Raw genomic sequence first — 72089 nt, 5'->3', positions numbered from 1 at the left:
TTTAAAGCCATTTCCATTTACACAATGTCACATTTGAACAGGCATCTCATATACCTTGGTTATGAAACTGAAGTTATTTTGACAATCAGAATCTCAGTATGTAAGAAGATTTTACAGTACATTTGTCTGTGTTTGTCGCACTTACATTTTTACACATCCTTAGTGTCCTATTCATTTACTTTTTTATGATACAATGCATCTTTAAATGTGTTACAGGATGCTATAAACCATATTATACAGTTATTACTACTAATAAACAGGCTACAGAACTACAATGAACATGTAAACAGCAGAGATTGTTTTTCATCATCGTGCTACAGTAGACCTAGTGAGCTCAAACGGATACATGCAGGGCTGGCTATTTTCCACCAGGCCGGTAGCTCATCGACATCCGCTCTCGAGTTCCTGGGTGTAAAGAGGCAACTGGCTTGGTCATGGATGCCATGAAGGAACAACATTTGGGGAGAAAATTGAGGGTAAAATAGCAGGACACTCAAAACCTACAGAATGGTACTATGTGTAACTGCTTCCTGTAACAATGTGCTGTTGTGATCATTTTAAGATTCTCCTACCTGACTTGTATATTTTCCAGTAGTCTTTTTTTAGAGTGTGCTTTTTTTTTCTCCTCCAATGACTTCTGCTGGATGAACTACCTGCAAAGTGGACATTTCTATTCAGCAGGACTAATACAGACAAACACAAACATTTTTGACCTTCACAGAAATAAGGCACTCATTTTTCACAGTATAACTAAACTACAGTCTACATTTGTATAGATTACATTGGGTAATTCCATGTCAAGCAATACCATGTAGGTTGAAAACAATTGTTAGTGGTGGGATCCTCTGTACCTTTAGGTTTAAGACCTTAAAACAGATGGAAAACTAGAAAGAGGAGAACCAATCCGTCTGCACTTTCATCTAAAACAAAAGGAAGCGTTTAGGCAATTTGTGAGACACAGACTGCGCACCCTGCAGCACAGCTAGAAACATCCACCGAAGACCCTTCCTCCACTCCTAGAAGGAGGAAACGCCAGGAAACCCAAAACAAAAAAACTGATGTGTTGTTTTTGGCTGTGGGATATTCTTTAATGATTTCTGAGCCAAGCCATTATTATTTAGAATGAATTTTACTGAGGAAATCACAAGGTGTTTTTCAGTTTCAAATGTACTTTTACAATCTTCATCAAAATAAAAACCTTTTGAATTTTCATCAATGTTTCCATTCATTTTTTTTTAATTATTATTTTTTGGACTAGCCAATTTAAATTTAAAAAAAAAAGTGTTTATTTGTCAAGACAAGTAATATTGTTAAACCTTTAAATTACATTATTGTTTCGTTCTTCTTTTGCCAGCTAAAACATGGCTTAATTATTTTTAGAAATACTCAAAGAAACGTAATACTCAATAACAAATGTTTTTTTACGGTCTTCAAATTAACAATTATTTTGCTACTATGGTGAAAATTTCTATTACAATTCCATTCTCGAATTTGTGCAAAATGCACTGTAGTTATTTTTCTGAGAAGAGTGTTTTTATGGGTTATTTAGAATTTTCAATACAATTTTAATGTGTCATTTGTATTGGTGTCATGAATTTATAAATTGTGGACATGTAATTAATTTTATCAGTTTGTACAGTTGTCTTAGCCAGTTCACACCTGAAAATGAGCTCTGCAATCTCAGTGTTTTTCTTTTTTTTTTTTTTTTTGTTACCTCATAAAACAAAGAATAATTATATTCCTCTCATTGGTTCTTCCAATGAAAATAAAATAAAACATGAAAATCGGATTGCCCAAATTCTGAAAGGAAGGTATTGCACAGACATACATACCAAAATATGGTAAAGTACAATATGCATAGTAAAAGCATGAAAAGGTAGCCATCTTTTTTTTGCAAATCCTGATTGCGTGCAGCTCACAGCTCAGCACAGCTCAGCTCAGTACCATTTACTTTAATAGCTGGCATTGGAGTTAAGCTTGTAATTTATTTAATGTGCTTCTGAGTCAGGTGCTTTAAGCATTGTGTCTCGCACTGAATGAGTTCGGGTTTATTTGTACAGCACAGTGTTTGCAATGGAAAATATTCTAAAAAAATAACTCTTTTAATACTTTCTAGGATGTATCTAAAATTATAAAGTAACAGTTTGTGTTTAAAACAGTTGCCACAGAAGCTATGAATGTTGTACTGCATTTAAAAATCAAGAACAAAAAATTACATGTCATTTTTTAAAATATATTGTGCTCCCTTTTTAAACTGTAATATTTAATGGATAAAGGCACATCTTAAATGCAATAATAAAGCAGGACAAAACACCAGTAGCTTTTTGAACAGCTATATCTCCAAGAGTGTATAATTAAGGTTTCTCTGTGTTTATGATTAGAAATGTCCAGGGTTTTTGTAAATACAATGGCCATAAATAGCAATAGTGCATCTATTGCACCAACATACAGCAAGAACCTCTACAGCATGAACGCAAAACACTAGTAGTCTCGGGAGGTCTACCGGTGTTTAAAGTTTAAACTTTTGATCCGAAGTGTTAGGGTTAGGGTTGGGGTTTTAAAACCCTAAAACCAGAAACCCAGTCTACAATATACCTGTTTACGTCTTACTATTAAAGCAAATGGTAAATGGATTTTTAACATCTTCAGAAGCTCCACTCCAGGTATACAGTGATCTTCTGAGGTGATTATTATATCAATTATGTAATTATATTTTAATACCAGCATACACAGTCTCTAAACTGGGAGGACAGACGAGGCAAACTATTTTATGGGGTCTTTTAATACAGCACATCTTTAATGAATGAACCCAGGTGTTTGAGTGCCTTCTGTCCCAATTTAAGGATAGAGTTTCATTAAAATAGAGGCTTTAGTAATCTACAAACCCGGAAACTCATTGATTACAAGGTGCGAGGTAATACCTCGGATGTGTTTTTTTCTTTTGACTTTGATTTGGGAAGCATCTGGGAGGACATGGTTACAATGAAAGTCTATGGTCATGACACAAAGTACTTTGAAGATGGCTTAGTGAGAGAAACATGTTTATTACTTTTTCTAATGAAATGATTTTTCACGGCTTGATGTGTTTTCACAAGAAAATCAATTCACGAGGTGGCTGCCGGGACTAGTGTAGTACATAGAAGGCAGAAAGGATGTGTTAGTGCGACAGTAGCGGGCGAAGGGACCCGACTTTAGAGAAGTGGACTGCGGTCTGGATAGAAAAGAGATCCCCCACCAGAGAGGACAACCTGGCCGACCTACCCCTCCCTCCCCCCGGGCGACGCTCGGCCAATTGCGCGCCGCCCCCTGGAAGCTCCCGTCCACGGTCGGCTGTGGAATAGCCTGGACTCGAACTCGCGACGTCCAGGCTATAGAGCGCATCCTGCACTCTAGCGAGTGCTTTTACTGGATGCGCCACTCGGGAGCCATGCTAACGATTTTTTGAAGGACCATGGCAATGTCTGTGGGAGATGGGCGAATGTATGCATCCACTGCTAATGAAGTCCAGCGCCCCATACTCTTGATTAGATGGAGGTTGATGTTAGCGCGGGCTGCTGAGGTCGCTGCTCCTATCCTAAACGAATGAGGGGTATAACATTGAGGTGAAAGACCTGCTCTGGAAACGAGGGTAGATAAATGTGATGAGAACCAGTGTTGGGATATGATTGATCGGGAGGAGTCGATAAACAGCGGATCTGACAGGAGGAAGGGCTTTTTTGCGGAAATGTACCTGGTCATGGCAGCATAGGGACATACTGGGGAATTGATTTTGGATAGCTGAACAAAATGACCGTGATGTAATTGGTCGGTTTTGGAGGAGCGGAGTCGGATATTGAAGTGCGAGTTCGGGAACAGGGATAGGTCGTGGGAGCATATACCTGCCGCTGGGAAGGTGGAAGCTGATGGGACGGTAAACTCTGAGCATCTGAGGAATCCGAAGAAAGCCGTTAGACACAGTACTTCCATAGTCAGGTCATCGAATGGACAGAAGCAGCCTTTTCTGAGGGTGGAGATTAAGGAGTGAATGATATCTATTGATATAGGGAGCCGGGAGGGAGGAGCGGGGGGGGAGGGGGGGGAGCTCTTGAGGATGCCTCTGAGTGTCAGATGAACTGATGGGATGGATAGGAGTGTTGGAGAAGGGACGGAGAAGAGGCAGTAGAAATATTGAATTCTGGAGATGTAGGCTTTAATGGTAATAGGGGCTAAATTAAGAGAATCCTTTGCATGGGTGATGAAGGCTAGAATCCATTGCTCGTTAAACGGGGTGGGGTGTATTTGGTTGTGAGTGCAGAAAGTTGTAAATGCTTTCCATCCGGTAGTGTATGATGATTTTGTCGCTGGTGCTAGAGCTGTGACCATGTAATGGCGAGCAGCTTGTAGAAGGTTGGAGAGTGTTATATTTAATTGAACAGCAAATGAATGATGGTATTGGGGAGTTTGAAGAGGAGATGGGGATGCCTCCGGGACCAGCTGATGAAACCGGGACACCTGTAGACGAGAGAGAGCATCAGCGGCGTTATCATGCGTACCGGGAAGGTGATGGGCTTGTATTATGAAATTATGAGAGATTGATATCCAGATAAGGCGTCGTAGCAGTTGCATTATTAGAGGGGAGGACGAGCGTCCTTTGTTGATGATTTGAACTGTTGGTTTATTGTCGCTGTAGAAAAGAATGGATTTTCGAGACCATTGATGACCCCATAGGTGCGCTGCTGCGACGATAGGGAGACAAGCCATTCCAGTGCGTAATTAATGTAGCCCACATCCAGATGTCCTTCCTGGCTTTGGATGTTATGTTGATAAATGAGTTTTTTGCTGTTGTAGAGAGTGCCAGGAGGCGAGAGATGAATGTTCTGCCCTGGGGAATGATGCGTAATGCAAAATTGAAGTGACCAAGGAGAGATAGTAAGTCCCTTTTTTAATTGATGAGGAGATTTGGAAGCTATTAATGAGACAGACTGGGGGAAGTCTGGCTTCGAAGTTGTCAGTATCGAGAATAATTCCTAGGAATTCGAGTGACTTGACTGTGCCGATGATTTTGTCATTGGAGAGGGGGACGCCGACGGTGGAGAAGAGAATTTTTAAATGTGTGATTGCTTGAGCTGGAGGGTCTGATGGCGGGGATATAAGGAGGAAGTCGTCCATTAAGTGCAGAAGAAACGGGATATGGTATGAGTTGAGAAGGATCCAGCAAAGTGCTTCTGAGAGCGTGTCGAATATTTTTGGACTGCTGCAGTAGCCGAATGTAAGCTGTGTAGCGAAGTAGTATTCGCCTTCCCAGCAAATGCCGAATAGGTGGCGAAGGGAGGGATGGATGGGCATGACTTTGAAAGGGTCTGCGATGTCGGCTTTGGCCAACCAGGAGCCACGACCTGCTATTTTAATTAATTTTATGGCGTCCGATATCTTGACGTAATGTAATGAAAATTGATTGTGTGAAATGCGGGAATTTATACTGCTGGTGCTAGCTCCTCGAGGAGCGGATAGGTCGATGATGAGGTGTTTCTTTCCTGAGTACTTGCGAGTTGCGATGCCTAGAGGGTTAATGCGATAGGTGGGGAAAGGGGGGGTTATAAATGGACTGACCATAAAGCCTTTTCTGACTTCGGCTTGAATGAGAGAGCTGACGTATTCTGGCTCTATTATGGCAGAACGCAGATTTTTGCATATGTAGGATAATAAAGGGATTTCGGAGAGTCTGGTGGAGAATCCGTTTGACAGGCCGTCTAAGAGGTAAGCAGTGAAAATTTTGTCTGGATGGTGCTGGAGTGACCACACGGTCACTGCAGATAGTTTTATCCATTTTCATTACTGTATACTGTACTCCGTACGCACGTTCGCAACAGCCTTGACTTGACAAGGCAAGTTGTATTTTTCCAATCTTATTTTCATTAAAAAAAACCTTACCTTATATTTAGGCTAATATGGGTATATATGTACCGGTGTTTGTGTTCATGGTGGTTTCCTATAAAACCTCAATGATATATTTATTAAAAAAACAAAAACAAAAACCACACATCTGACTTCAACCTGACTCGTTGATTGCTTCTCAATCCCATGCTATATTCAAGTAAGTCGCCCTCCAGATAATCACTGTCGAGACAGTGTGCAAACGACATCATTCTTTTGGTGAACGGATTTCGCGGTGAAGTCCCCTCACTTAACTTGTACCAACCGCACCCTGGAGCGAAATACGGCACTCTTTTTTTCCCTGGAAAGGCATGCACCTGATGTCCTGACATGTTGGAGTTGGTGCAACACACGCACAAATTCACCATATTATTATTTTTTTTTTTTTTTGTATCTCACAAACCTGTAGGCCAGACATACTGAGAACTGTTTCCCTTTTGAAACGTCACGCGTGACATGGTACAAAAATGTTGTGTTTTTGGTATGCGTGGTCTGTGATCCACATTAAATCCCATTTTAGTGGCCTATAAAATGTTTTAAAACAAACAAAAAATAATGCTAATATTCTTAATAAACACTGCTGCATCCATTTCAGTGAAAAAAAAAAAACCTGCAAGATACACTTTAAAACAACAGTATCCTCTCCTGTCAATTACATGACTGTGAACCCTTTAAATGCTCCCAATCGTACATTTTCTATTAAATAAGCATCTCTGGAACAACTGAATTTCACAGCAGTTGTTGTCTCCCCCCCCCCCCCCCCTGCTGCCTCTGAACTTTCATCATGTTAATTGGTTGTCTTTAAAACACAGAACACCATCAATCACACCACAGTTAGACCAGTAATGTTTACACAGTGCTGCACCTGCATCCATTAGTTTGAAGTAGCTATGGCAGCTTAATATGGATAATACTTTCTAATATCCCTGGATTCTGTTGAATTTTCTCAAGACACGCTGAAACAAGGAAATATACTGCACTTCCAGAGCCAGTAATATGCTGTGCAAGTGGAACAGAGAGCACATTCTAGATTTGTTTGACGATATCACGTTATGTTATTTACATTGATGTTTACCTCACAAGGATTTTTTAGCCTTGTGTTAATGGGCCGCTTCAAACCTTCATAAAATTTGAACGTTGCACTCTCATTTAGCAATTAACCAATTGAAGTAGACATGAAACCAACCCATCCGCAGTTTATTTTCCAGGTACAGGCACGCCAAAACAAAATTATTTAAAATTGAAGAGAATCCAACTTCAAAAAGTCACATTGTTCCAAAAGTTTATCTGTTTTCTTGAACTCCAGAACAGTCGAGATGCAACAATTATATGATTAATTGATTACTCAAGCCTCAATTCAACATTCATAAATTGAATAATTGTCTGAGTGCCCTGTTTTAAGCCTCACATAGCTAGATACTGTATCCAGGAACAAAGGCTTTCCCTGCATGTGCTAGAGTAGACTAAAGTTCTTCCATTTCTATTAGTTTTCTGATAAGAGATGTCAGAATCAAATGAAAAAACAAAGACAGAGCCTTTTCTTACAAAATGTCCCTAAATGAATAATCATCCAAATACATTTAATGAGCAATCTGTCCCACAAGTGCAGTGGTACCTCCTTTACTTAACCTCAAGTATTGGGCTTTTGCACTGGTACCTGCCAAGGCTGGTAGTGAATTGGAGTGCTCAATACAGACAGGTGGTCCTTATACAGTATATCACGTTACTGGAAAATGTAATGCATGTTTGGTTATGCACAGGTCAGAGTTATTATCCATGTCATACTGGTCTGTCACTGTAGGATGGTAAGTTGCTATTTAAAAAAAAGAGATACAGTACTTTAGGTGAACTATCCATCCTTCATACCTGAAGCAGTTGAAAGAAGGCTGAAGATCTACTTCTTGATTATAAGGCAAATAATTATTATTCTCATCCACGTACTGAAAGGGCCTGACCTTTTGTGATCACTGGGGTTGGCACTGGCTTGAGGGCGATTACAGGGTGTCACGTCTTCCACCCATACATTAGACTGCACTCTTTACACATAATTAGAGTCAGCTGGGCTATAGCCTCAAGGAAGAAGACGGGAGACAGAAAACAACAAAATAGGAAACAGGAAAAGAAGGAAGAACTGGGGAAGCTCGTGGCATTACGTTTTTGAAATTACATTTTTTACATTAGTAGCTTCAAATGATCATTATTTTTTTTTTTTTTTTTTTTTAATCGACCCTTTCTGTGTTGATCATTCTGTTTGGTTCTTATTGCAATTACTGAAAAAGTGTGTGTTTGAATTGTTTTTGTAATGTGGCTCGGTTCATAAGCTCTTCTTTAGTTCTAGTTCCCTGCCATAAACATATGGGATGTTGGCTAGATCAGCCAAATTGTCCTTATAAAAATTAGTGAGTGCTAAACCTCTAAAATTATTGACCACCAGATGGCGTTAGCTCTGCCTTCTATAAAGACACTATCTGATCTAGCCTATGTTACATAAACTGATGGCAGGCAACAAGAACTGAAGAGCTGCTCCTGAATGGAAAGCTTCTTAAACACACAGTATATGTGAATAATGATTGAAATGTGAAGCTACTTAATGACCACATATCCTTCCATACCCTGACAGAGACATCTGAAAAATACTACTGGAGAACAACCCATATTATAACACCAGTGTGTTGGCTTTGAGACTGTAAAGAATATGATGAAGAGCAATTTCAATGGCTTATTTTGTGCAGTAGCCAAATTAAGTCACTGTCTTTAAGCAACGTTACAATAACCTCATACATAACATGCATTCCGTATACAAGAGAAATACATACTTCTATTTTTTTAAGTGCATGTTATACTCCTAGAGTGATGGTAAACATAATGTAATGTCTGCATAGTGATTTACAGCACAATATTCTACCTCACAACTGCTTTTGAAACTCTAATGACAGTGAACGCTCAGTATCACATTTCACTGAAATACAATATCAAGTCTCCTGTCATTTCTTGCCTGATTAAGTCCTACATAACCCAGGAATTGTCAATTACTCAAGAAGGTTGGGATTTGATGCATGGAAAGTGTGATGTGTAATTGGCAGGAGTACAGTAAGTCATTGCTTTGTCACATTGCTAAAGGAAGGCTTTATGGCAGACTTTAGAGCAGGTTGAACACATATGTTAACCCTATTCGGACTTCATGCTTCATTTGCCTCAACTGTTATCCATGACAGGGTGGTCAATTTTATCTCCATTCAATGCTTAGATTTTTAGTTGTGTTCTAGAATACAGTCAACCCTGTTTGTACCTGAAATCATATTAAAAGGGCAGCAGTGTGGAGTAGTGGTTAGGGCTCTGGACTCTTAACCGGAGGGTCGTGGGTTCAATCCCAGGTGGAGGACACTGCTGCTATACCCTTGAGCAAGGTACTTTACCTAGATTGCTCCAGTAAAAACCCAACTGTATAAATGGGTAATTGTATGTAAAAAATAATATAATTGTATGTAAAAATAATGTGATATCTTGTAACAATTGTAAGTCACCCTGGATAAGGGTGTCTGCTAAGAAATAAGTAATAATATTAAAAGGGTTTGAATGTATTGCACTACCTTATACTTTTCTTTAGCAGGTATTTTATCGAGATATGATTGAACTATTACAAGTTGTACCTTCTAAGTAAGTATTTATTTAAATGCAATAAAATTGCTGTAATGCCCTTCAGGAATTTTTTTTTGTTTGTTTTTAAATTAGATTTTAAAAGAAAAAAAAATAAAATAATGGGTGACATTTTTTTCCCCCCACACTAACAGATATCAAAAGATGTTAGGGTAACCAAAACTCACACAGGTAATCAAGGATGTCATAAATTTAGACTTCAGCGCTTTAGAACACAGTTATTGCTTGTCCACAAGAACCAACCAAAACAGGCTATGATCTCCAAGCCTCAAGGAGAGACACAGCTTCCCAGGTACAGAAACAGACAGCAGAGCTTGTCTATTGTTGCTTTAACACACAGCCTTTTATAATCATGTCTAGTAGTATTTATGTCACTACTTGTACAGTACTTCACAAACTGTTCCTTATCTCCCTTATGTGTCACAGCAGTCATTTATTTGACAGGTTTCTTCCAATATCCACACGCCTACGCATAATCACGATACTGGGAACTTAAAAACACACAATAAAGAAAAAAAACAAACATTTCAACAACTTCTTACAGTGGAGAGACCGCTTATATTTCTCAGGGAGAATAAGTGGGCAGTAATAGTGAGGTGGGAAACACCTCACCCTGTCACGAATACCTACAGACACAAGGTTTCCAAAAAGAACAAACTCCAGGGGACTCAGATTGGTCTAATACAGACAATACTCAAGCCCATATCACCTCCATGCCAAGACAGGAAGTGCCATGCAATGACCAATGAAAGGCTCCACCAAGGAAAGAAACATTGTTCCTTTAAAATGTTAACATGTTTGGAATTTTTTTTAACAGAATTCAGCAACTTACCAAGTACTGTAGTCATCAGTGGAAATTAACTGGAATGGAAATGAACAAGGGCAGCTATAATGGTTCCAGGTTATTGGTAGTGCCAAAGTGGCAACTTGTTCATATTTTGCTAAATCAACTGCTTGGTTATCATAATGGTATGACCCAATACACTGTAGAAATCATTGCAGTGCCATGCTATCAGTGTGCTACCATATGAGGAGTTCTTAATGTTCAAAATCCACGAGTGTGTCAGTGTCTGAACATTTTCTGATAGTTGCATCCATTTGATTTTGGACTGGATAATCAATTAATGTAAACTGTAAAAAGAGGTGGTGTAAGAGGTGTGTTCTAATGAAGTATATAATAAGGTACTGTATCATCTTTTCAGCCTGAAGTTGTGTTTATAATGTGGTAAGTCACCGTTGAAACTGCATGAGCTCACAAGCACACGCTCCCCAGCAAACCTGTCCCTTCCTGTACTGCTCTAGTGCAGGTAATTTGGACTTGGCAGGGTATGAAAGCAAAGTGTTGATGGTGAAGGGCCTGGAGCAGAGAGAGGGTTTGGAACCTGGAGAGGCGAGAGTGGCAGCTAAAGGGTGTCGGCCTCTGAGGTTCGCTAGCCTTATCTGGGCCCTTAACAGGCATCTCCCTCATTCAGAAAAAAAAAAAAAACAGGTAATTCAGGAATAACCGAACAACTCACTTTGAGATCCCTTAATGCTTCACTAAAAACCACAGGGATAGAAATCATTGGACCAGAGCTGTCCAGCCTTTCAGCGTTCTCTTAAAAAGACAGCACACACAAGCAAAATAAAATATAAACATTGAAAACTGTGGGCTAAATTCTCAAAGCTACTTCCTCCCATTCGTAATTAGCACAATAAAGTTTAGAAACCAGAAATAAACAACCAGGACTTTTAATGCAGGGGCTGGAATTAAGTGTTGCATTGTTTCTAATACCCTGTTCACCCTTGTAATTTGTTTTGGTTTAGAATATACCAATACGATACCACTTTTTGTCCAAACTCACCTTTTGTCACCAGTAAGACTGATACTGTTGCGATATACCTGTCTACATGTAAGCTGGTTTATATCGATACACTTACATCAAAGATATTCTGTATACACCAAGATACTCAACTCCACTGATTCTCTATAGGGACCTCTGTCACGCTGCACGCAAAGGACTGTGGGATATAGAGCTTGGGAGAAGATTTTCTACTGAGTCAATGGAGCGCTTGGAGCTTATTTTAAATCGATGTTTAAATCTAAAAAAACAAGTCTATTTTACTCTTGCCCAGGATGTCTTAACAAAAAACATAACCCATAGTAATGATGACATACCGTAATTGATACAAAAAATTAACTTTTCTGAACACAGTACCAGAGATGGCGAATGCTTACAAAACAGAGATGAGCGTTATAAATGATAAAACTTGGATTTATTGGTATTAGTCATTCATTTTTATTTTTAGTTTTTAACCATTGATTCAAATGTCACTTTGATCATTACTACTGTAACTTACCTGTAAATATTATTCAAACAAGCAGGATGGAAGTAAAGGCAAAGGATCTTTGTAATATCTTTGGTGTCAGAGTGCTGCGCATGGCTCAGACTCATCCACACTTCACTGTTCTGAGTCATCACAACTGTACTGGTACGAAATTTGCTCTTGGCTGGGGTTCCTATCGATACGGTTATACCTGTACAACGTGTGTATAGGGCAGCAGTGTGGAGTAGTGGTTAGGGCTCTGGACTCTTGACCGGAGGGTTGTGGGTTCAATCCCCAGTGGGGGACACTGCTGTTGTACCCCTGAGCAAGGTACTTTACCTAGATTGCTCCAGTAAAAACCCAACTGTATAAATGGGCAATTGTATGTAAAAATAATGTGATAACTGTATAATGTGAAATAATGTATAATGTGATATCTTGTAACAATTGTAAGTCGCCCTGGATAAGGGCGTCTGCTAAGAAAAGAATAATAATAATAAAGTGTAACAACTCCGGTGGAAACAGACATTGTGAAACTGTTCCACAACGATACAGGTAAAAAGCTGACTAAATAGTAGCAAAGAAATTCAGTATTTTTTTTTCCGGTTGATAGTTTGGTGTGTTTTTACAGTTTTTTCCACAAAGGCAACCAGTATCCCCTGTATTCCATTTGAGGACCTTAACAAGCATAAATACTCCACTTCTAAATCAAAAGAGCGCCATTTTGGATCTCAGTGAGCCATTAATTGGATTTTAGGAAGGTGAAGTGAACGATTCCTGCTGCTTCTGCACATGCTTTATTAACCATGTGTTTTGCAAATATCACAGCCAAATTGAAAAGTACATATGACAGTTATGGGTGGTACTTTAAATTAGGGCTTGATCCACAAAACTTAGAGAGAGAGAGAGAGAGAGAGAGAGAGAGAGAGAGAGAGAGAGAGAGAGAGAGAGAGAGAGAGAGAGAGAGATCTAAAGTTATAAGTACTACTAGAGGTAATTAACAGTTTAAGATATTATGGAGGTTTACACAAGATAGCCTTGTAAACAATTATATTCCAACATTTTGTAATATACTGTAACTACATGAGAGTAAATATAACAAATGAAGAGAAGTGAAACAGGCAGAGTTGTGTGATGCACTGTCGGTATGGACCCTGTACGTGAAACGAGATTCAAAGCTTTGTATCCACAATTATACAATGGCAATGATCATCCCCTTATTCATTTCATTGGGCTATGTAATGTCATAGCCATGCTGATATCTCAGGACATCGCCACAGTTCTTTTTAATCCTAGTTTTGTTAGTTGTTTTTAATTTCAAACTACCTCATAGCCACTGTATAATTACTGTATGACTATGAGCCAAGTGTTTGGGATATGCACCTGTAAAACCAGGTTCCTTAAATCTCAACAAGTAGTTTACCAGCCATGTTAATCTCTGAACTATGTTTTAAAAGCTTGTTATTTCAAAGAAAAACATTAGTAGCAGGTTTGGGGACACACTTAAAATGTCTAGCTTGTCCAATAATTTCCTTAGAGCCAGTTGAAGTCATGTCATTAACTATAGCTTTGTTGACAGCAAATGTGTTTTAATGGATTTGCAAGTGCCAATCTTCTCCAAATAGAAGCACTTTATCTCACAAATGTACCTGGAAACTGATAACCTGAAAACACGAATAGCCACAGGATATTTTGAAGGAGGTTCCTTTCAAATTCCAGCAGTCCCCTCCTGTAATCAAAGCTTTCAGGCAGCTCTAATCTGTCAGAAACTAATATTCTCCTTTGACATTCAGTAGTCAAATGAATTCAAGCCAATTCTAAATGACGCACCCAATTAATAAACAGTTCAGCTAAAATTGAACCCAAGTGTTACGCTTCAAGTTTAAAACAAACAAGAGTCCAGTGGTAATGGATGAAACTATGCAAGTTGTCTTCAGAAATGCCAAGAATCTGTTTCATCTGGATTAAAGCGTAAAGAACACTAATTTTGTTTGAATTAGCTGACAGAGAATTATTGTTAAAAAGCTATTTCCCACCATTATTACTAACAGCTACGATGGAGCTAACTCCCTTTCTGTGAGCTTCATGGTGGTGCATTAGGAAACACATGGAACCAAGCACACCTAGCATTAATACGAAAGTCAAACAGAAACTTGTAAAACAGGTTTATTACTGGTTAAGCAATTGAATTAAGATTGAACTTCATTTAAACCAATGCACTAAAGTGCTAATGTTTAAACAAGTATGCTAGTTACATTCATCCCCATTCACAGCTATCAATACTGGAGTTTCATATATGTATGTACAAAGTCAGGCAGACAGGCTTTTCTATATATCATCTGATGCCCTAAAATTTGAAAATGCCTTAAACAAGATGTCATAACCGAGTGTTATCGTGAACAAGTTTCATATTCTAGCGATATGAATACAAATATAAGTGTGTATGTAAAGACAGACAGACGGGTATCTTCTTAAAACACCCAGAGTCTGATACTCATTCACACTACCTCCACTATTCCCCTGTTTCTGGGTATATGCATACCAGACATGGTATAATAAAATAGAGAAAATATATGTAAAGCTATATAAGGGGTCACAGCCCACCAGAAATTTCATGTTTAATTATTTCTTTTGATACCATGTGATATTTAGATTTTTTTATTTTTATATTCTGGCACAGCATCCCTGGTTATCTTGAAGGCTCTCGTGGGCACATCCATTTCTTAAAAACTTTGTTGCAGTGCAAACACAAACCACAGCATCAGTAACTTCTTGATGGCCATATCGGTTTTGATTTCATGCTTCCACCCTCAACTGACGTGACGTTCCCACCTTGTTTTAGAAACACAAGCTCTTAAAACATACCTGACCAAGCATTTAACACAACAAGGACCAGAGTTAGTTATCGGTTGCACCTGGAGATACACAGGTCAAGGTCAAAATCATTCAACGCTGCTCAAGGCAAAATATAGTATTTATTTTGCCAAAGTTTCTAATACAAAACACAGCTTGTGAATATTTTCAACACGTGAAAAAGCACAAAAGCTCAATTCATCATTATTAAAATTAAGGCAAGACATTTTGATCTCTCCCCATTCTATTAAACTAAAGTAAAACAAAGACAGGCCTCAAGGTGTTTATTGAGGTGTGGAAGCTTTGTTTTATTACCTTTGTTATGTGCAAGTTACCAGAAATGGTTTTATTCACTTGGTTGCCATGTGAACAGGATTAACTCCTTACAAAGCAAAGAGACAGTGGTAAAAACTGTTGAAAAAGCACCCTCTCAGAAACTATGAATGTTGTCCAGAGCAGAGCCTGTACTGAGTAGATCCTTTCTTGGTAGACCTGATTAACTATTGCAGCAGAGCTTGTAAATAGGATTTTCGTATAATCACATTTTTCTTTATATTGTGTTTTTTAAAAGGTTATTTATCAGGGGATTATACATTGAAGAAGTTACTTGTGACCATGGCATCAAGGAAACCATGGCATCACAGAAACAGACTGACTTCTCATACAGTAGTAAAAAATGTGGTAAAAATGAAAGGCTGACAGGACACTGTCAAAGTTACCAAAATGGTCTCTCACGAGTACATACTCATGCATCTATATGAATGGGGCTCGGGACAGGTCCATGCAGATTGTACAGACGTGTTATCAGGCCTACGTGTTCTCTAGTATAGGTGATGTCTGACATTTATAAGGGATATGTATGTATCTAATGTATGTATGTATGTATGTATGTATGTATGTATGTATGTATGTATGTATGTATGTATGTAGGTTTGACAAAAAAACAGTGCTTTTTCAGTTAACGAAAACTAAAATGAAAATGGCCAAAAAACGAAAAAATAAACATATTCATTTACAAAATTGTAATAGAAACTGAAAAATGTTTAAAAACTAAAATGATACGAAAAAATAAAATATGAAAAAATAATATTCTGAGTTGTATTAATATTGTTTCACGAAAATGCTACATGAATAGCACATCCAAGCTGCAGTGACTCCCTGCTCTGTGGCACTGCTGCCCAAAACAGATGGATGAATGTGCTTGCACTGTTTAAAAAAAAAAAAAAAAAAAAAAAAAAGAACTGGAATTAAGGGATTAATAGTTGTTTTGTATGCAGCAACTCAGCGTGAACCTAAAATAGTATCTTTAAAATAAAAACTAAAATAGAAACTAAATAAAAACTGAATGAATTGAAATTTTGAAACATAAAAAAAACCCAAAAAACAATTCTCTGTCCCCCGGGCTATATAAGCTGGCTACACCCCTAAACGAGGCTTTATGAAAATGTATCTACTGTAATTAATCAATCTTTTCAACTCCCTTTAAAACACTCTCACACGAGAGACAACAATAAAACTGTAAAGAATCACATTTTAAAATCATTTTTTGCCCTGTCAGTGTGAACCTGTATGCATGTTTGCTACACTGCCTAAAACGATGTACCAAACAATAACACCTCCTGAAATAGCAAAATCCCTATACAGTCCCATAACCCTCCTCCATACAGAAGTTAAGATTCTTGCAAAAATTCAGGCAACACAAATTGAAAATGCAGTCCAAGGTATCCCTTCATACCATCAAACAGGCTTCATTAAAAAAAAAAACATTTTGAATATCTTGGATCAAAGTTCATGTGCTTCTAATTGCTTCTGTTTTGCTATTTGTTACCTTGTGTGACCTGCTGCCTTCTTTCCAGTTCTCTGAATGCGTGTGCAAACACTGATATCAGAACTAACTATCTGAACACCACAACCACTGGTATTGAAATGCTGCCACATGGGAATCGTGTTGCTATTCAATAGTGCAAGTGTATCTTTCTCCCCGTATCCTAAAGATTAAAGCCTTATGGTCAAGATCTCTATCAAGGATTTAAAGTACCATGTGGGTTTAAACTGTTTCTACTTTTTACCCCCAGAAAGCTGTAGGATGATAAAAGGTTGCGTCTGGCTTAAGTAAATCCTATACCATTACAAGCACACATACAGCAAGTTGTGTCAGCATGTTTGTAATGTTATATATCACTGTATATTATAGGGATTAGTTTTCTCTTAAAAAGTAACTCTGTCTTTAGTTTATTTATTAACTGCCTGAAGCCGTGTTTCTATTAGTTAATGTGATTTCAGGGATGGACGTTTTACAAAGACCTTAATTACTGCTTATTTTGAAAAGTAGAGGTGGTCTAAAATAAGCTCATAATAAAACCTGGACTGTCTCGAGCTGCTACACAATGGAGTTTTAGTTAATCCCACACAACAGCTTGACTGCTGAACTAGATCCAGTTGAATGGAAGTTAGTCTCTGTTTTGCTATTTAGTCATTTCTGTAGGCTTCAATTTAATGGGTCCCCCGTCCCATCCCCCCCTTTATAATATTGAACCTTTTTGTAATTTAACATCATTTTCATACTTCAATTTAATCAATTAATTTAAAACTAGCAATAATGCTATTTCCTTCCAATTTATTTGTATTTAATAAAAGGTAAAGATGGTATGACTTCAGCATACTAAAGCACATGCAATGTGTTATTTGTTTTATTCAACCCATAAAAAAGCATTATGGTATGTTTTGTTTTTTGTATTTAAAGTGCTTATTTTGGTGCTAATGAAGGGTGATAGAGTTATGATATATCTTCCACTCACAGCTCCTACCCTGGATTTGAGCTCAGGATTACAGAAATGAAAGATTAGACATGAAAGATTAGTCCATTGTACCACTGATCTACCCTGTACATGCATTTGTATCTATATACAGTAGTTCAATGACTTCCAATGTGTTTTAAAGCTCTAGACAGAGGTGGATTTGAACCCCCCCCCCCCCCCCCCCGGGGGTGGTTCATTAACACTAGTTTCATAAAAGTCAAATACAGCTAAATGAGGTCTGGGGAAAAAGAAAATCAGATTTATAATTGAGGCAGTATATGACACTGAGATCTTTAAAATGGACAGCACAGTGCGGACCCCATATTTACGTAGTTTGCTGGCACCACGCGAAAACCTCAGACCAAAAAGTGTTTTAAACTCGATTTACTTTCTCTGACATCACATTTCTTTTCCACTGGCATGTCGTTGTAAATACCCCTTTAAATCCTGTAATTGATGTCTTAATCTTGCATCTTAGTCAATAGATCATATCCTGTTTGAGTTTAGCTTAATTGCCCATCTTAAGCGAACAATAATTCAACTGGGTTCTACAGAATGAAGTGCTGGGATGGCACCTTATTCCTTTGTTCACTCAGAAAGACATGTTCAAACCACTGCCAAAGATTGATGGTTTATTTTGTTTAATTATTTTAGATGTTATTATCAGCCAGGGCAACTGTTGCAATAATACAACATATCTATAACTCTTTTAGGTATGAAGCCTCTAGTACTGTGTAAACCAATGGCAGGAGATCAAGAATGAACGCAGCCCTTCATAGAGGTAATGTTACTGTATTAATCACACTGTGCCACTAAATAAATCCAAATTGTTTACTCAGGCTGCAAAAGTTTAAATGGTAAACTAAAAATAGGAGTATTTTGCTAAACATCTAAACGAAACTGCCCTGAAAATATTATATAGATTTTTTTTTCAGTACTGTATGTCATTATTTCTCACATCTGATACATTGTACAGCACTGTACTGAAAACAGAAGTAACATTTTTAATAAATACAAAAGTAAAATAAATAAACTGAATTATATTGAAAATTAGACCTTACACAAAGGGTATAAGCGTTCAGTCTACTTAAACGTAGATTTTACAGTCTTTGCATATATTTCTGTAAATATCATGCAATAGCAGTCCTATGATTACAGCACTCATACATTCCTGCAGGCTTCCTGTGGGTATTATCTGAATGACAGCCAACATGAACAATATTTGACGTGATGTTTTGGTCTTCCCACAGAGTTAATATATTTGGCAGTTGTCACTCGTCCCTGAATGTGTAAACACGGTTTGTAATGTCTAGCTAGTCTGTAAATCCATGTGGGTGGCAGATTGAATTAGCCGACATCTGAACACCTAGGATTTCCAGGGGCAATGAGACCCACATGGGCCAGGAGGACAAAGGACCACTTTTTGTATTTAGGAGTTGGTTTTATAAAAATCCAAAAAGCTCCTTGCCTTGTTTAGATAATCCTGCACTTGAAGCAAGATGAATTAATACCTTTTTATAAAAGGACACTTGAGTATTAGACATAACAGTGTTTAAACAGGGAAACGGATTTGGACAAAGGCATCCCTACGGTCAACTGAAGATTGCTTTTCATCCGGGATAACAGTGGTAAGGGATGCATCATACAAACTGGGAGGATTCACAATAAGGACTTCAAAATACAGGACAATGAAAACAGGTCCATTGTGAATCAATGTAAAAAACAACCAATTACCATAGCACAGTGTTAACAGCAATACACAGGAGCCAACTTCAGCTACAAGGAAAAATGCTTAACTTCAATACACTGACTAGGTAATAAGTACTATATTTAATGATCTATCAGACAGCATCTGCAGGACTGATCCATTACAGTGCCTGATTTTGATCACAACAGCACTGAAGTATTGAGGGTTATAAAACTTTAAGATTGTGAAATAATTAAAATGTGTAATTAAAAAAAAAAACCAGGAAACAAAAATACACACATATACATTTAACACAATCGATTCTCACACACACTTTTCTTTAATCAGCAATTGCAGTATTATTATTATTATTATTATTATTATTATTATCATTTATTTCTTAGCAGACGCCCTTATCCAGGGCGACTTACAATTGTTAAAAGATATCACATTATTTTTTTACATACAATTACCCATTTATACAGTTGGGTTTTTACTGGAGCAATCTAGGTAAAGTACCTAGTACAGCAGCAGTGTCCCCCATCTGGGATTGAATCCACGACCCTCCGGTCAAGAGTCCAGAGCCCTAACCACTACTCCACACTGCTGCAGCTAAATCTGGAGTTTGTATTCTTTGCATACAAACTCCAGATTTAGCTGGCCAGTTAAATATTTAGCTAAATGTTCAATCGTGTTAAGAGATTTAATATTTAGTTAAATATTTAGCTAAATGTTAAATCTTGTAACTAGATTTATAAATTATATCTGAATGTACACATTTAAAAAATATTTATTGGGGCTCCCGAGTGGCGCATCCAGTAAAGGCGCTCCTCGCAGGATGTGCCCTATAGCCTGGAGATCGCTGGTTCGAATCCAGGCTATGTCACAGCTGACCGTGACCGAGAGTTCCTAGGGGGCGGCGCACAATTGGCTGAGCGCTGCCCGGGTAGGGAGGGCTTAGGTCGGCAGGGGAATCCACGGCTCACCGCGCATCAGCGACCCCTGTGGCCGATAGGGCGCCTGTGGCTCTGCAGCGGAGCCGCCAGATCTGTGTTGTCCTCCGGCACTATAGGTCTGGTAGCATTGCTGTGGATCTGCAGTGCGAAAAATGACGGCTTGGAAGGAGCACGTTTCGGAGGACGCGTGTTTCAGCCTCCGTTTCCTGAGTCGGCGGGGTGGTTGCGAGCGGTGAGCCGGGGATACAGATAATAATTGGGCATGCTAAATTGGGGTGAAAACCGGGGTAAAAATAATTGGCGACGACTAAATTTATTAAAAATATATATATATATATATATATATATTTATTTATTTCCACAACATTTATAAATCTGGGGAAAAATACAAGATTTAAGTTAAATCTGGGAAAAAGTACAAGATTCACATTAAATCTGGAAAAAAAGACTAATGCTTTTTTTTTACACATGGCACCCCATAGAAACATGTATAAATTGAACCCCTGAGTTTTTGGAGTTCTGGGTGTTTTACTGTACAATAGGAGAATGAAGAAAGTGTGACAGTGAAGGCACAGTCATTGTTTGTATTATCTATTTAACAAACTGACTCATCATTAAGTGGGAAAGCATTTTGAACATCCTGTAATTAACCTCAAAGAAAGATCGTTTTAATATTGTGTTATCGGTAATGAGCAGTTTATAAAACGTTTAGAAATGATCTGCGGTACACTTTAATTACGCTATAATTACAATGCAACTGTAACATATTTGTTAATATTTCATTTTTAGTTGTAATTGTTTCTAGTAATTGGCACACAAAACAAACCTGCAATATGTTTTTTTGTGTTTTAGTGCAAGCACCTGCTTGTGTTTATATATACCTGCTTGTGTGAAATATTGGCGTCATATATAGGTTTGCTACTGGCACATTTTCCTTTTCATTTGAAGATGTGTATTACAAAGAGAGAAACAAAAAATAAACAATCTGATAAAATAAAAAAAAAGTTAAGATGTGAACAATAGGAAAAAATATGGAGGATTATTATTATTATTATTATTATTATTATTATTATTATTATTATTATTATTATTATTACCGTCACTTTCTTTCTGAGAACTCCTGTGTCAGAGGTGGCTCAAAATGTGCTTAACCCTGGATATATCTTCTCCCGGATCAGGCGACAGTTAACCCTTCTGACCTGAAGATGTGTCAAGAGCGTAGCTAAATGTAACAATGCGGTTAGAGTCTAGGTAAATGACACGAAAAGGGAGGTGGGGGGGACATTTTCATTTCCTGCAGGTAGGGTTAAAAGTGGAGGGATTTTTTACTGTATAAAATCGTGCAAAGTTGTATACGCTATCCATACGCCATCCATACGCCATCCATATAAAACACTCAATTGTGGAATATGTAGTGGCATGCACTGAACAAGAAAAGTGGGGCTCGGACCAAATGAAAATAAATATTAATTCTATTTAAAAAAAAAAAACTGTTTGAGTGTATCAAACGATTCAATTTGGTTTTAAAACAATTAATAGGCTGTCAAATTTATGTTATCAACTCTAGGGTTAGGCTGTCAAACTGTAGGCAAAACGAATTATCACAGTTACACCCTTCTAATTACCTAGTGGACTGTAGAGCAGCTGCTACACAGGTATTTCACTTTATTTTTAAGGATGCCGATTACATTCTGGTATTTTGCTGCTATATATCAATGTCTATTAAATTACTTTCTGTCAACCATTGATGCCCCTGTAATTAAAGCAATCAAAACATACCCCTTGAGTGGAACTGCTGAGTGAAATTGAGTTCGGTACTGCGGTAATAAAAAGACTTGAGCTGGTGATAAAACCTGTAAAATAAAGTGCCATAGTAGTAAAGTGAGTTATCTAGTGAGCTATTATAGGCTAATACGTTTCATGTAACACCAGGGTGTCTCTAATTGAATGAGAGGGTTGTTTTCGTGCAGTTTGGGGTGCGAAGACTGCTAAGCTCTGGCTGTGTAAAATGAAGTCTCATATAAGGCGGCACTCAAACTACGACATATTGATACATTATAAAATCACAAACCCGACCGTCTACTCAGGAACCACTACTGTGCCGTATGTTCTTTGTACAGGATGACATTTGGCAGAAATAAATGTAGATTTAAATTTTTAAAAAGTATTACAATTGATCATTTCTGCAATGTTTCTGTGGTTCTATGTAATGCTTCTCCATGGAGATACACATTCTCCACAGAGGAAATCCACAAGAAAGTGTAATTTTGCCCTTTGCTTGCTGCACAATTTACCTCAGGTTACATGGACCTTGCTGCTGCTTATGGGTCCATTACCTCGTGAAACAGCATTGTGAATCAGTGTTTATACCTACAATCAATGAAACTCCATTACTGTACGTTTTGCTAAACAAAACTATAGAGCGATATTTCCAACAGTCCTCCCCATCACAGAGAAGCACAACTCAAATTAAAAAGAGATGTATTTTTCTTTGATCTGTGTAGCTGAATGGCCCAACAGTTTATTAGAAAGGTTACATAAAACACACTGAGCTCTTTGATAAATTGATCAGGCATCAAAGGCATAATTTTGTATATTGTTTGTCTATTTCTTTCAGATGTGAAATGTCTTTAAGCAAAGCGGAACAAGTTGAGCTCATATTGATGTAAAACAGATGTTGAACACTTTGTAAATATACTCCTTAATATAGGATATGGCTTATGATGCCTGACTTATTTGAACACCCTATCTACATTGATCAGCTGGGTACTGTGTTTTAACAGGCATAGATGAAAAACCCACAGAACTGTGATTTTAAGGGGAATTGTTGGAAACAAGGGGAATTGTTAGAAACACAATAAAACAGGTGTCTTAAACGGCGAGGATGCTCATTGCAAGAAATAATTCCCTTAATGCTCTTAGTGGCATGGAGCACTTTCCATCAATGATCTGGTTAAGAATACAAAGATGACCATCTACAAAATAATTACACTTACCCTTCCATTGAATGGTACGGAGTTCTATTGCAGTAATATATATATATATATATATATATATATATATATATATATATATATAACTTTTAGAATTGTCCTAATTTCTACTGTATCTGGCTGCCATCTTGCTGCCATGTTTTTTTTCTTCCTGGACGTGAGAAATCTTGTTCTATTGTGACCTCTCAACTATGCTAAATCCATATGCTTCTATACTGCAAGTCTGCAACCTGCCTATATCCAGCAATTACAGATACAAAACAAGACTAGTTCTAGCTATTTACATTTTGATTTCAACTCCTCTTTACCTTCCCAAAGCAAGAACGCGACTAATTTACAAAGAGCTGAAGCTCTGGCTAAACACTTGAAACACGAATGCAAGTCATTGGCACGACTTGAATGTTTAACCATACAGTGGGCAGATAGGAAGGAGCATGGTGGCAAAATCAAACAAACAGCATGTTTTCAATGGGCAGCTGTTGCAGCTCCACAGAAGCACTCACGATGGGCTGTCTCTTCACTTTAACAACAAAAGGTGCCAGGGACAATGAAAGCTGCACAGTAAGTAAAAGACAAAAAAAACAAAACAAAACCATAAAGCAGCAAACAATGAAAGGGGGGAGGGGGTAAATAAAAGAAAGCCATGCATTTTATTTCAACCTTTAATTCCATGTTTAATTCACATCAAAGGTTCCCCTCTTTGTTGCTAATGGAGTTGTGTGTCAGTAAATAGAGGCCTTGTTCACAAAAGCTGGGAGATAAATAGACAGGGGACTGTGTGATGAGGAATCCCTTGATCACACCCTGAGCCCTGGGTTTTCACGTATAATTATACCCCTTTTGTGATCTGCCACAATCCAGCTACAGTACCTCTGAAAATAAAAACCTTTGAAGTTGGGGGCTTTTAAAATAGACTTAAAGGATATGGAGGTGTGTGTACTGTCATGTTAATTGTAGTTTTCTCCTGTTTCTCAGAATGTTATTTGTCCTCCCGTGAGCGTTAGGTAATTAGAATTCTGCCCGTGCTTAATGCTACAGATACTTATATTAATAGGGGTTAACGATGAACTAGTTAATCTTGCTAAGCAAGACTCATTTACAACTTGCGCTCACTTTGGAGACCTACCACCCTTGGTGGGCTTAACCCTTCACATGCTTTGATAGCTGAGAATATATTGGATATTAAATCATTTTTATTTCACTTTTCTTAGAAATTTGTCATCTCTGATAGAAGGTCAGCTTTTCTCGATTTGAAATCAACACATTAATGAATGGATTTATTTAATACCTGCTGACATAAGTCTTAAAGGTAATTATTAGGAAAATACAAGTATTATCACATCCCTATAACCCACTAGTTTAGCAATTCTGGAAAATGGATATAGGCAACTTACAGGCAGGCCCACATGCGCCCAGGGGTCGCTGGTGCGTGGTGAGCCGAGGACACCCTGGCCGACCTAATCCCTCCCTCCCCCCTGGGCGACGCTCGTGCCAACTGCTTACTTGTAATATTTTGAATGGTAACAGTAGTGCTGGGATTGCACATGGGTATGACAGTTTTAGTTTACTGATTGTGCAAAATCTGAATTGTCAAAATGATTTGACAGCAACGACCTTAAGCACTACCAAGCGTTAGAAAACTTACTTCTACATGCCGAGAGCAAAGGTATCTTAAGTAAATATCCTGAACTCAATCAGGATTCATTAATGATCCAACTTAGAATGTTTAAACAGCAAAATCACTACAGATCTGTTGCGCTGCAAAAATAATGCGAGAACTGACAATCAAAGTCAGGAGACTTTTCAAACAAGTTGAAGAACTTGTACTTTTGCTGCTAGTTTCACCAGCATCTTCAGCCCAAGCAGAATGCAGTTTCAGCAGTCTATGAGGGCTGAAGTCCTGGCTGTGCAGCAGTGAGACACAAAGCAGACTGAACTTCATAGCAGGTTGTCACCAACACCAAGAGATTCTGGTTGACATCAAGCAGGCTGTGTGGTCCAGTGGTTAAAGAAAAGGGCTTGGAACCAGAAGGTCCCCGGTTCAAATCCCACCTCAGCCACTGACTCATTGTGTGACCCTGCGCAAGTCACTTAACCTCCTTGTGCTCCGTCTTTCGGGTGAGACGTAGTTGTAAGTGACACTGCAGCTGATGCACAGTTCACACACCCAAGTCCCTGTAAATCGCCTTGGATAAAGGCGTCTGCTAAATAAAAAAATAATAATAATCTGCCTGAACTGAAAAAACAATTCTGTTCCAAATCAGACATAAGAAAAAACCTATTTGGAAAATATTTGGCGAGTGACCTTATTACTCAATAAATATGTTTTTTTTTTCCTTCTAAATACCATAGTTATTAAAATCACTAATTTGTCAAGTAACAATGTGATTAAACATAGCGTTTCTAAAGCAGATTAGTTTATAGTTAAAATACACATTAAAAACATTTTTTGTAATTAATTTTTTTTATAAATTTAGTCGTTGCGATTATACCCCAGTTTTCTCCCCAGTTTGGAATCGCCAGTTGTATTTATTAATACCGGTTCACAGCTGCATCTCCAGGCTGTAGGCCGCATCCTGCACTCCACACGGAGCACCATTATTGGATGCGCCACTCAGGAGCCCGTTAAAAACATTTCTTATTGCTATTACCATTTCAATACTCGCCATCTGTGTTTATAAGGATGTGTCGTGACGTCACGCCTTATTTTCCTTAATTGTCACACGTTTAGTCCCCCCACCTCACAGTAGATCGGCACCCTTGTGTGTAATACTGACACTTACTGTGCAGAATATGTAGTACTGTGGCACAGCATGTAATTCCCACATCATACCAACTTGATTTATTTAGTGTACAAGCTTCCCAGGGTACAAAAAAATAAAACTAAAAAGATCCAAATAAGCCTCTGAATAGAACCGTGAATTGAGCTCCAAAGTGAAGGAAATGCCCTTGCACCATAGGTTGCAAGAATTTCAGTTCTTGGAGAATGTCATTGGCAGATCTCACAATACAAGCTGCTTTGTAAGGAATAAGTAACTCACCCAAATCGGCAAGACCAAAACCAAAGAAAACCTTTAAAGTGAGGATCAATTGTATTGTTTTATCATTATTCATTACAAATGTGGGTTACTATTATCTTTCCCAGAGCCCTTCATTTAGACAGGGTCTGAGTTGGGTAAAATGCACAGCCACACAATATTTACTAAGGCCCTGTTCACTCAGAGTGTGGTTTGGTGATTTCAAAATCACGCCCCAAACAAACTCGGTTGTTCCTAATTGAACCGAGTTCTCAGTTAATTGGGACATACTGTACGAGCCCAGTCTTGTTTTCTTCAGTGCAATGTAAAAGCAAAACCAGATTAGAAAAATGTGAAACCTAGCGAAACGAATGTTTGCACTGAAGTGTGACATCAATTCAAAAGTTCTTTACAAAATTGGTTTACAAACTAGCTGAACTGTTTTTTTTGTTTGTTTGTTTTTAAATAACTGCTCATATATATATACACTACCGGTCAAAAGTTTTAGAACACCTCAATTTTTCCAGTTTTTATTGAAATTTACGCAGTTTAATGTCTCAATGTACTCTGTAATTAAAGCATAGAACAAATAAACAATTGGAGATAAAAAAGAAATCATGGAATCGTTTTGTTTAACAAAATTTAATCTAAATTTTTGACTCATCAAAGTAGCCACCTTTTGCAGATATAACAGCCGAACACACTTGTGGCATTCTTTCTACAATGGAAATCAAATATTGTTCGGAAAGTTCTTCCCAACACTGTTGCAGAAGTTCCCACAAATGTGTTGCACTTGTAGGTTGCTTTGCTTTCACCCTTCTGTCCAGTTCATCCCAAACCAGCTCGAGGGGGTTTAAGTCTGGAGACTGTGCTGGCCATTCCATGATTTGAAGCCTACCGTCTTGTTCTTTTCTTCTAAGGTAGTTCTGACATAGCCTGGAGGTATGTTTTGGATCATTATCTTGCCGTAGGATGAACCCCTGACCAACTAGGCATATACCAGAGGGTATTGCATGGCGCTGCAAAATGATGTGGTAGCAGTTTTGGTTCAGGGTGCCACTCACTCTGTGCAAGTCGCCGACTCTGGATCCAGCAAAAGAGCCCCAGACCATCACGCTTCCTCCTCCATGTTTGACAGTTGGTGCTTCATGGCCCAGGCAAGCCTCTTTTTCTTATTTTGCCATCTTAGCAATGGCTTTCATACTGCCACTCGACCTGTCAAACCTGCAGCTCGAAGTCTTCTCTTCACAGTTGAAACTGAGACTTGCTTACTTCGACCAGTGTTAAGCTGTGCTTGAAGCTGTTGTCCTGTGAGCCGCCTATCACGCAAGCTGTTGACTCTCAGAAACTTGTCTTCTGATTCTGTTGTGGCTTTGGGTCTGTCAGACCTCTTCCTGTCAGAGTTTCCTCCAGTTTCCAAGTGCCTTTTGATGGTGTAGGAAACTGTACTCACTTGCACCTTGGCTTTCTTTGCAATTTCTCTAAAGGAAAGACCTACACTTTTAAGGGTTATAATGGTCTGTCTGTCTTCCTTTGTTAATTGCCTTTTTCTCGCCATTATGAGAGCAATATAGTACTTCCTGCAGTACAATACTGTCCAAATAATGCTTAAGAGGGTGTAGTAACACAGTCTGTTCCAACACTGCTTTTATACAGACAGAGGGTTTGTAAGTAATCAACAAAAGTTGGGACACCTGTAGGAATTGTTAGCATCAACTTTCAAGGCTTAATTTACTTCCATTGCTGCAGAACAGCTGTAAGTTGTTAACCCATTACTTGTTCCCTGAAAAAGGCCTTTTTGTATAACTCGAAATGTACATTATTTTTCAGTTTTTGGTAACCTAAACTTTTTTTTTTTTAACCTCTGGCAGTTTACCGCTTACCTTTGTACCATTTCAGGTTATTCACTGGACTTGAACTGCTTAAATTTCAATAAAAACTGGAAAAATGGGGGTGTTCTAAAACTTTTGACCAGTAGTGTATATATATATATATATATAAAAAAAACAGCACACTTACCCAAAGTAAAAAAAATAAACAAAAAACAAACAAGCTTCTAATACTTTGAAGTTTAAGATAAGGCATTTTCGTAATGTAACTACCTAATACCATACCAGCCAAATAAAAAATGTTCTCATAGAAGCTTTGAACTACACAATGTTGAAGGCAATAGCTGAAACCTTCTGCTTTACTGGCTTTTACCTCAGAAGTTAAGATACCGTATTTAAAGTTATGGATGAATTAATTGTTTTTTTTAAGATACACTTATCACATTTAACAACTTTGAGCTAAACTAGAATACGCGTCGGCATGGAACACATCAGTGGACGTCCAAATCAGCATGAAACAGAAAACAGAAATTCACAATTTAAAGTAAATCTTTCAGATCAAAACAAATGTACCCCCATGGATAGGATTAGTTACTTTCTGTGTTACGTGACTTTTCTTCTCACTGTGCTGATAAAATGTGTATTCCAGTTTTAGGTTTAGTGTGAAAACAATGGGCAAAATGTTCATTATTTGCTCAAACAACTTTGTGTTACATTAAACCGTGCAGAGTATATAGAAAACATATTACTTTTTGTTACATTAAACCTTGCAGAATATACAGAAAACATATTACTTTGCTGTTATTCCTGGTGTTCATTTCTCAGGGATATGTTTTTTTTTGTTTTGTTTTTAATATATTCTTAAGCAAACACGCCAGAGGGAAAATTCAGAAATGTATTCCCCAGGTTATTTATCCCACAAAAGGTCTGAATAAATATCAAAACAATCTAGATTAAGTTGAAACATATTTTGCTGCAGACATCACAAGATACAGCCAAACTAAAGTAACCTGTTTCTTGTGAAGAGTGCAGCGGGTTCTGTAACACTTCAAGATTAATAACCCCCTAAAATGAAGTGATGGTGGCTTATTTCTGGTTTGGTAATGTAATTAAATATGTTTTGAGACAAAGGTACTATTAATGATTTGGAGTAAATGTGTCATTCCAGTTCATGTACAGTATTTTCATTGTTAAAGAGGTTCTTAAAACACTTGAGTTTGATAATGATTGCGAATATCATTTTCTTTAAAATGTTTTCATAACGGAATGTGCCACTAACCTTTAATTACTCAAGAGATCAATTAAAAGCAATGTTCTTTAATAAGCGAAAGGCAGTAACAGCACCTTTTACTTTGATCAGTTGGAACACTTGGCCGTTAGGCATTTTTTACTGGTTAATTTTTGAACTGTTGTACAATTTTTTTTCATTTACATACAAACTACCACTTTGATCTTGACTATTTTCATTTCTGCAATTACCAAAAGAATTTCAAGGGAACTCAACATATAAGATGAATAATCTATGCAATGGCGTATACTATCTATACTTAACAAATTATAGTTTTCTTAACTGCTTAAACCTACAAAAATTATGAATAAAATTACAGACTATACTAGGTATGAAATTCATACATAAAAGTTCAACCGGAAAGACACAAGATGAAAAGATGCGACTTGCACAAACGAGAAGAATTGGGAAGCAAGTATGTAAGATCTAAATACATTACACCCTTTTTTTTTTAATTGATGTACAGTAGTATTGTTTTGTGGTTTTAAAGGTTTCACATCAAACAGTTTATGGCTTGTCTGAAATTAAGGTCTTGTTTGTAGTACTGTATGTGATCACATGTTAAGTCTATAGCTTTTTTTATACATGCGGAATGTGTGTAGAAATGAAAGAGTGAGCAGAAGTAACCAGAGGCAATAAACAATAATACCACAAATAAAGTGCCTGCATTGTATCTTACATTTGGCCCTATGTCCATTTCATCCGACTAAGACCAATTGATTCCTACAAATCTTGCTATCCTTAGATAAAAAAAAATCTTCTTCTCAAATATATTCAAATGATTTAAGTGCATCCCAAACAATTCAACATTACCTGAACATCGTTCTTCATTTTCATTTGACCCCATAAATGGGTTTCTGCCATGGTGACTGGGCAATGAAGTACACCTCTTACCTCTTGGTTACCAGTTCTAGTCCTAATTGACCACTAAGCAGTTTTGTGGTTTATAAGATATAAGTTCAGGTAGTGAATGGTTCTCAACATTTCAAATCCCCGTTGCAGCTGCTTTGCTGGTAGTCTTTTGAAGAGGTTATGGAATTCCAGAACATGGAGTCTGAGTTAATCTGTTCCTCCAGGTCAAAGGTGAAATACAGCCCCCCCTTTGCAGTAAGCCATGAACGTGAAACAAAAAAAGGTTTTCTAAAAGGCTGAGCCTGTGGCTTCACTTACAACAAAGACACATGTCAGATTCAGTCTGGCTACATAAACAACGATATTGATCCTAATGCATAAGTGCAGACAGAGAGACCAGTCTGATCAGAAAGCGTAGCAGTGATTATATGAGCACAAGCAGATGCAAGACTGTATTTTCGGTCTGTTCCTTCTGTGGATGAATTCCTATTTATTTTAATACATTGAAAAAAAATATATTCATCTTTAATATAAGGTATGCATCTTTCATATAGTAAAATGTGATACCTACAAAATGATTGCAGTACTTATTAGGTAGGATTTACTGGAATTTTGTTAGCTCTATGTATACTAACATAAAACACAGGTTTGTCAAATCAGTAAAGAACCAGAAACTATCGTACACAGTCTAACACTGCAGCTCTCTCCAGATTCCCCTATAACTACACATACAAATGTGTATGACCGATTTGTACAGACTGGCTTGGGGATTGTGAGATAGTCTTTAAGTCAGCAGAGATTCTTTACATTCCTCCCCTCTTACAGATGATCTCTACCTGCAGCTGAGATACAAGAATGGATTTGGGCACCAGTCTGTGTAGTGATTTGATTGGTCATGTACAGCTTATCAATGGGCTAAACCATTGTGAAGCAATTACAATTTTGCCTTCTGGCAACGCAAGTCAGATTTATACCCATCCAGATCAATACAGAGGTAAAAATAAAATAAAAAAAACACTGGTATTTCTACCACTGAGCTACAGTAACCTGTCTACTAATGCCTTCAGTCACAATGGTTCTAAATAGGTATTAGTTCACAGCATAGTGCTAATATGCTTCCCCACAATAATCCTTGATGTGTCTTTTCAGAAGCATTTTGCTGGAATAGTTAGTAAGCATGGAAAACAAATAACCTCAGCCTTTCTAAATTCGATACAGAATCATACATAACAGCTATCAACTTATGATCTCAAATGATCTTAACTAATGTTTAAAATCACTTTTCTGTTTCATTCATGTTCTGTTCACTTTTTAAAACCCAGACCTTAGACTGGCTACACTCAGGTGTATCGGCTGTACTTCAAGATAAGAGAATAATTAAAACAGGCTTAAATCGTCCGAGTAACCAGGATGTGATAACAAACAGAAAAGGATATACAAAGTGAATTGAAACAAGAAGAAAACAGATGAAAACGAACATTTCACAGCTATGAACCAATGTCTAAACTTATTCAGAGAGTGTGAAGTGTCCTGGATGTGGATGTTATGCTGGGATTGTATCCTGTGATTTTTCTGTCTGAAACGCGACATGCTGTACAGTATCTACATAGCATGCAAGAGATGCATAGAATTTCCGACAGGTGACAGATTAACCAGAAGCTTAACTTTGCTTTCTTTCCTCCATGCAATTATATATACAGCATAATTATGGTCAATAACCTTTATGAACATGAGTGAATAATGTTCCAAGTTAAATACGTTTATGTTTTAGTGCAATAATTACAGAACATATAAATACATATAACATGCTACAAGTTGATCTCCCAAAAAGAGTATATTTATGGTGAGTATTCATGAACGTTTATATACAGAGACACAAGTAACAGAGTTTAAAAGAAAAATAAAATATTCAACTTAATAGAAAAACTAATCCAATTTTGGAGGCTTTTAGATTACTTGGTTTGTTAATTGTTAACCAGCACAGTAATAAATTAACAACTGTGATAATGGTTTAAGATAATTTATAGTAAACTATGAATAAACTAATAATAGTGTTATTAACTAATAATAATAATAATAATAATAATAATAATAATAATAATAATAATAATAATAATAATAATAATAATAATAATAATAATATCAGCTACAAGTTCGCTCACTTGTTTTTTTTTATTAGTGCATGAACAATTTATTATATTTTAAACGAGAAAAAATGAAACAGTATATAAAACAAAAAATTATTTTAGGAACATTTTGAGTTTATTAACTTAACTGATTTATTTGTTGCTCATTTTACAGTTAGCTAATAAAAAACTGCCTTTGAACAAACTGGAACCAGTTTCAATGATATCACTGACCTGGAGTTGATAATTCTGAAACAGGCATCTGATGTTTGCAGAACAGTTTCAGCAGTTTTTAAACAGGTTACTATGTATGAACTACCTATTAACAAATTACTTGTGTTTGTAAGTGGTTAACAGTTAATAAGCAAAAATAAAGGGCCTTAAAATAAATCCAGACCAAACAAACAAACAAACACAGAATGCCCCTTAAAAAAAAAAAAAAGTGTCCAAAAACTGTTTCAAGGTGTCATGTTTTCAGAAAGAGTTCTCTAACGCACCTTAGGAGGACAAACCTCTTTTTTCATCAGGGGAATTCCTTTTCAGCTCTGAGATCTAAGGAAGGGCTGGGAAAAAAAAACAGATAAAACAGTTCTGAAAACTCACCTCTCCTGTACCAACCCCTCCTCTGCTGACAGCTGACTTTATTCTTATTTAAATGTCTGACTCTGCTGCTCAGTACAGAACCTCTCTCTCTGCTATGAATTGCTGGAGAGAAGTTGTACACAGGTTCAGAAGAGGCTCTGACAGGATTTCTCACAGGCCAGGAGAAGAGAGAGACAAGGAGTTCCAGCCAAGTTTCCATTAGAGGTGAAAGATTAAGGGAACAGGGAGCTGAAGGATTCACGCAACTGCTCCCGGTGAACTTTTGAAGCCTCAGAGCTCAATGAAGCATACCTGAATCAAAGGTCAGCTCTTATTCCTGGCAGCCAACCAAACATTGTACAGGAGTTGGAAAACAGTGCTAACAGGAAATTAAGAAGACCAGGATTTAACTTTTTAATAACTTTGCCTATCCAGCCTCCCTAGAGATTGAGGGTCACTGAAATGCTGTATATTATCCTAATGGAAGGCCACCCATTTCCGAAGGTCTACCCAGCTTCTGCTTGTTGAGAAGCCATAGCAGAGGTCTTGGAAAAGGAAAGCTCCCCTCCCTCACCTGAGATACAGGATAATATGAAGGACTGCTGTGGGTTCCATGTGGATTTATTAAGTGTGTGTGGGAGTTTGGTAGGGAGAAGCAGTTGGGTTCCTGTGGATGGAGCTTGATAAGAAGGACCCCTGATGTCTACACTGCTCCTGGTCTGTGTGCTCCTGTACTCCAGGATTAGCAATGGCGTGGCAAGAGAATGGAAACCTTGTACAGGTAGGAGAATCCATTGGGGAAACCAAAACCATATGAATGTGTGCTCGCCACCCTGACATACAGATTTATGTTCTGGGATACCCTTTAAACTATAGGTACATTAACTACACTGTAACTGCAACGTACTTATTTTATTTTTTATTTTTATTTATTTATTTCTTAGCAGATGCCCTTATCCAGGGCGACTTACAGTCGTAAACAAAAATTAATTTCAAGAATCACAGTACAAGTAATAATACAATTAAGAGCAAGATAAATACAATGACTTTGGTTCTAGCAAGTACAAGTATGACAAAATACGATTCAATAACAGAGCAGATAACAGTGTCAGTGATAGTTACATCAGGATATAATTAAATACAAAATACTACAGATTAGATAACACTTGACAGATTACAGTACTCTAAAGTACAGGATTAGATAGTAAGAGGAGCAGTGGAGTTGCGTGGGAGAAGCGAGGCAGAGAGAACACCAGGCGAGCAGCGGAGTTCTTTAATTCATGTATTTGTGAGAGTACATGATGTTATTGTATGGAGTTCCATTCTCAGCAACACAGAATTGTGTGCTAATTGTGTGTATTAAATATTATGCTACCTGCTGTGTAACTGTGTATTTTTAAGATTGTCCATACTCCAAATATATAAGATTCAAGATGATTTTCACACCAGTCAAGGGCAGAGTGAAAGCCCACTTGTGAGCAGCAGTGACATCGCATTGATATCAGCTTGCATCCTACAACACGCTATACAATATTCTGAATCATATGTGTGTAAGGTCAGTGCAAACATTATTCTACTGCTCTTATACAGAGTAGAAAGATTTTTTATTTTTAAGCAGGTGTAATTTAGACACATTATATATATATATATAGAGAGAGGGAGAGAGAGAGAGAGAGAGAGAGAGAGAGAGAGAGAGAGAGAGAGAGAGAGAGAGAGAGAGAGATATTAGTTAATAAACAAATGTAATTTGTGTGTTTGGAAAGTAGTTTTTATATAAAGTTACACTATTTTGACACAATTTGTTTGATTTAATATTTAATATTATAATTATTTGTAGGCTTTACACATTGTTAGTTCAACAATGCCAAGACTGGGCTCTCTTTTTGGACTGCTATAGGAATTATTAAGATTAGAAACCATGCCTAAAACAAGTGCCCCCATTTCTGTGTGCATCTGATAGTTTGAAAAATAAAAGGAAAAAAAACACTCAAAAACCTTAAACCTTTTTTTTTGTATGAACAGTTTATCTGAAAGCAACTAGAAACCTAATTTTCCTCAATTGGAAAATACTGCATTTATGTCGTACTACGTTAGGGTTACAGGATTCATAACAGGAGCTCCTTGTTTTTTTTTTTTTTACATGTCCTATATGAATGTCCTATACAAGGCGCAATCTGTATGCCATACTCATTCCATATAGGATTAAACAGCAAGGAATACATACTGTATATATGTATGCTAGAACGAAAAGGAACCAAGACAACACAAAAACATGAACAATCACACAGACACCATGTTAAAAGAAAGTATACAAACAAGACAAAAAAGGAAGAAAACACCACCATAATAGACTTAAGCTTGTGGCTAATCTCACACCTGTTGGAAACAGAAGAAATCTTGCGTGCCTTGTAGACACAGCAAAGGAGCAGCAGACTACAGCCTACTGGAGCAATCCCACAGTGTAAGTAACTGTACAGCACATAGTCAGTACAGCATCACTCGCACTGACGTGCATTATTATGGTTTATACTTTTACCTGGCAAGTAAGCAGTCAGTCTCTGGACAATTCGACATATAATCTTATGATCTCAACATAACAATTAATGTAAAATTCCTGAAATAATTGATCTTTTTATCGCAACATAACTAACTGAAAAGTTGAGATCATTAGATTTGAATTATTTTTTAGATATATTCTTAAATCACAGTACTATTAAAGTGTTTGATGCATAAGAAAATAAAAGCCAAAGCATGTTTTGTTCCATTGTCATAAAGATACTGTATATGAGTTAAAGAATGATTTTTTTTTAAATTTATGGAACTATTCTAGTTAAAGAAGCCAACAAACATCTAGACCAGTTTAGTGAATATAAAAATCTGAAGTAGAAGAAATGTTTTTCTAAGGATTATTTTTGTTTAGAAAGTGTGAGTATATTTTAAACCAGACAGATATAGAACATAGAAATTGCCATCTTATTAAACCTGAAAATAGATAAACTGTTATCCATGCTAAATTTAAAACTATGCATAAAATAAAAGCAGCATTTACTTGGATCTGAGAATCAAGTTCAAACCTGCAGGTTTGTGTAAGCTGTACACATCGGACACCAAAATACCAATAGTGATCATTTCGTTAAAACTAATTAATTTGACTCAGTCCTAACCAGATTAACTGCTGTTCGTGGTGCATGTTATTCATAAATACTGTATTAGGTTCTGTACATTTGAAGTCTTAGCCTTTGATCCAGGTGTAAGGCTTTGCTTCAGGAAATAGTTTGGTTCAAATGCAGGAGGAGAGATTTGCAGGTATACACCCCCATATAATAACCAGGGGCAGTTAAAAGAAAGTGCAGTGTGTGTGTGTGTGTGTGTGTGTGTGTGTGTGTGTGTGCAATATAGCCATATGTTTCCTGCTGTATATTAGAGAAACCCAAAGCAATGTATTGTCTTCTGTAAAGAACTGTAGGATGACATTTTCTTCTGTTGAATTATCCACAAAAACTATTGTAACTAAAACAATTAATAAAAGCATGTCAGTGTCATTCAATCCCCACCACGGCTCAAAATTCAAGACAGAGGGACAGATGCCTACATATACCCTCTGATTAGATAGCTTGTGCTAATGTTTCTTCACAGTTGAATATGTGCTTCTCTAGACATCTCTAAACATTTGACATACAGATGGAGACACAGACATACAGGGTGCCTCACCCTATGCCACATTCTTTTTCTCTTTACAACATGCTAAAAAATGATAACTGGATAAGGGGTTTGCTAGATACAATCAATCTAGATACAATATACTGTGCTAAATAAGGTTCATTACAATTGGACGAGCAGCCCTCTATATACAGGTACAATGTAAGTGTAACAAACAGACAGATGGTGAGATGGACACAGAGAAAGCCTCTACCCCACATAATGATATGCTTAATAATTTCTGAGAGGTGATTGGAGGTTAAAATAAAGTGGCACTGAAACTAAAGAATCATAGAATACAGTTGTGTACCAAGTCACTTAACAGCAATATTTCAGTACTGTGATATTAGGTCACAGGTAAATGGCACTGTTAGATTTTGTCTTAGTAGTTTCCATAATAATGAAAACATGTCACCATCTGAAATGGCTGAGGAGATACGAGCTGAAGAAGCTATGTTGGAGGATTTATAAAAACATATAGTATAAGTTCTTCTCACAAGGCTGCTCAATTATATTTGTGCACTGAGCACTAATTTCATTATCAAATTCAAATTCAAAAAAGGCTTTATTGGCATGACAAAATTAAAATTAAGTTTTGCCAAAGCACTTACACAACGGACATCAACAAAGACAAAATAAATACAGATACCCCCCCCCCACACACACACTTAAATAACAAACAGAACTGTTCCTCAGGCTGTGGCAGGCAGGCATGTGCTCAAGATCCACACAGTGGCAAAACAGAATGTACATTCCCTTCCCTTCCTGGTACCATATCACTTCCTGTGGTAATGGTCCATTTCTTTAGTCTGGCCAAAGGGCTTCACTCTGATAAATCATGTGAGTAAGCCTGACACAGGAAGTTAAAGTGTACCAGAAAGCTATAGAGTACAAACACATGGAGAGGGGGAAAAAAAAAAAAAACACCTATTCATTGCAAAGATTAAAGCCCATTTATTAATGCTAACAATAAAATAGATTTTCCTGATGTGGCTTTTGTTGACACTCCTTTACAATCACCAAGGTTACTCACGTAATTTCCTTACCAGTCCAGTTGGTATACTTGGCACCTGTTGCTCTATTCCATTGTCTGGAAACCTATGACTAAACTGAAAATGAAAGGAGTGGAGCAGACTCTAATTGGTTCGTCATCCCTGTCTGGGGCTGTACTGGCCTGAGGAGATACATATTTTAACACTGCTTAAAATACCTGTACCCTTTAATAATGCCAGCAAAGCTGCTTTAGGAAACATATGTACATATACTATTTTACACAGCGGTAGCTCAATTTTAAGGCAAGGTCATGTTCACATGATGAATCGGTTGCATTTGCTAGTTTTGCAACATATTTTAAAATGTGCAGTTTATAGCCTCAATACAGCAGTAAAAATGTCAGCACCCTGGATGAGATTCGCTTCAAATCTGCTTTTAAAACACACCGAACTTAATTGCCATTGCTTGGTACTCAACTGTAAAGGTGAGGGAAGGACAGCTTTTCTTGTTTTGAAATCAACACATTAATAAATAGATGTGTTTTGATTTATTAAATACCTGCCGACAAATAATTCTTAAAGGCAGCTACTCGGAAAATACGAGCATCAGCACACCTCTAATTCCTCCTCTCAGACTTTCTAGGTTTTTGCTAACACAGACTACAGTCTGACTTATGGTACTTATTACTGTAGCTACATATTTCATACTTCTATACATCTTAAAACATCAAAATCTGCCAATTGCTGCTTTAGGCTATTGACTAAAAGAAAAAGATGAAACAGTAAAAAGTGAAATACTGGACCTGTTGCAATATACCCCTCATACATAGTTAGAGAAATGCATGTCCCTTTCAAGATTTCCATCAGATGTTACAGCCAACACTTCCCAGGAAATCTAAGGTGATAATTTGTCTTTGAAAGCTGATCAGGTGCAAAAGACTCAGTAAAGATCTAGCTATTCCAACCCGTATATATCTCAACATTGTGGAATGTTTTTTCATCTTGTTTATGTTTATACACATTAATATATATATGCCTGCGCTAGGTTTGATACTTCAGTTCTGCAGGAACTATAAGGGGGTTGATTTGATCAACATATACCCAGCTGGGTTAAGCAAAAACTATTTTTTAAAGCACTTAATTTCATTAGGGGAAATTAATCATGCAGTAGATGTTGGCTGACATAATCCAGAGTGACTCCCAAGCACGGTGAAGTGCTTGGATAAAATGATCCCAGTGGGGTATAGGTTAATCAAATCAAGCTAAATCAAGTAGACAAATAATTACATTTCATAGATTTTAACCTTCTGAACATCTGTAATTTTTGCAAATTGCAGTTTTTCGCCTTTCTAATACAAACATATTGTATTGCATTCTGGAATATCCTTTAACGATCACATCTCGCTACTTCTCTGAAACTGACACCTTGGGGCTGTGTCTCAACACAGTTACCACCACAGATCATCTGTTGATAATCGTTGCTTTTGTCACATCGCACATTCTTGCTTATCATAAAAGGCTGTGTATGCTTTACAAATTTGGGGAATTGTTTATGCTACTATAAAAATAAAACAAAATGCATGTACAGTACAGTCCTTTTTTTCCCATAGTGTTTACTTTAACAAGATGTCAGTAGTACATACCCCTCTACAGCTGTACATTTAAAATTAGAGCCATCAGTAAGATGAAAAAGTCGATGACCGTGCCATATATAAACAGCATGTACAGAACAGTGTAGAATAAGACTTAGCAATGTGATAAGTGATTCTCCAGATATATGCAACCATGCAACTCTGATACATATAGATGGATGGATGGATGGACAGACAGACATCTCCATATAGCCCCATAATCTGATTAAGATAAATAACCCTCACTCATTACATAAATATTATTATGTTCCCACTTTTACTATATATTTCATGGCAGAGACTGAAGGCATCTTACATTTAATAATGTATACAGCATATATACATGCACATATATGAATGTAATCAGATTGTGTTCGTTCTTTGGATACACTCGGGGGAAACACAAGGAAACATCATGTTAAAAAGACAGTCATTTGGGACTTGGTAGAAACTGTTAAATTATTATTTCATGTTAATTTTTATTAGTTTTATAACATGCATAAGCAATTGTACAAGTTGCCAAAACCCATGTGGGTTTGACTGCAGTTAAAATCAATTATTAATTTTATTGATAATTACATGTCAGATTGTGCTTTTGATGCAAGAATGTGACTCGTCATCTGGTAGTGCTATGTGGTAAATCTGTGGGAGCTCCATCTTTGAAGGACATGTGCTTGAAACAAGGGGGTGATTAGATGACTCAGCTTGAATCTGTGACTTTCTCCTCTCACTGAAACCCCCTTTGGGGATGTGGGTAGTGGTTCTGTACAGTGCCTGAACCAATTAATATTGTTTCTTTAGGTTGGGTGGGGGGCTTGTGTATCACACCTGCGGTGAAATAGCACCCAAGTGAGCGTGGGGTCAGTCCCTATCATGTCTAACCTTCTGGCTGATACAGAAGGTTAGACATTTTAACAGACATTTTACAAGCAGATTCCATTCTAGTATTAATATAACCATAATTAAATAAAGCATAACTGAGAAGATGATGCTAATTAAGGACACCTGTTGTAAAACCACTCCTTATTGCTGAAACTCTCCACAAAGACAACCAAGCCCAGAATAAATCAGTAATAATGGAACACATTTAAATAATGCCCTCAACCTCCGATCTCTGGATTTACTGAATCAGGAGCTCCATTATTACCTCTTAACCGCTATAGCAGTGCCATTATCCCTTAAAGAAAACAGTTTGGTTCAGTGATCAATTATATATTTTAAAGAAGATACATCAGAAAAACTGAGTTTTTGGAGCATTCTTCTAAGTTTTGGAAACAGTGGCATTAGTTTCTACTCCTAAATCTTGCTTGGCCCCATTTTAATTGCATATGCAACACTCACAATCAGTTTCAATTCATTCATAAATCACTAATGGTGGATAATCAAAACCTACTGGATTGCTAAGCAAAAAAGTACTGCACTACCTTGTGACCTGTGTCATTTCACTATTTTATGGTGCTATTCAATCTTTCACACTGTTTGTGACGGGGTACTGCCCCGTCTTTATGATCAATGTTGGGACTGGCAGGGAGGGGGTTAAAATTCCTCCCTGCCAGAAAAACATGTGAGAATGTGGCTGGAGCCCTAATTGACTAATCAGTAATTATTGAATAATTGGGCTCCAGCCACAGGGGATAAAAGCCAGGGGAGAGGCCCTGGCTAGGAGAGAGAGTTGGAGAGAGTTCCAGAGGAGAGTTCCAGAGGAGAGTTCCAGAGGAGAGTTCCAGAGGAGAGTTCCAGAGGAGAGTTCCAGAGGAGAGTTCCAGAGGAGAAGGTGTGTTTGGTTTGTGCTGTGATTTTTTGTTCCAGTGAAGGCAACGCCCAGCCTGGAAACCTTTATTTTTGTAAGTTTTTGTTTTGTGTGTTTATTTTATGTTTAAATCTTTTTGTTTGGCCCTCGTGCTGATTTATTTTGTATTTTTGTTTATTAAAAACTTTATTTTTGAACTTAAAACTGTCTCTGAGTCTCAAACCTCGGTCCATCCTGTCACATTTGGTGTCAGAAACGGGAGAGCGCCACCTGGAGGCTCAGAGCAGTAATTTTTTTTTCTCTTTCTTGAATTTTGGGAGTTATTTATTTATTTTTTTTGATAAATGGGGAAGAAGAGCAGACAGCGGCAAAGGCAGGAGAAGCAGCAGCCGAAGAAATGTAGGCTGCTGCAACAACAGCCACCCCAGCTGGAGGACCCAGCCAGTCTTTTCCCCTGGTGCTCCTGGTGCGGGAAGGAGGATCATCAGTGGAGGTCCTGTCCAGATGGGCTACCAGCTGACTGGTGTGGGTACTGTGAGGTGGATGGCCACAACTGGGCAGGATGCCCTCACAATCGGGACCAGGAGCAGCTGCAAACCCCGTCCTCGGCAGCCACCCCACCACTTCCTACTTCACCGCCTTCACCACCATCCCAGGAAATATGGGACTGGTTGATGCACCCTGAGGCAGACCTCTCCCACGACCTCCCCATAGTTGTCAACATGCTGTGGCGTCGAGATGGGGGGAGGTGGGAAAAGTGGGAGGAACAGCATCACCCGGCGTCCTTCGCAGAGCTGGCCCTGATGGTCATTAATTACCTGGCGGTAGATATGGGAGACGCCCCAATCATTCCAATAAAGAAGGTGGAGCTGTCGTCCCGAGAGCCAGAGAGGGGTGAGCCATCGTCCCGAGAGCCAGAGAGGGGTGAGCCTTCGTCCCGAGAGCCAGAGAGGGGTGAGCCTTTGTCCCGAGAGCCAGAGAGGGGTGAGCCATCGTCCCGAGAGCCAGAGAGGGGTGAGCCATCGTCCCGAGAGCCAGAGAGGGGTGAGCCATCGTCCCGAGAGCCAGAGAGGGGTGAGCCATCGTCCCGAGAGCCAGAGAGGGGTGAGCCATCGTCCCGAGAGCCAGAGAGGGGTGAGCCTTTGTCCCGAGAGCCAGAGAGGGGTGAGCCTTTGTCCCGAGAGCCAGAAGGGGAGGAGCCGCTGTCCCCAGAGCCAGAAGGGGAGGAGCCGCTGTCCCCAGAGCCAGAAGGGGAGGAGCCGCTGTCCCCAGAGCCAGAAGGGGAGGAGCCGCTGTCCCCAGAGCCAGAAGGGGAGGAGCCGCTGTCCCCAGAGCCAGAAGGGGAGGAGCCGCTGTCCCCAGAGCCAGAGGGAAAAGAGCTGCTGTTCCCGCCTCCGCCAGCAGAGGGAGACGAGCTGCTGTTCCCGCCTCCGCCAGCAGAGGGAGACGAGTTGCTGTTTCCGCCTCCGCCACTAGAGGGAGAGGGGCCGCCGTTCCCGTCTCCGCCAGCAGAGGGAGCCGGGCCGCCGTTCCCGCCTCCGCCAGCAGAGGGAGCCGGGCCGCCGTTCCCGCCTCCGCCAGCAGAGGGAGCCGGGCCGCCGTTCCCGCCTCCGCCAGCAGAGGGAGCCGGGCCGCCGTTCCCGCCTCCGCCAGCAGAGGGAGCCGGGCCGCCGTTCCCGCCTCCGCCAGCAGAGGGAGCCGGGCCGCCGTTCCCGCCTCCGCCAGCAGAGGGAGCCGGGCCGCCGTTCCCGCCTCCGCCAGCAGAGGGAGCCGGGCCGCCGTTCCCGCCTCCGCCTCCCGAGGGTCCGCTGCTGCTGCCGTCGCCTCCCGAGGGTCCGCTGCTGCTGCCGTCGCCTCCCGAGGGTCCGCTGCTGCTGCCGTCGCCTCCCGAGGGTCCGCTGCTGCTGCCGTCGCCTCCCGAGGGTCCGCTGCTGCTGCCGTCGCTTGGGGTCTTCGGGGATCCTGCTTCGCCTGGGGTCGCTACACTGTGGCCGGAGCCCCACGGAGGGGAGTTGCTGACCATGAAGAGGGGGAGGGAGGTCAGGAGACCAGCCCCCCCAGCTGCACTTTCGCGGCAAGATGGTGTGTGGCCGGAGCCCCGGAAGAGGGAGCTGCTGGCCACGAAGAATTGGGTGGTGCCGGACGTCCCACCATGGCCACCCCCATGGACACTGTGCTTCCCCCTCTTCCGGGACTGAGACTGAGGGGGGAGGTGGCCATTTAGGCCATGTTGTGCTTGGCACAAGGGGGGGGATATGTGACGGGGTACTGCCCCGTCTTTATGATCAATGTTGGGACTGGCAGGGAGGGGGTTAAAATTCCTCCCTGCCAGAAAAACATGTGAGAATGTGGCTGGAGCCCTAATTGACTAATCAGTAATTATTGAATAATTGGGCTCCAGCCACAGGGGATAAAAGCCAGGGGAGAGGCCCTGGCTAGGAGAGAGAGTTGGAGAGAGTTGTAGAGGAGAGTTCCAGAGGAGAGTTCCAGAGGAGAAGGTGTGTTTGGTTTGTGCTGTGATTTTTTGTTCCAGTGAAGGCAACGCCCAGCCTGGAAACCTTTATTTTTGTAAGTTTTTGTTTTGTGTGTTTATTTTATGTTTAAATCTTTTTGTTTGGCCCTCGTGCTGATTTATTTTGTATTTTTGTTTATTAAAAACTTTATTTTTGAACTTAAAACTGTCTCTGAGTCTCAAACCTCGGTCCATCCTGTCACACTGTTGTATTAGCAAAAGTATCAAAAACCAACTTGAAATTGTCTATCTATCTATCTATCTATCTATCTATCTATCTATCTATCTATCTAATACTGTAAATGGTGCGGTTGGAAACACACTGAAATCCTAACCACAAGAGGTCAGAGTGGCAAAGCATCTTCATCACCCACACCCCACTAGAAAGCAAAATGGTTGGCTCCCAACAACATCTTTACAGAGAGACATACCTGTAGCTGTACTGATAGTTATTCATAGCTGAAATCGGAACTCTTACACGTTTTCCCTGTTAGGCATTCTCTGTATGATTTATGGGCATCATTTTGAACAGCCCCTATGTGCACCCATCTATGAGATAAAGGAACTATTCTTCACAGCGTCTTCACAACCCATCAGTAACATGTATAATAGTTATTTGAAGACATAACCTTTAAAGACAAACCATTGATTTCAGGAAGTCATGCACATCCAGATAAGTACATAGTGCTCCACAGCATGACCTACCTGTCTCGCTATCCAAGTCTATATCTTTAAAACCTAATCCACTTTTTGTGACATACACTAATGTTTTTAGCCTGTTATTTGGAAACTTTTTATCACATTCTGTGTACTGATTGGTATTGCAATGTACAGTATGTTTTATAGGAGACACTCTGGTTAATATTATTCAATATTAACCAGATGCTCATTTCAATTGTTAGAAAGGGCAAATCGGATGCAGGTATTGGTTTATAGACCTAAAATTGACATCAGTAACATAACAAGACCATCTAATGGATAATGCAAAATCTGCATGGACAAGAACAGGCATGGATAGTTTAGGAGGGTTTAATAGAAATCTATGAAGAAGGTAACCTGAATAAAAAAGTTACAATTCAACTTCTGCCACTTTTTGCACATTCTGCTGTATCACTGTTTTGACTGTCTACAGGGTGGCATAGATTATACACCCTGAAACACAAATACCTTTTCTCAGGCTATGACTAAACGCTTGGTTTGAGGATATGTATCCTTTTCTATACACTGCATCTGTTGGCTATACATTTTCTTGCCTGTGTAGGATGTATAGTTTGTTGTGAAAACAGTGGAACAAGCAGATGGATCACTTTGAATTCTAAATGTTCTTATTTTGTCATGTCATTCTGCCGATTCAAAACACAAACTCAAATCACCTGTTGTCTACGTGCTCCCTTCAACACCCATCTAAGATTTCCATTACACGAGAGTAGATGTTAAAACTTCATGCTGATTTGAACTCGGCTCTCGCCAAGATAAGCACCAACTAAGACGTAGCTTTACAGTAAACTAATGTGATCCATATGTGTCTCCATCCATTTACGTTTCCTTCCATATGATGATGTAGATATCCTTCTGTCTGGTGTTAATGGCTGAAGTGTAATAATATATAAATAAACTAGCAAAACACAAAATAGCATTCACACAATAGGGGCAGCAGTGTGGAGTAGTGGTTAGGGCTCTGGACTCTTGACCGGAGGGTCGTGGGTTCAGTCCCCGGTGGGGGACACTACTGCTGTACCCTTGAGCAAGGTACTTTACCTAGATTGCTCCAGTAAAAACCCAACTGTATAAATGGGTAATTGTATGTAAAAAAATAATGTGATATCTTGTAACAATTGTAAGTCGCCCTGGATAGGGGCGTCTGCTAAGAAATTAATAAATAATAGAACATACAGAAAGCACACAATGACTGAAATAACTGGATGTATCCCCAGTTTGGCCTATGAGAAAGGTCTTGCTAAAACCAAAACAACTTGGTTTACAAAGGGAAACCAGGCCTAATTATAACCCAGACTTTCGGTAAACCATGATATATTTGTTGCTCATGATTGTTTTATTGGAATTTGTGGAACAACAACAACTGGTTGTGTTGTACAAACATGTTCTGAAACTCCCTAGTCTGACAATTAATTGAATATTGTTTGTCTGCGGAGCACAATGGAAAATGAGGGCCATGTTAATAGTTCATGGTTAAAAATGGAAAAAAACATGGTGTCAATCAATCAATCTTTATTTTATATAGCACCTTTCATAGTGGACCACCATCACAAAGTGCTTTACAAGATAGTGAGGAACAATGCATAATACATTAAATACAGTGAAATACAGGGCATAGTACATTAAATACAAACAGTAAAAAACTAAAAAAAAAAAAACATGGTTTAAACAATACAAAAATTGTGAAGCGCACATCCAGTGACAACCTTCTCTCTCCCTCTCCCTACATTATCAACATATAAACACAGCACAAAAAGCAGAATTAAACAAACCCAACGCTTCTGTCCTTTCAGTCCAAGTTACACAACCTTCTAATTCTTCTACAAATCATTCCAAAAGCCACCTTTTCAAAAACAAAACAAGTTATTGCTGTTTTGTTTTGTTCAGCCATTCTCCTAACCCTGTTAATTAATCCATTGGCTCATGTGTAGCTTAGAAGGACTTCTTTCATTTAAAAGAGACAGGAATCTATTTTTGACTGCCACAACACAAAGCTACTTTGATATATAACAAAAAAAAAGAAATCCCATCACAGGGTAACATGTTTAGAAAGTTTACAAATGAGAGGAGGCCATTCGGCCCATTTTAGGATTCACTCGTGCTAGGGTATGGATTAGGCCTCTTGCTCCTGTGTGTAGGGTGTTCCTGGTTAACAGAAGGAAAAAAAGCACCTAAACCATAACTTTCTTTCACTTCATCTAACAACAATTATATAACACCATAAAAGGTATACACTTACACTATTCTCAGATATTACCAGAACTTTACATTTGTACCACAGCATGTGTGTCTTTATGGAGGGATAGGCAACTCTTGTCCTGGAGTTCCATTCCAGGTTTAATAAGTATAATAAATTGTACTTTAGGAATTGGTCAGAGGTTCAATTGTTTTTCAATTCCAATTCAATTTCTAATTACCAGTACTTTTTAAAATCAATTCCCAACTCCAGTTCCTTTGAAGGAATTGGAATTGACATTTTAGATGCATAATTGTTGTGATTGTTCAACTGCTTTTATTTGAAGCCACTTTAATTGACTAACAGTGTAATTAAAGTCATTTGTTGCCACTGTGAGGAGCTCATTTTAACAGAATACTGCTAATTGCTGATCAATGATGTGTTGGAATTGATTAAAGGGGAATGGTAATTGGAACTGGGAATTGATTTTAAAAAGGAATTGACCCCAACTCTGGTTGGAAGTGGCCTACCTCTGTACTACGGGTTAAAAAACATCCTTTTACAAAATCGGATAATATTGTACAGGAATTCTGATTTGGGATTTCTGCCAACTCCCTCGGTCGTGCTTCAAGGCAGTAAACATTTTTGCTTGACTCGCTCTGCCATTTCAAAGAAGATATATCTTTCAGATTATGTCTTGGCAATCATTTTAAACTAGTTTGGAACATGTGCATTTCATGCTGCCATTTGTCCCCCTTGGTGGCCTCACATTTATGCTGATCCCTGTCACGGCTTTCTTATCCCTGCAGATTTGTTACCACTGGATTTCCTCACCAAGGTTTTACCTGCTAATGGAGTGGCACCCAGTGGGATACGAATGGTTCAGGATCAGGGAGCCCGCGGATTCCATCTGTCCACTTCTCAGGGGAGCCCCAGCTTCCCAGCCTCCCACCTCTTCATCAACTGTGACTACTTCCCAGAAGAGTTCTCCATCGTTGTCACAATGAAAGCCTCCAGGATTGCATCAAAGGTAATTCAGTAGTGCACCAATAGCTTGGGTGAATGGCAAATTACTTTATTGAATTAACTACAGTATGCTGGTTTCATAGCCTTAAAACATGCCTGGCTAAAGTGAAAATATGAGGTTGTTTTCAATTCAATTCTTTATAAATTGAACCAGAACGAGAAACTGTTGGATTGTACATTTTAATTCCAAGGGGGTCTCAGAACACAGCTGCAGCTATGCACAATCACACTCAATCAGTTACAAACAAATAGCAATCACATTGTTTAAAATGACAAAAAGACAGCATTACCCAAATTAACATCACCAGCACTACCCACAGTTAGAGTTGATGGACATGGACTCCCTATTTAAAAGTGATCCATGCAGGCAATGTTAGGAGCAACTTGAAAGGCAATAGCTCTCTAGAAAAGTTTAGGAAGGAGAATTGATATCACCACAACCTTCAAACATTCAATCATGACATACAGTTGTAATCCTGCTAAGAGAACACCCCTCAGGAAGCAAGCGAAGTGTTCTCTTAGCTGAAGTGTTCTTTAAGACAGAGTAGACCACCAGACACATGCTAATTAAGCTACTATTAAGCATATGGTTGTAAGACCATATTTAAAACATAGAATATTTTTTCATGGGTTCAAATCAGTGTGTTCTTACTTAGACCCACCCAGTGAACATCACAAAATGTTCAGTATCTGCTTGAGAGAGACACTGAATGTCAGAGGGTGTGCAGACCAGGACAGAGCAGTCTCTGACTGTAACCAATGCATTTGCCTCAAACCTTTCATTGGCACTAAATTCACAAGCACCGAATAAAATACCAATAAAAAATAACTGGGGCAAAAAAAAAGAGACAATATTATTATTCTTTTAACTTCCAACAATATCTTGCAATTTCAGAAAAATGAGTACATTTTTACCGTAGTAGAGAAAGACTCCAACAACCTGTTGCTTGGACTACGATACTCTCAGGATAAGCTGCACTTTCTGTTTTGGAACTATGGAGACAGGGATCACATCACCTTCCGATCTGTGAAGCTGGCAGATAATCAATGGCACACACTCATCTTAGCAGTGTCCGGGGTATATGCATCCCTGACTGTGGACTGTGGCATTCCTGTTGACCTGTAAGTCACTTCTGGATCTGATCAGTCTACTTCTCTGTTATAGCTATCGATGATTTGCACTCAGTCTAGACTGATTTAAACTGTAATAAAAAAAAATAGTAAATATGAACCAAAAGAAAGGACTTACTGAAAATACTGTAAATCACATGATGTGTCTGAACTTGGCAAAAATACCTATGTTGATGATCTTTGAGTTTGTGGCGATGACCAGGACAAATAATGTCCCAAATAATGTCCTAATAATCATTTTAAAGCTGAGGGACTTTCCAACAAAAATAATGGATGCAAATCATTGCTGTATGGAGTTGAGCAATCTGCCTTGGTTCACTTTGGTAAACCTTTTATCATTGTATTAATGTATTAATTTCTAGGGTCCTTCGTAGACCATTCCCTGCACATCTGAACACAAAGGGATCCAGATTCCACATTGGGAACTGGAGAAGACTGAAGGGACTGTTTTCAGTAAGCACTCTAGACTGATCTTGAGGTTTTGACACATCAGGGTATATCGTTGCTATTTTGTTTTATTTTTGAGAAAACAAGATGAGTGTTTGACCCCCCGCTACGGCTGTAAATACAAAAGTGGATCCATCACCAAAAAGGGATATATGAATCAATCCCCGGCAAATCACCATTTCGTCTGAATTATTCATTTTTCAAGCAAAATGCTAAGAAAATAAATACAAAATATGTAATATCATTTTTAATAGCCAGTAGCCAGTCAGTGGTAATAATTATAAAAATAAAACCTATTAACTTTTAAGAAAGTACTGTAATCATAGTGAAGTAATTTTGATAAGAGATCACAGGTCACTGCGAGTACTTTCTTGGTAGTTGTATACCGTTTAAATAATTATATTCCACTCTGAAAATGTGCCTTTACCTTTACAATTGCTTCAAAATAAGGACCATTCATTCCAACACCTGCACTTTTCCTGTTGTCCCTTCAGGGGTTATTACGACAGCTGGTTCTGTTACCTGGATCTGATGCTACCTCAATAATATGCCCCACCTCAAACCCCAGGCTAGCTGTCCTCTCCATCCCCCAGGTTCTCCTGGACCTCCCAGTAAAACCATCTGAAAATGAAGTCTTGAAGTATCCTTATGGTGAGTAATCCAGGTGGCAACTTGCTATGTGTATGAAATATCAGTCATCTAAACTTATGTACACTGCTTGTTGTTCTCTGTTTTAGTCATCACATCCTGGAGTATACATATAAACGGAGCACCATTAAAAGTACACAAGATAATGAATCTTTACATGGCGACCAACTAGCATAACAAGAACATATGCTATTCAAAACACCTCTGTGGCCTCAATATAGCTCTCAAATTTATGTTAAACTTCATACATCTGGTACACTAGAAGTGTAACTATCAACCTGTCCCCCTGCAACATTACAAATACATCAGTAGGGGGACAGGCTAAAGGTAGACTTGGTGATCTAGGGGTTAAAGAAAAGGGCTTGTTACCAGGAGGTTCCCGGTTCAAATCCTGGCTCAGCCACTGACTTACTGTGTGTGACCCTGAGCAAGTCACTTAATCTCCTATTGCTCGGTCCTTTGGATGAGACGTCAAAACCAAGGTCCTATTGTAAGTGACTCTGCAGCAGCAATTGTCGACACATAGTTCGCCCCCTAGTCTCTGTAAGTCGCTTTGGATAAAAGCGTCTGCTAAATGACTAATTAATAATTAAGAATTGTTACACTATGGTGTACAGTACCAGATATGCATGATTCTGTGAGCTACATTGTTGAAGGCTTGTTTGCTTTTAACTGAAGACGACTAGATGTTTGGTAATCATGTTGGCTGCTCTTTTAGATAGTTTTCTAGTTTTTCAGGTCAGTGACCAAACTGAATTGAAAGTAATGGGATCTTGACAAACGCTAAAGAGCGATAATTGCCTCTGTTGTTGTTTGCCTGGGCTTGTCACGGCACATATCCAATACAGTACCTTACAAATAAAGATAAGCATAGAAGCAGCGGAGAGCAAACTCCTAGTACTGGTGATATTGCTGGTCTGCAGACCACTATGAAGCAAGAACACATATAGTCTATACACAATAGGATTTGCTGAAAGTCAGTAGGAAATAAACTACAATATTGAGAGAAATAATAATTGTCAAAGGTATTGTATTGGTAGTTGTAATTTAACTAAACTTATGTAGCATGAACATCTTTTGTCATCTGTTATTCAGCCATACATTTTCCTACCAAAAAAAAACCTGTTTCTCTGCCAGACTCACTTACTGCCATTTACCACCCCTTGCAAAGAACAAATGATTAACAGTGCAAGATTTATAACCGTATCATGAAAGCACAAGTAAAAACATGTAAGGATAAAGGAAACCAAAAAAAAGAACACGCAATGTCGCACTTCTATGCATCTTAAAGAATGAGAAGTAGTAGCATGCAGGACATGCATTCAAAGGAATTTTTTTGTTTTTGTTTCCAAGTATCAGGATGCAGGACATCTGTAAAATGGGGACAGTCTCAAATACACAGTACAGGGAGTAAGGCTGCCACGTTTAAACTGGCAAACCCTCTGTTTAGTTTACTATTAATAAAGGTTTAAAAAATCCATTAACTATAAACTAACATGAAGTAGCTGACAAGTCTGCATCACTTTTCGCTGATATATTTTTGTATTACATTGCAATCACATAATAACTCTATGGCATTTAATTATTAAACAACCTAGCTTATTTTTTTTCTTGCAAAGACTGGGTGTAGATAAATTCTTTTTTACATATGTGCATGCCAGAACTAGTATGCAAGCTCCTGTTAAGAAATAACAGAGCCACAATGCTCCTGACTGGACTCACCTTCCTGCCAAATCAGTAATTAACATATTAATTAAAACGGCCCCACCTGTCATTTTAAGGTGCCCTTTAGTTTACACATTTACCAAAAAAAAAATTAAGTACTGCAAACCTCATTATAACACAATTTTTAATTATAAATTTCTGTTGTAAAACAATATATTTTTCAAAATTATCATTAAAATTCTTCAGTTTACATTTTTTCTTTTTCGCATTAAAAAAAAAAAAAAAATATATATGTATATGTATATATATATATATATATATATATATATATATATATATATATATTGAAAACAGGTATTTATTGATGAAGTCATCAACCAAAACTTTTGCCTACTAGACTTGACATATATAAAAGGGGTCACAATTGTGGGAGTTCAAAACATACAGCATATGCATTTTACAACCATTTACAGCCTTGGCTGATACCTGTATGTTTTTCTCTTTTCTCTTTGTGCTGAAATAAGAAGCTGAAATACGAGTGACTCTCGGGTCCCGCCCTCCCTGTACAAAGAAACAAACTGGCCAGCTGTGGTTCGACACGTTGAGGAGAGGGCTCTATATATGCGACAGCCTGGGCTGGGTTGCCATGCTGCAAGGTTTGAAATTACTTATGAAATGAAGAGTGCTGGGGGCATTTTTGACTCAACTGCTACAATAGAGGTGCTCCACCTCAACTTTGCTTGAAAATGTTACTGTAATTGTTAAATGGCAATAACATTACCCAGCCCCAGTGGTGATATGCCCCCCAAAATCTGCAAGGGGTTGGGTGTCTCCTGAACTATCTGACCTAGACAGTTAGCTATTCTTTTTTTTTTTTAATTAAGTTGATTCCATTTCTTAACCATCTATGGCAGGGGTGTTCAAAGTTGGCCCTTCCACTCCTAGTCTTTGTTCCAGCCCCATGCTAAATTGTTTAATTGAACCAATGACATCTCCATCCACACCCTGAAGTAGTTAATTCTATAATTTGACCTGTTAACCCTTGAGTGGAATGGCCCTCCAGGACTGCGATTGGACACCCCTGCTCTACGGTATACGTCAGAAACTATTCTTTCAAAAGGCTTGCTAGTGTATTCAAGTCAAGCTGCAGACAACGTTTCCTGTTTTGGAATGTGTTAATTTCTAAATAAATTGTCCATTTGTGTTTTGCTTGCTTTCACGCTTTTTCAAATAATAGTATCTCATATGCATTTTTAAACTATTATACGACAAGCTGAATCTCTCTGCCATTCACTTTCATTGCACTACCCTGCGTTAAAACTACAGTTAGGCTAAATGCATGTCATAAAGCATCCTAAGTGAGAGGAGTCAAATAACTGATTCAGTTGAAGTCAGACTCATTGCGGAAGTAACACATAACTATTTTATAAAATTCAAGAAATTGAAAATGAAAGAGCAATACTTCTGTCATATTCTAGCGATAGTTTACCTGGAGTTAACAGTCTCCCTGGCTAGTATAACGTTTTTGTCATCTCCTCGTACACTTGATGCACCCTGTATGCAGTGAATAATTCAAGTCTCCTATTGTGTAGCAGTTTGAGCTAATTCAGGGTTTCCTGTTCATAAGGTGCATGCATTGTCCACTTAAGCTCAGGTGTGTCTAAATTAAAATGGTTCAAATGGCTATGGAATGGGAGTCTTAAATTATACCCTGGACATGTCATTTGAAATCTTGTCCATTTTGGTGACCTTTGTCACAATACAGTAGCATGTTCTTTCCAAACGTAATCATTTCTACTAAAAAACTCACTGGAATAGACACCCCAGCTTTACTAAATGTTGTGTTCTGGTCTTTCAGCAAAGCAGAGACTGGACTACGTGGAAGAGTACCAGGACTTTTATACAAATTCAGAAACTCTCGATATTGAGATTTTTGAAATTCCATCTGTAGGGCTGTTTGCGGCTACAGCCAATAAGAGGCCTGTCCCAGGCTCAGGGATCTATAAATGGACCAATGGGAAGTTTGAACCTTACCAGAACATAACAACCTACCAAGCACAAGCCTGGAAATATTTTACCATTGATGACAAGGTAAGGTGTTGGCTAGGAGAATTTTGCAATGCGTTCAAATGTATGGTGTTTACAGCCCATGTGATAGTAACAAAATTAGCCAGGGGCTGAGATTTTGTGGGGGAGAAATACTCAGCCTATCCCATCCAAATTAATCCACTGGGATGGGCCCAGCCTGCCTGCCTTATTTTTGTAGGATTGGCACGCAATGCAAAGCAAAGCATAAATGTAAGGGAAATGGTATCTCTGATAGTTTGCAAGCATGTGACAGAGATGTGACAGAGATTTTTTGTTTGTTTATATTGAACAAAACTGGTAATGAAATTTGACTGAAAAACAGAAAACAGCTGTGCACCAACTGGTAAGAAAGTATCTGAAAGCATGTGGTCTGTATAATGCTATGGCTAGAGGTTAAAACAATGTGGCTGTGACATTTTCTTACTGTTCAACATTGTTTATGGAATTTGAGTGAGAAAATATAACACAGTACCAAATATTAAGGCACTAATACCAAGTGTACTATGTTTATACACACAACCTCAATATGCCACATCTAAAGGTCAATGCAGTGTTTACCAACACATTAGCATGCAATGCTTATATAACCCTGCAAACATGAAGTTGCAACCACAAATACGGTCTGGGATATGATGCTTTGATGCTGCTGCAGCAGCAGCGTTGGAGAATTGCTGACATGAAGGGTTAATTTCTTTCGTATGATAACCACAATTGAACTTGAGAATCATAGAATACAGTTGTGTAGATATTTCTCATCTGAAAATCCAAAATGTTCATAAGACAGACGGGCTGGGGGCGGGTTTAGATTTGACCTTAACTGGAAGAACCGAAAATATTTGAAAAGTTGGCATCTCAAGTGGTTTATTTGCGAGATATTAGCACCTGAAGCAGTGGAGGAATGACAATTACATAAGTTTCTCCCTCCTAGTTTCAGGTAAAACTTTACAGTTCAGAGAAATAAAGGTTTGAATAAGTTTGTTTATATGAATACATGTGGAATAAATTATTTGCTTATTATATCACTAAATTCCATAGAAAAACAGTAATTTTTGTTAGCTCGTATGGAATTACATATGAAATCCCATCCGTTTCTACAAAGTTATTATATTATATTTGTAAATATTTCAAAGATTAAGGGACATAATGCTGCTACACCGCCCAGATAGTGCAGAGATTTTAAATGAATGTTTTTAGAGACATTTTAGGAAACTAATGCAAAAGATTGGACCGCTACTTACAATGCAACTTCTACCTGTCTCATTTGTCAGCTGCTGCCCTCTGGCTTTTGAGCATGGTATGACAAACAAGATCACAGCTGTTCAAACAGCAAACATCGTTTTAGATTTAGATTTTTTAGATTATACATAGCCTTTTATATATTGATGAAATGCTGTAGGAAAACTGTCAAAAATAACTAAGAATATACAAAAATAAATAACTCTAAACTTGAAATTGTCTCCTGATGTCCCCTTTTCTGTCATAAACTTTAAACACATTAAACAGTACTTTTGCTTGCAGTGTTTCACTGGGATTTATACTATACACCACTCGTATATAAAAGACAAAGAAAACCACATGTGGCAGGGTAGCGTCACAGCCAAGCTGTTACCAGCAAGAAGAGAGACTCTGTGACAGAAAAGCTGCAGTGAAGCACTAATGCACACTTTAATAATCATAAATGTACAGTAACAAACACTAAACAAAACACATTAGCAAAACAGCACTAGGGCCAAAACAACACGTCTACAAAAACTCTGTCCTTAATCTCTGGCATACACCTACTCACTATAACTTATTAGATAAATACCGCATTGTATTTTTTTAAGGTAGGAATCAGCTGTCCTGCATGCTGCTTGCGCTGTTAGCTGAGCTCAGAATAGCTCAGAGCTGAGCCTTGGTGAAACTACTAGTCGCAGGGCAATACTCAACACTATAAAACCAAACTACGAATGCATAGACTGAACAGTTATGAAAGTATTATGAAACTACCAAATAATGTTTATAATATACATTTCCATTTGCATAGTCTGCTAAGTTTTAATTCACAACCCTTTTTATAAATGCAAAATATCTACAGCTAGCCTTACAAATTAATCTATTTTGGATATAGGCTACCATATATAGTCTTTAAGGAAGTGGCTAGAAGATTTGTTTTTTTTAAAACTCAAAAGGTAGCTGTTTACAGGTTAGGAAATGTAGATTTAGAATTTTAATTAGGTCTTTGTACACAAGATGAGACTCTTCACAGATTTTTAAGTAGTTGCTACTGATAGGATCAAATGGAGAAATGGATGATGATAGTAATAATAATAATAATAATAATAATAATAATAATAATAATAATAATAATAAACAACTAAACTTGTATAGCATTTTTCATGTACAGCAGTAGGTAAATTTAGCAGCCATTAGGCTCTTTTTTGTCAAGTGGTATTTACAGTACTAGTTGTGAAAAAGAGAGACCTACCAGACAAAGACGTTTTCTTTAGTTTTAGTGTTTTAAGTTTTGGGTGAATGTACAATTAAAAGTAATTTGGTGGAACATGCTAAATCAGAGTCTGTGAAGATTGTTAAATATTGGAAGTTAGATCACTTCTGAACCCAGAAATGTGTTCACTCCAAAAAATGAACCAAATCTGTGGTCAGATTTTTTCTATCTTCCCTGTTAATGTTGTGCATTCTATCAGAGCTCATCTAAAATACTGGTAAATCATGCGCAGAAACACATTTAAAAAAACAGCTTCAAAGAGGTAAATGCAAAGTGTGCTTATTATCATATTTATTTTGGAGTAATTAACAAGTGGATTTCTTTCAAGATAAATACATATGTATCAGGTCCTGATAACTGCAATTTATATACCAAAAGAAGAAAAAAGAAAATGATATAGTTTTGTGCCGAGTTAAACTTGAAAGTGTTCCAGAAATTGGTGCATTTACCTGTTATTAGTATCCAGTGACTATACAGTAGTGGACATCAGAAAAAATAAAACACGATTACATGAAGTTATTACCAAGACCTTACTGACCCCTGTCTATAAAACCAAGACTATAGACTAGTGAGCACAAACATTTAGTGCACAGCTAAATAATACAATAATAGAAAAATCTAAATTCAGATTTTATTGTATAAACAATGAAGCAAAAAGACACACAGCGGTATTGTTAATTAAAGACCTGCTGCATTTCTCCGAGTCATTATAGGTTAGGTATTCTTGTGATAAGTTTGTGACCCCCATTGAAACCTTTCCGTGACCCCCTGAGGACCCCTTTAGGATGTCAGGGCTATCCATGTGCTGTATTAAAGGCATCTCTTGAGATACCAGTCAACTCCTTTACTTGTCAGGACACTCTTATTTTGGAACCTTCACCCACAGCACCTCCCGGAAGAGATTTTCTCTCTGTTTGGGTGAATTTTATGTATTTTACAAGAATGTTTTCCTTGGGTAAGTTAAAATTCTGTGACAAAAATGCTTGAAGCCCAAAAAAGAGTGTGCACCCAAAATCTGAAAACAAACAAAAAAGAAAGAGTGTGCGTCCAACATCTGAAAACAAACAAAAAAGAGAGTGTGCATCGAAAACCTGAAAACAAACAAAAAAGAGTGTGTGCATCGAAAACCTGAAAACAAACAAAAAGCGTGAGGGTGCCGTGAACACCATGTTTTAAATGTTTCAGCACACATTACTGACAAAGCAAAAAAGCCATATGATCACTCCTGTTAATGCCACCCTCTGTTTACCACCCGCCCAGAATATAACGGCACAAGCTGCCCAAGTTCTCCCTCAATGTTGATCCTATTTTTGCATTTTTTAGATTTTCCTAGCAGTTGCTAACTTTGAGAAGAATGAAAGAAACCAGGAGTACTCGGTTATTTACAAATGGAGCCGGAGAAGATTGAAGTTCTCTTCATACCAGACCATCGAGACCCACAGTGCCAGAGACTGGGAATCTTTCCAGATAGCGGGGGAAACCTTCCTTGCAGTCGCCAATCACAGGCAAGGTACTGATTTCTACAATTATAAAAATACTCTTTGACCGCAATTACTTAAAAAATAAATAGATACAATCCAGGCCTGATTAGCACGTTGAATTTAACTTACACTGACCATACTTATGTGATTCTGTTTTCAGTTGTTTTGTGTCTCAATACTAGAGCTGCATGAAACCATTATAAATGGTGCCAATTCTGTTGTGTATTGCTTAGATTATTCAGATACTTAGCAAAAGATCACTCGAGTTCTGCACTTTTTAAAGGACATTATCCAAAAACATGCATAATTAAGGGAAAATGTAAGGGCATATGTTAGGAGGTCAGCTTCATAACTGAACACAGTTAAGCCAGTGTGTTCAGTAACCCACTAAAAGAAGAGCCAAATACAAATGATTGTTACAACATTACAAAGTATTAGTCACTTGAAATATTTAGTTTAATATTTAGCTAATGGTGTTTTTTTTAAGGTGGATCAGAACTCAACACCTCCAAACTTCAGAATGATACTTTTTGGAACCCCCCCCCCCCCAAAAAAAAAAAAATGAACTCATTTTTAAGACCGCAAAGGCTAAATAAAGGTTTAAAATAAAACATTTGTTATAAGGTGTTTTTCACCTTTTAAAAAAGTTAGAGAACATGGGTCCTATGTTTGGAGTAAGTTGCTTCAAATTACATTTTTAAAGTTTTGTTTTACTGGCCTAAGTTGCTGGACATTGATTTTAAATTTACAATAATCAAGTTAACATTTTCTTCCGTCTGTTCCAGTTCTTTCACACTCTGATTACACAACCCAGCACCAGTCAAGGTGTATAGTGTTCTAATTCAAACGAAGATAAAATGCATCTGTCTATTGATCAAAGAACATAGTTCTCTTCACATGATCCAAAAGCTTGAGAAAGTGTCTATGCACCTGCAATGCTTGGCTCTACCCCAGCAAGACCCAAACCTGTCCAGACAGAGCTTCCTGTAAAGATAGCCTGATAACTGGGAGCAGAATGCGGGGGTTTAAGTGGGGGTGCATAGGGGAAGAGGTCTGAATAGAAGCTGGAGGACATGTATGCTTGCAAAAGGATAAAAGAGATTTCAAACATGAGACCAAATGTATTTGAAATCCAGAACAGTGGTTTGGAATAATAAATCTAGCAGTGTGCCATCAAAGGATAATATCAAATGTACAAAATACTGTTTTGATAATATTAGAATGAACTTACATGGATAATCAAAGTACATGTTCTACCTTTAAAGAACATTTAAAGATGCATTGGTGTGTCAAAGGTACATTTTGAGAGTTTTTGATCATGTTGATTCCTCAAGATGAAGCAATAGGCAACTTTTCAGATTTTTGAGGTTTCTTTTTAAACTGATGAAGATAGACGAAACAGCTGCCTAATAACAATACAATTAAACCAGATTTGATCCTATCCATCACTGGAGGGAGGTTGTAACCACTAGCTACTTCAATTCTGGTTACTGTAAGTGTGTGTGCTTTAACACATCCAGAAGGTACTTTTAGGCAAAATAAGTGGTCATTTCCCCTTGAAGATAGCCAAAGCCAAAAGCCAAAAGCCAAAAGCCCAAAAAAGACTGAATCCACACATAAATGGGTAATTCCAGCGATTAGACCACATTTTGTAGAGGTGTTTCTTTCAGTTTGTAATGAAACCACATGGGATAGAGCAAACCAGGGAAGGGGTCATGATGATGCAGAAGATCTGTGTAACGCATGCCCCACTCTGTGTCTAACATTTATTTGACTTTCTAGGGGGCAATCATAATATTGACAGTGTTGTTTACAAATGGAACCCTGGGACACAGCTCTTCGAAGCCAACCAGACCATCCCTACCTCTGGAGCCTATGACTGGGAGTTTTTCACTGTTGGGCCCTACTCTTTTCTGGTTGTTGCAAACACCTTCAATGGCTCCTCCACTCAGGTTTACTCCAGGATTTATATCTGGCTTGGTGGAATGTTCCGGCTTTTCCAGTCAATCATGGTGAGTTCAATATATTTATACTTTTAGGAGCTAGCAATCCAAATCATGTCTCTCTCTGTGAAGTTTCCAAAGTTTGTACTCTCCTAAACTCAATGCAGAAAACAATTATTGGATATCTTAAATGGACTTTTAATGAAGGAAATCACAGTTTCAATTTAAAAGAAGAAACTTCATCCATAACCATAAAACACTAACATGGCAGGTATTGACCACTCAACATGGAACCTGATTGTCGAGACAATAATAGTTTTGTCCCTTTATTGATTCTTGTAGAACTCAAACAACAAATTCTAGCATGAATTCTAAAGAATCTGTCTACTTGATTTTTTTTATATTTTCTAAAGCACCTGTGAAACCTAAAAGTTCCCTAGGGGCATTTCAAACCCCATAATTACTGCTTTTATAACTATAGCTATATTATTAATAGCTGTTTACGAAATATTAACATCAGACACACTCCTCACAAGCATAAAACACTTAACATAGTGAACCTTTATAGAGCAGATAAATGCCTCCTGTTTCTTGTCTTCTATTGATTGAAATTCAAAATAATACATTAAAAAGTATTTTTAACATATTTTTCTCCCTGATCTTTTTTTTTCAAGGGATTGTTACTGCTGGAACTAGCACTAGGACTTCCAGATAAAGTATTTGCAAACCACATTCACAAAAAGGCACAATCTAGGGAGCAACTATCACAACTAGAGTAAAACATTCAGAAATTGTGTGGCATACAAAAATACAATATTCCAGAAACAACAGAACAAATGATTAGGTCTACCAAGGGGATCAAACATCTGTCATACAAAGATCTGTCTGTGTTTATACTGGTTGGAAGCTGTCCAGATCCTATATTAATGATTTAAACAAGAATTATATTGTAAAGTACATGAATTACCATCTCTTCATAGATCTCACATGTTCCTGTGATATGAAAGATGCACACAATATGTTAAACCTTTATTTGATTTTTAGTAACATTTTTTTCATAGCTATTAGTGAACAAAAATAAATCAAAATAATTTTCTGCACTTCTGCTCTTAATATTCAAAACTTCTTGAGTTCTTATAAATGGAAAACACTTGGGTTGGCATTTTTTAAACTCTGGTCATAAAAATTTATTTTGAATGTACAATTAGGGCAGAAACCTTAATTCTGAGGGTCATTTGTAAGAATAAATAGAGAATTGAGTATAGAGCAAATATAGCGTCCCCATGTGTTGCTACAACTGTTTAAATAACGTACCTGGAATTTTTCTTTTCATTGTTAACATCCTGACAACTTTTTACACTTTAAAGTCTGTTTCATAGCTCTTTTCAAAATGTCCGCTCTAGTGATGGTGTAAGGATTATTGCCCACATTGTCAAAACAGGTAACACAGCAATAGCGATCCATGATGTGGTACAGATATATATATATATATATATATATATATATAATTGTATTTCTTCTCCCAGCTCTTAGATAATCAAAGAGCTAAAATGATCATCTAACTTGTTACAGTGCTTTGGCTCCTATTTATCAAATCTTTTCAAGTGAAAGGAAAAAAAAAGTACAGTTACAAAACTAGCATAAAATTATGTTGCAAAGCTATTTTTTCCTAATCTAAACTGTGATCTTATTTACAATAGAGCTTCAATAATGTTAACTAACTTTCATTGACTAGTGGTCACGGATCAGCATTACTGTCGGTAGCAGTGTCTATGTTTATGCACGTTTCTGCTTAACACTTATTAAAGTGGTTTTATCCAATTGAATAATTCCAAAGATCTTAACTGTCATGCACTTCCCTTTGCTAACTGGGTCTCACGTGCAGTTTTGAAAGAAGTGCATGGTATAGCTCTCAGTTTGCATTTCTTCCTTTCAGGCACTCTCTGCTAATCAAATAGCTCACATTAAGGTTAATGTAAGTCTGTCTAACTTGTTCCTAACTAGTTTGGTACCAATTGCTGGTATTCTTTTTATGGAATTAAAAAAAGAATGCCATCTTACCAGAAACATCTTATCATATCCTGTCCATATTATTGCCACATAAATATGTTTATGGAAAATATTCCAGGTGAAGTTGCAACAGGCAACATACAGGAATCATTAAAAAAAAAAAAAAATAGATACGGTCTTTGATGGGTCAAACAGCCTCTTACAGTTGACAACACTTCTAATGTTTTATGTAATATACTATTACACCGTATACAAACACTGCATTTGATTCTGTTGGGGGGGAACTTTGCCTAGACATATAGGAAGCTTATGGGAGTGCCTGACAATGGAAAATGCCTTTGGGCTTTGAGATCCATTAATACCCCAAACTATCCTTGCAAATATTCCATGAATACCACAAACGATCCTTGCAATAAACCCCAAATTCCTGTATTAGACTAGATTCGTTAAGTTCAGCAGAATTGTTTGTATTTTTTTTGTGTTTCACTTTGGTGCTGCTAGTATATTTCTGGTACTAACAAAAACATATTTATATTAATGTTTAAAATACAGTATGTTTTCAAACAGCTTCTTATACTTGAATTGTTTTATTGGTGCTATTGTGCAATTTTAAGTTTTTTCTATAAATTTGACAAGTAGTTAAAAAAATTAAATTAAAAAACATATTCAACTATAGTAGAGGAAAATCTGATTATATAACACAAGCGTAGATCTATTGAAATGTTGATGATTGAAAACATTATTGGTTTTGAGACAATAGACAAGCAGTTAATGCATTACATGTTTTTAAAAGAAGAAACATAGGGCCCTATTCACTCACAAGTTATTTAAAGTCTGTTCAGAATCATTTGCTTCCATTTACATTTTCCTATTTGTATTACATTCCTTTCACCCTTTATGATGTTTTCAATAAGTATGGTGATGTCAAATACACAAAACAATTGCTGTGTTTGTTTCATATTGTGCTTTGTTTATGAATTTCTCCATCTGTGTGTGTGTGTGTGTGTGTGTGTGTGTGTGTGTGTGTGTGTGTGTTGCTTCTTTACTGTAGAAGAAACTATTAAGAAATACCATTTTAAAATATAAATAAATGAAAAGGCAATGTTATGTAATGGAGCTGAAGCACCATGTGTTATGTGACTGACTGTAATATATTGTAGTTTGTTGGCTGTAAATTTAGACCTAGTAAAGATCTGAAAGGGTTATGAGGGTGGGTGAGTATCCCAGGCTTTGCATAAGACAAGAGACAATGGTCCAGATTTTTTTTTTAGAACATCGTTTTTTTTTCTGAAAAAATAAATAAAACTATTAACATTACATAGCTAATAACATAAAACTTACCATCAACTTTGAGTCTATAGATTAAACTTACAAGTCCCAGCGCTGCCTCACTCCCCTTAGACCTAGGGTATCAATTCACTGTATTCCAGTCCCCCAACCGCACTCGTGCTAACATCAACATCTCTCCACCTCCTCTCGGTCGCTACAGCTATCACCAAGGCTTATATATATGTGGGGGGTCTACACAATTGCCCTAAAATATCTACAGTCTCACTAAGCCCAGCAGGGTATTTGCATTTCCATGTATTGTGTGGTCCACTGTATTTACAAATCTGTTCATTAAAATAACGTTTTACTAAATACTGGGGTGTTTGTCTCAAACTCTTGGATTGCTTTTTGGTGTAAAGACCTTGAATATTCAGGCCCCATATGAGGTGCTGTCAAGGAGTGGGGTTTAAGAAGTCTAGCTGAGAAGCATCAGGAAAGTACTTGACAGACTGCTGGCTGGCTGTATTTTAAATTGTATTTTGTAATAGACCCCTAGCCCTGTGCTGTGCCACTCTGCCTCTGTTAATGCTCTTTTCCCTGATATCTCAGACATTCGGTGCTACAGACTGGGAGGTGTTCCAGTTTGGAGGCAGAGTCTTCCTTGCCGTGGCTAACAGTCAGAAATACGACAAAAGCGGACAGAGTTCCTACGCCATTAACTCAACCATCTATGAGCTCAACATCACGGCACAGATATTCGTCAGATTTCAGGACATCTCAACATACAGGTAAATCAGGGGTTCCAGTTAGTTAATCAGGCATGGAAAGCCAGACATTTACTTCAAAATTCAAGCTAGAACTTAGGCAAGAGTCTTGAGATTTCTGTAGTATATGGTAAAAAAAAAAACCCATAAGAGGCTGTGTGGTCCAGTGGTTAAAGAAAAGGGCTTGTAACCAGGAGGTCCCCGGTTCAAATCCCACCTCAGCCACTGACTCATTGTGTGACCCTGAGCAAGTCACTTACCCTCCTTGTGCTCTGTCTTTCAGGTGAGACGTAGTTGTAAGTGACTCTGGAGCTGATGCATAGTTCACACACCCTAGTCTTTGTAAGTCGCCTCGGATAAAGGTGTCTGCTAAATAAATAAATAATAATAATAAAACTACTCTTTTTCATTTGCTTTACAATTTACATCAACTTTTGAAATGTTATGTCAAAATTGAATTTCATTGTGTACTATTTTAAATGTGAAGGCTCATTTTCTCAGATATAAAAACGCTTGTAGCAGTATAAAACTAGCAAGAAGCTACTTAGTTGCAGGAAAGAGCCGTTATCTTTTTATATGTGTGCAAGCTTAATGTTTGTATAGATTTTTTTTGATTTAATGGATGTTTGTTTTGATGTTTAGAAGTTTAATTGTATAAAATTGACTCTCATAACTTTTGAACAAACTTGTTAGATTGTATACGCCTTCGTAATAGTTGGGTCGACGATACAGATTTATATAATTGCAGATTATTATAACAAAACGTTCCCCCAAAACATCAAAAGCACCCGTAGATTCGTAGATCTATGAGCATAATTTGCAAACACATTGATGTGATTTCTTGCTTTGGACAGGCCTCTAGCAGAAAAGAATACCATTTTGCAATTCTTTCTACTGCAGCCTTCATCTTCTTTAGATACAAATAACAATGAGTGAATGAACTCATGGTTAGGAGTAATTGAGCCGTTTCCCAGGCAATTAAGCTGTCATAATAATGGAAAAAACCCTGACAATTCCAGAGTACTGCTTGCAATGACTAAATTAGGATCAAAGCCTTCCACAGACTCCACAGCAAAGATATAGATTTCTTGCTTCAGTCTGTAAAAAGGCTAATTACAAACTCAAGTAATGCCTGTTACACAGGAAAAAACAAAACCAAAAACATCTTTTGATCTTTGTACAATAAAAGGATACACTGTTTGATATTATAAATCATGTATGCAGAAATCAACCATTTACTGAAAAAGATATATCAAAATTACATTGCAATTTATCCTGTGTACTGACGGTTAAAACATAAAAAAATATATATACTTAATATTTTCTGAGTTTTGTTTGTGTGATAGAAGAGATTATACTTCCTGTGTATACTTCACGAATTGATATATTTTATACCACAAGAGACACCCTAACGACGATGTATTAACTTATAAATAATTCAATCAAGAAATGTCAACCGTCTTAGTGGGAAAGATATACTGTATGAGCTTAAAATGAATGTCCACTCCTCATTGTTTGGTTCAGCATTCCATTTTTAGTTCATTTTCTTTAGTTCTCTGAAAGTCTCTGAAGGTACAGCACTATTGAACATCCCTCCATCTTCATTACCTTTGGTCATACCCTTGCCAGTCAAAACTCCACTTAATACTGTGGGACTGGTGAGTGACACAGAGATATACATTGTGGGACTCTACTTCCTACGGTAGAAAATGTTGTTGATATACCTTTAAGTAATTGCAATGAGCATTCACAAAACTTTAAAATGACTTTTTTTTTTTATTAAGACCATATCATTCACAAACCCTTTTAAGAGAGGGCTAGAAGTATATTCTAGGTTTTTTGTGAAAAGGGCCCATAAAAAGTTAAAATGATTGCTAGTTTACTATTGTCCTGGTTAACCTTGGATAAATATGTTTCAATTGATTATTTACAGGAGAGAGAGAGAGAGAGAGAGCATAACCACTGCAACAGTTTTTTTCTTTTTTATTATCGCTAGCGCGGTTGATTGGGAGTTCTTCACCTTAGGAGAAGACAAGTTCCTGGTTGTAGCAAACTCCTATGATGGCAAATCCTACTCTTTGAATAGTGTTATATACAGGTGAGTACTATCCTTTATCACACACAAACTGTATGACAACATTACAGTATCTAAATCGCTATAAGAAGCACCATACCTACTGTACATACTAACATATTAATCAGATCAACGGCATGAGTTTAGTCTTACGTTTCCATTTATGAATGAGAGAAATCTTAGGACCACTGTCTATTCTGATAAAAAAAAGTACAACTTGCAAAGTTTCAAGATTATACATATATTTCAAAGAGGTAAAACTTCCTGGTTCCTTTTCAATCTGGAATAACTGTTAATCACCAATGGGTACATGTTCCGTTCATCTGATCCAGACCAGGGCATTTTTGCAAAAGCTGTCCAATTCATCTTACTTCTCTGTGTATGACTCCAGCATATTATTAGTGCTGTTTACTTAAAATGGGTAAAACTTCCCAGTTTCTTCTGTCGCTTCTCTGATGTCACTGAAAATGTCACTATTATACAAAAATATAATTCTGATGTTGGATGTATACTGATTTGATATAAATAATGCACTTTTGCTAAACAATGACTGAAAGGATAACAGTTTATACCAGGCTGTTTTACTGCATGTCATGCAGGCACTGAACCATTATTCTTACTGGCAGTCTGCGTATGTTGTTCCGATTAAAATAGAACCCACTTACCTGCTCTTGTTGTGTTGCCATGACAGCGGGAAAAAAAAAACGCAGTGAGCCTGTTGAAAAAGAGTAAAAAATATTGGGAACTTCTGAGTAGTTTTTCAATGCTCTTTTCAGAGTTTTTTTTTAATCTACTGTATTATCTAAATAATTAAGCTTCCCACTCACTGTTTTCTACAGGTGGCAAGGATATGAGGGATTTGTCCCAGTACACAGGCTTCCAACATTTGGCTGCACAGACTGGGAAAAGTTCAATACTACAGACAGCTCCTACCTCATCTATTCCAGTGCCAGGGAGGACATTTCAAAGGTTCTTAAACTTAAAACTTACTAATGGGTGTAAAAGTTCCATTCCTGTTTAAGGCCCAAGTTAACCTGAAATTGCAAATATGGAGTCAGATTTGAGATCGCAATGCATGTCACCAGTTCCTGTTGGATCTTCTGTTGCCCAGCAACTTGGAGATGGAGTTCATGCAATACAGTAACCAAGGGCAACAGGTTCATAACACAAGTGTGAACCTGGGCCATGAACATTTTCATAAACAGCCAAAATAAAAGATGACATCATGAACAAGCAGTACTTTAAACTGAAGATTTTAACTCTTTTTAATATATATATTATATATATATATATATATATATATATATATATATATATTCTATTCAAATTCCACATATTTTCATTTGCTACCAAAACATTGGAGGACCTCTAAATGCACACAAGAGCAACTGATGAAAACTCAGTGATGACAACACAGTAACGATACACACATTAGGCTTTCTAATGGAAAGATCAGCTGTTGATATAGCCATGGTTGTATTAAGAGTGTAAATGTTTTTCTTGTTTCACTGGCACTGCAAATCTGCCAAATTAATATGCATATATGTATAGTATACAATTATATTGATTGATGATTTGTGATAACCAAAATTGCTTTTAATTTATTAACAGGTTTTTAAATATGATAAGATAGTCATACATATCTCTATCTATCTCTGTATATTTAAATGTACTATATGAGTATAAATCTATAGTCCGTAAACAATTGCAGTAAATTTGTTTTTTGGACTTCAATAATATAGTACATGTTGGCAGCTAGTCAGTCCACAAGACAAAACGCACACAGAGACAATCATACCTGTGGTATCTAAGCAACAAGCCATAAACACTCTGCCTTAACTCGTTGTTGAACACAGTACTATTTATAACTCATTTATAAGTAGCTGATCAGAACATAAGCTGCCCAAATTTGTATAGTACTGTATGTATAGTATGGTGATGTCAAATACACCAAACAGTTGCTGTTATATTGGATCTGCCCTGACCTAGTGTAATGAGACTGAACATTTTACATCATGTCTGTAATGTATAGGAGAACAAGGTGGCTCATCCCTCATTTCTAACAATTATAAAATATAAAACTAAATTAAGACAAATAGACTTCTAGTACACTAGCAGGAACGTTTGTCTACAGTACTTGGTTTCTTAAACCGGTAGTTTAACCTTGGCATTATGATTGAAAGTTTTGAAGTTCTAGATATTTCCACAAGGCATGTTTCTGAATGTGTATGGAGATCTCTCCAGTAGCTGACTGAGTTGGGTAATATCAAACTGCACCTGTCTGCTCCACAATTGGAACTATGCTCTTCAGGCATAGTCACTGAACCTGGAGACCAGGGGTCTGTACTTAGAGCTCGACTAACAAAGATCCTTTGTGTTTGCACAGTAGACTTGCAATCATAACTAATCAACTATCAGAAGGGTCTATTCATGAAATGAAGTTTCCCTGCAACTAATACAGTATTCCATTAATGCTCCAAACTATCCTTGCAAATATTCCATGAATACCACAAACGATCCTTGCAATAAACCCCAAATTCCTGTATTAGACTAGATTCGTTAAGTTCAGCAGAATTGTTTGTATTTTTTTTGTGTTTCACTTTGGTGCTGCTAGTATATTTCTGGTACTAACAAAAACATATTTATATTAATGTTTAAAATACAGTATGTTTTCAAACAGCTTCTTATACTTGAATTGTTTTATTGGTGCTATTGTGCAATTTTAAGTTTTTTCTATAAATTTGACAAGTAGTTAAAAAAATTAAATTAAAAAACATATTCAACTATAGTAGAGGAAAATCTGATTATATAACACAAGCGTAGATCTATTGAAATGTTGATGATTGAAAACATTATTGGTTTTGAGACAACAGACAAGCAGTTAATGCATTACATGTTTTCAAAAGAAGAAACATAGGGCCCTATTCACTCACAAGTTATTTAAAGTCTGTTCAGAATCATTTGCTTCCATTTACATTTTCCTATTTGTATTACATTCCTTTCACCCTTTATGATGTTTTCAATAAGTATGGTGATGTCAAATACACAAAACAATTGCTGTGTTTGTTTCATATTGTGCGTTGTTTATGAATTTCTCCATCTGTGAGTGTGTGTGTGTGTGTGTGTGTGTGTGTGTGTGTGTGTGTGTGTGTGTTGTGAGAGATGTTGCTTCTCTCAGGTTCTTTTTCCAGCACATAACTGACCCAGACACACAGGAACTTGTTTTCAGCACTTTCTCTGCACGTTTTTATTTTAAACAGCAAAATAATAACCAAAAACAAAATAAACACCTAGCTCTTTCGAGCACTTACTAGACACTTGCAGGACAGCTAAGCCATTTACATGACATAAACTACACAAACACAAAGTTACACAGTACCTTTGAACACAGTATACGACGCACCGTCTGGCTCTTCACACGGTAGTAGCCCTGAGCAGACTGGCTGCTCTCCTTTTATACTTGGCAGCTCTTGCAATAACAAGGGGTTTTAATCTTGGCATTTTCTTTTTGATCGATTAATCACCCCATCTGGACGATTAATTAATTGATTAATCACAACCGTTTGCTATAATATGCAATTGTAGTGAAAGACAACTAAAAGTAACACTTGGTATTAATGCTATTTTTTGAAAGCATTTATTAATGACACCTAACGTTTTACAGGCAATTTTAATTTAACAATTTGACAATAAATTAAAATGTTTATTTGCATGTAATCTGAAGTTAGCCAAAGCAAGTCTTTTAATATAATACATAAAACACTGTGCCATGCATTACTGTAAATTAGCAGCTGCACTACAACCAATACTGTGTAGGATATGTTGGGCCGTTTTTCGTATAAACTTTAAACTAACAGGTAATTTATTGAATTGAGTGCTATTTTATTTTTGCTTAATTTAGTTAGCTGAATCAGGGGCATAGCCAATGGCCCACCCAGTTAGCACACAAGCCCACCCAAATCTGCACCTATGTGAATGCCAAGTTTAAGGAAATATATAATTGATTTAGTTTTTTTTTTTTTTTTTTTTCAAACTGTGCACCCTGAAGACGAGAGCTCAAATTGAGGACAAATAGGCTACAGAGAAAATGTCGCAGGCTTTAGCCAATCAAAGCAAAGTAGTCATTGTGATGCAATGTTTGGGTGGGATCTAACCCCCTAATAACCTCTGAAAAACACGGCAAAATGTTCGGTATATCCCTATAACCCATTTGCCACCATCTTTTGAAATACTCTCTGCCATTTTACTAGATTTCTTCCTCACTCACTGCTTTTTGCTGCAGCACGTGGGTAGACTAGATTAATCAATCAGTGATTGTTTTAATCGATCAACACCCACAGGCACAATTAATCGATTAAGCTTTAATCGATTAAACCCCTATATATAATATATATATACACATATTGTAACAGAGCAGGGAGGGGGTTAAAATCCTCCCTGCCAAAACACATGTGCAAATGTGTGTGTGGTTAATTTGATTATTATTTTATTGTTAATTATCACCTGTACCTGGCTATCATTGTAAATTAGAGCCAGGTGCAGGATATTAAAGGAAGTCAGTCAGACTGCTCAGGGCTGCTGAGCCGTGTGTTATCAGTCGGATCAAAGATAAAGGTACTGTGTGGTCTTTTTCTGTTTGTTTTATGTCAGGTAAATGGCTTGGCCATCCTGCGAGTTAGTCAGGGAACCTGCAATTGTATAGTTAGCGTTATGCTTTTCTAGTACCAATCTGATTGACATAGCCTCTAATAGAATATAAGCTATTTCTTTTAAACAAAGCATATTGTGATTTTCTCAAACCATACCTTGTGAAGTATGCAGTTTGGGTGTGCTTTGTTTCTCTATATAATGGAAGTAATTAATAGGTAAGAAATATTTTTTACTCACATTTACTCGATGTGTTTTTTTTTTATTTTTTTTTTTTACTTTTTTTAAATCTATATTTTATGACTTGTTTGTTTATTCCCTTTTGAACTAAAGATGCAGGATTGAAAGTATTTCAAAAATGCCAAAGCAGTTCACTTGGGAGATTATTTATTATATACAGACCTTATTTTAAACCTAATTTAAAAGATATAATACAAAGCAATATTTGTAATAAAAATAATAATAAAAATAATAATAAATAGACATTACTATATATTTCAATGTTGAATTTTGAATAACATTTTATAATTCAAGACTGAAGAATTCAAGGTATCAATTAAATTTATCTGAGCAGTGGCAGAGCTAAATACTGTGACTGTAGATAATAAAATAGGACCAAAACTGTCATTTACTTTCAAATACAAAAATACACAGAAGAGACTCGTACACATTGTTATAGATTTAAACAATGCCTGTATTTAGACACTGTTTAGATCAGTTGAATAGACCTGCAAGAAGCAGATTTAGTACAGTTTGTAATTGTACAGTTTTGTATATATGCAGTACTAACTCGTGATGTAACATTAATTTTAAAAAAAGCTGTTCCCATATAATTGTAAGAGTACAAATACACCAGTTGTCACCATGAGGGTGAATAATGTGTTCTTTTTTAGTACATCTTTGGTCATTAAATTGCAACACAGCATCATACTGACCAGTTTTATTTCCATATTACTGAATTTCCATCCAAAACACAAGCATATTTGCTCTGGTAGAACCCCAAAGTTAATAACACATTGGGAATTGAGGTTTATATGTTTTAAATGTCTCTAACTCTGAAACTTGATTGAATGCATGTGTACTGTATTGTCCATAAAAGGTCTATACATTTAATAATATTAATAATTATCTTCATATTTAACATTGGCAGGAGCCCTGTTTCTGGTGTCCTTGGTTGACCTGTCAGTATGTAAGAGTGGGGTTCCTAACTACTGTATATACAGTATCTTACAATTGGGACGTGAAATCTGGTCAACTGTTAATGAAAGGGCATAACGAAACAGCAAGTATCTGAAGCATTCTCATTGAGGCTTTGCTTTACTTTGGGTGTAACTAATGTAGATTAAGAATGCCTACTTTGATTCAGAAATGCTTGTTCTGCACTGGTGGGCAAACGCTGTTCCTTATTAAATATTAAACTATTGTTATTGTTGATTCGGAAGACATATTTAAGTTTTTTCTATTTATGTAGATATGAAAATCGTGTTTACTAAGTCGGTTGGTGGAACATTCCTTTCTGCCAGTGTATTTCTTGCATCCACTAGGGGCAGTGTTGCAGGGGGAAGGTGGACACGCTGGTGTCCAAGATGTGTTTGGAGGTTAGACAGGATTCTAAGAGAGTCCACAAGGGTGCTTTTAATTTTATGTTTTAAAAAACAGTTTGTTTGTGAAGACTGTAACATAAAATTATACAAATTGAATCTAAAAAACAAGAATGCAGTACATTTATTTAAGATAACTGTAATATTTCATGTCCAAATTAAATTACTCTTTGCTTATTATGGGCACAGTTCGTCACAGAGAACAACTTAATCGGCCAACATTTTCACAGGGATATGCAATATATATTGACAGTTGACATCTGTCAAATAGGAGAGGATTATTCTTTTTTTTCATATTTGAATTAGTGGCCTGCTGATGTTATAACGGTGTTTCTGCCTGTAAAAGAGTAAGCAATCTTCCACTTGTAACAACTGTCGGAGTGGTTGAAGACTTACGGATGTTTTATAATAGCTTCCAGTTAAGGGAAATGAATTAAAAAGGTGGCAACAACCTGAAGTAACTAACATTTGA

At 37.6% G+C, this 72089-nt stretch overlaps 2 protein-coding genes across 4 annotated transcripts in view; both read left to right on the top strand.

Annotated features, from left to right (window-relative positions):
• Positions 1–1212, top strand: part of LOC117405339 (ubiquitin-conjugating enzyme E2 G2) — a 29390-nt gene extending 28178 nt beyond the window's left edge. For both annotated transcript variants that reach the window (XM_034008318.3, XM_059032085.1), the window contains exon 6: positions 1–1212. This exon is cut by the window's left edge and continues 4440 nt beyond it. The gene's annotated coding sequence lies outside the window, so the exon portion shown is untranslated.
• A 31692-nt stretch (positions 1213–32904) lies between these two features.
• On the top strand, positions 32905–66600 carry tspearb (thrombospondin-type laminin G domain and EAR repeats b). Of its 2 annotated transcripts, none has more exons than XM_059032084.1 (12): positions 32905–33639; positions 47145–47365; positions 48257–48483; positions 48855–48945; positions 49434–49590; positions 51780–51908; positions 53111–53343; positions 57152–57338; positions 59092–59321; positions 63141–63319; positions 65292–65393; positions 66209–66600. In XM_059032084.1, the coding sequence occupies exons 1-12, from the start codon at positions 33558–33560 to the stop codon at positions 66360–66362; spliced, it is 1992 nt and encodes a 663-aa protein (XP_058888067.1). In that variant the 5' UTR covers positions 32905–33557; the 3' UTR covers positions 66363–66600. The 2 variants fall into 2 exon arrangements, with proteins under 2 accessions (XP_058888067.1, XP_034780067.2); XM_034924176.2 differs by having other exon boundaries at positions 51777–51908.
• The last annotated feature ends 5489 nt before the right edge of the window (positions 66601–72089 follow it).

Source organism: Acipenser ruthenus, chromosome 10 (genome assembly GCF_902713425.1).
Source record: "Acipenser ruthenus chromosome 10, fAciRut3.2 maternal haplotype, whole genome shotgun sequence".
NCBI classification, from domain to species: domain Eukaryota; kingdom Metazoa; phylum Chordata; class Actinopteri; order Acipenseriformes; family Acipenseridae; genus Acipenser; species Acipenser ruthenus.
The sequence above is the reverse complement of the archived record's forward strand: the minus strand, read 5'-3'. Positions and strand labels throughout refer to the sequence as shown.

Bases quoted from the DNA above. Each gene is read 5' to 3' on its own strand.
- tspearb (XM_034924176.2), top strand. From the start codon at position 33,558: ATGTCTACACTGCTCCTGGTCTGTGTGCTCCTGTACTCCAGGATTAGC. The intron at 33,640-47,144 runs GTAGGAGAATCC...TTATCCCTGCAG, and splicing joins AGAATGGAAACCTTGTACAG to ATTTGTTACCACTGGATTTC. The intron at 51,909-53,110 runs GTTTGAAATTAC...CTGGTCTTTCAG, and splicing joins CTGGGTTGCCATGCTGCAAG to CAAAGCAGAGACTGGACTAC.